Source organism: Dermacentor silvarum, chromosome 7, assembly GCF_013339745.2.
Source record: "Dermacentor silvarum isolate Dsil-2018 chromosome 7, BIME_Dsil_1.4, whole genome shotgun sequence".
NCBI lineage: Eukaryota > Metazoa > Arthropoda > Arachnida > Ixodida > Ixodidae > Dermacentor > Dermacentor silvarum.
In genome coordinates, this window is record NC_051160.1 from 146,037,349 (window position 1) to 146,088,464 (window position 51,116).

Here is a 51,116-nt window from a genome sequence, read left to right on the forward strand (position 1 = left end):
AGGAATGAGGAGCGGTGGTGGCTGGCAGACCGGGCACCACGGGAGGCAGGGTGGCGGCGGGAAGGCCAAGAGGTCTTGTGGATGGGCCCGGTGGGTGGCACTGGTGGGGGAGGGTGGGTGACGACGGGATGTTCTAGTCGAAACGGAGCTTGCACGGACGCGAGCCTGTGGCGTGGGGTCCCTTGCATAGGATACAGGAGGAGACGCAGGTCAGGGGCTCGACTGCCTTTTGAGCCTGGCTGCAGCGGTGACAGAGGGTGGACTTGAGCTTGGTGCGGACGTCCGCGCGGTGGCCAGGAGCCCAGTAGTTAGTGCAGACTTTCGGGCAGAACAGGTGGCAGCAGCAGATCCCGCAGTTGAAGACGATGGCACTGAGGAGGGTTGTAGTGCTGACGATGGGGATGATGGATTTGGAGCGCCCCATCTGGCGTGCGTCGGCGATGGCGTAGGTGGTGTTGACATTCATGGATTGTAGATCTTGGACGATCTCGTCCTGGGTTTGCGAGTCCACGGCGTTGTATATGATGCCGCGGAGGGCGTGGTCGGGTGCTGCCATGTAGGCACGCAGGGAGTAAGAGGTGGGACCCAGGCGGAGTTCCTATACCTGAAGGTAGAGATGAGCGCGTGGCTCATATGGGGTGCTGACAGTAAGGGAGTTAACAGTACGGATTGATCCGTACACGGTCGGCGGTGCGGGCGGTGGCATAGTCGTAGGTGGCAAGAGTGCAGAGGACTTGCAGGCTCCGTTAGTGGTAGAGTGGAAGTCAAGCCCCCTGCCGGTCTGAAAACGATTTTGAAGTCCTCTGCTGGGAGGTACTGGAGGGAGTCTGACGAAGGAGAGTGGTAGTGCTGGGGGTGGCGGTTGGTGGTGTAGTAGGGGTCTTGGATGGGGGGAGGCAGGCGGGGTCGAGGCGATAGCCTGGTGGGCCGCGGCTGCACGGTGTGCTTTCACGCCAAGGGACCACCGTGAGTCGGCTTCTATACCAGAAGCGGTGATGGAGACGCCTTCGACTTGGTATGCCACGTCGGCGGCTTGGAGGGCTTCGAACGGTTTCGGCGGAGGCGGCGAAACCGGGCGGCGTCGGCCGCAGGTGTGGCGTGGAACGCTGCTGCGCGTTCTGCAGGGGATCGGAGTAGGCATTGCGCGCTAGGCTTAGCTCGTCGGTGGGTGGCAGATCACAAAAAAGGTTCGAATTGGTCGAAAATTGACGTAATCGGGCTCCGAAAGTGTCCAACGGATGCTGTCACCTTCACGGATGCGTTGGTGAAGTTTCGTGAAGAAAGGGTGTATGGCCGCGGTGAAACGGGCCAAGAACTACGGATCCCATGCGAGGCACGTCCGTTCAGCGTTCCGCTCGCGGCGACTCTCCGCGTTTGTACGCTCGTGCTCTGCGAGATGAGCCTCTCTTCTTGCCGCTCGATATGTCTTGAGCTTTGCATCTCAAGACATATCGAGCGGCTAGCCTCCAACGCGTGCGGCGTCGACAAGCAGCAGCGTTCTTCGCACTGTGTCAACCTTGGTTAGTCTGCTTGCGTTTGTAGCATGTCAGGAACGCTGAAGAGCGGTACCCATAGCATCCATCCATCCATTCATCATCTGGAATGATGTCTAAGGAAACAGACACGCCCACTGATACTGTCTTCTCAGCGCAACAGGAGCGGTGCGCAAAAGCGATGTGATATAAGTGATTGATATATTTTTTTCGCTCAATTCATTCAAAAAGTGTTAAGTTAAACGAGCCATCTACAGACAGAGTGTTCAAAATTAGGCTTTAAGGTTTTCTTAAACATAGGCACTGGGAGGCACGCGAAGACCACCAGAGCAAATAAGTTATGTGATCAGGGGGGCACAAATTGACATGATAATTATGGCTGCCAGCTTCCCAAAAAACTCAAATTGATTAGTTACCCTTTTCTTGACTGCAGTAAGTGCGTATGTTTGTATTGAAAAATTAGAATCAGTCGCGTTTCTACACAGCCTCAGTTGGAAGAATTTCCCTAGCGTGTCGGTGCTACAAGACATCTGACTCCAAATTGTATTTGTCGTTCGCATGATTACGCATGCAAAATAGTTAGTATCGGTGCAAAACTTTTTCCCTGGTGTGACGCAGCTGTTGCGGGTGCCGTTTAGTCTGACAACGGCTGGAGGCATTAGCAAAAAAAAAGACACAGCATATCCACGAAGTGAATGATGATGAGTGGGCGAAGCACCGGGGGATCATTCTGGTAATCCACAGCTACGGACGAGAGAAGAGAGCGCGCGTCGGGAATGAACGCCCTTGTGCAATACAGCGCCCCTAGCTACGGACGAGAAAGAGAGCGCGCGTCGGGAACGAACGCCCTTGTGCACCGCAGCGCCCCTAGCTATGGACGAGAAAGAAAGAGAGCGCGCGGCGGGAACGAGAGAAAGAGAACGCGCGTCGGGAACGAACGCCCTTGTGCACCGCAGCGCACCTAGCTACGGACGAGAAAGAAAGAGAGCGTGTGTCGGGAACGAGAGAAAGAGAACACGCGTCGGGAACGAACGCCCTTGTGCACCGCAGCACCCCTAGCTATGGACGAGAAAGAAAGAGAGCGCGCGGCGGGAACGAGAGAAAGAGAACGCGCGTCGGGAACGAACGCCCTTGTGCACCGCAGTGCACCTAGCTACGGACGAGAAAGAAAGAGAGCGTGTGTCGGGAACGAGAGAAAGAGAACACGCGTCGGGAACGAATGCCCTTGTGCACCGCAGCGCCCCTAGCTACGGACGAGAAAGAAAGAGAGCGCGCGTCGAGAACGAGAGAAAGAGAACGCGCGTCGGGAACGAACGCCCTTGTGCACCGCAGCGCACCTAGCTACGGACGAGAAAGAAAGAGAGCGTGTGTCGGGAACGAGAGAAAGAGAACGCGCGTCGGGAACGAACGCCCTTGTGCACCGCAGCGCCCCTAGCTATGGACGAGAAAGAAAGAGAGCGCGTGGCGGGAACGAGAGAAAGAGAACGCGCGTCGGGAACGAACGCCCTTGTGCACCGCAGCGCCCCTAGCTATGGACGAGAAAGAAAGAGAGCGCGCGGCGGGAACGAGAGAAAGAGAACGCGCGTCGGGAACGAACGCCCTTGTGCACCGCAGCGCACCTAGCTACGGACGAGAAAGAAAGAGAGCGTGTGTCGGGAACGAGAGAAAGAGAACACGCGTCGGGAACGAACGCCCTTGTGCACCGCAGCGCCCCTAGCTATGGACGAGAAAGAAAGAGAGCGCGCGGCGGGAACGAGAGAAAGAGAACGCGCGTCGGGAACGAACGCCCTTGTGCACCGCAGTGCACCTAGCTACGGACGAGAAAGAAAGAGAGCGTGTGTCGGGAACGAGAGAAAGAGAACACGCGTCGGGAACGAATGCCCTTGTGCACCGCAGCGCCCCTAGCTACGGACGAGAAAGAAAGAGAGCGCGCGTCGAGAACGAGAGAAAGAGAACGCGCGTCGGGAACGAACGCCCTTGTGCACCGCAGCGCACCTAGCTACGGACGAGAAAGAAAGAGAGCGTGTGTCGGGAACGAGAGAAAGAGAACGCGCGTCGGGAACGAACGCCCTTGTGCACCGCAGCGCCCCTAGCTATGGACGAGAAAGAAAGAGAGCGCGTGGCGGGAACGAGAGAAAGAGAACGCGCGTCGGGAACGAACGCCCTTGTGCACCGCAGCGCCCCTAGCTATGGACGAGAAAGAAAGAGAGCGCGCGGCGGGAACGAGAGAAAGAGAACGCGCGTCGGGAACGAACGCCCTTGTGCACCGCAGCGCACCTAGCTACGGACGAGAAAGAAAGAGAGCGTGTGTCGGGAACGAGAGAAAGAGAACACGCGTCGGGAACGAACGCCCTTGTGCACCGCAGCGCCCCTAGCTATGGACGAGAAAGAAAGAGAGCGCGCGGCGGGAACGAGAGAAAGAGAACGCGCGTCGGGAACGAACGCCCTTGTGCACCGCAGCGCACCTAGCTATGGACGAGAAAGAAAGAGAGCGCGCGGCGGGAACGAGAGAAAGAGAACGCGCGTCGGGAACGAACGCCCTTGTGCACCGCAGCGCCCCTAGCTATGGACGAGAAAGAAAGAGAGCGCGCGGCGGGAACGAGAGAAAGAGAACGCGCGTCGGGAACGAACGCCCTTGTGCACCGCAGCGCCCCTAGCTATGGACGAGAAAGAAAGAGAGCGCGCGGTGGGAACGAGAGAAAGAGAACGCGCGTCGGGAACGAACGCCCTTGTGCACCGCAGCGCCCCTAGCTACGGACGAGAAAGAAAGAGAGCGTGTGTCGGGAACGAGAGAAAGAGAACACGCGTCGGGAACGAACGCCCTTGTGCACCGCAGCGCCCCTAGCTATGGACGAGAAAGAAAGAGAGCGCGCGGCGGGAACGAGAGAAAGAGAACGCGCGTCGGGAACGAACGCCCTTGTGCACCGCAGCGCCCCTAGCTACGGACGAGAAAGAAAGAGAGCGCGCGTCGAGAACGAGAGAAAGAGAACGCGCGTCGGGAACGAACGCCCTTGTGCACCGCAGCGCCCCTAGCTACGGACGAGAAAGAAAGAGAGCGCGCGGCGGGAACGAGAGAAAGAGAACACGCGTCGGGAACGAACGCCCTTGTGCACCGCAGCGCCCCTAGCTATGGACGAGAAAGAAAGAGAGCGCGCGGCGGGAACGAGAGAAAGAGAACGCGCGTCGGGAACGAACGCCCTTGTGCACCGCAGCGCCCCTAGCTATGGACGAGAAAGAAAGAGAGCGCGCGGCGGGAACGAGAGAAAGAGAACGCGCGTCGGGAACGAACGCCCTTGTGCACCGCAGCGCACCTAGCTACGGACGAGAAAGAAAGAGAGCGTGTGTCGGGAACGAGAGAAAGAGAACACGCGTCGGGAACGAACGCCCTTGTGCACCGCAGCGCCCCTAGCTATGGACGAGAAAGAAAGAGAGCGCGCGGCGGGAACGAGAGAAAGAGAACGCGCGTCGGGAACGAACGCCCTTGTGCACCGCAGCGCACCTAGCTACGGACGAGAAAGAAAGAGAGCGTGTGTCGGGAACGAGAGAAAGAGAACACGCGTCGGGAACGAACGCCCTTGTGCACCGCAGCGCCCCTAGCTACGGACGAGAAAGAAAGAGAGCGCGCGTCGAGAACGAGAGAAAGAGAACGCGCGTCGGGAACGAACTCCCTTGTGCACCGCAGCCCACCTAGCTACGGACGAGAGAGAAAACGCCGGAAGCGTTCTCCGGAAGCCGGAAGCTGGCTTCCGGAACCGGAAGCGGAACCGGAAGTGGAAACGGAAGCGGAAGTCGGCTTCCGGTTATACTATACATATACATATAAATGTATATATGCGTATACATACATACATAGCGGTCTCCATGCCAACCAGAGCTACGGACTTACTCCATCTAGTAAACACTTCATAAAACTACAGGTGGCTACCACTTACGCCATCTAGTGAACACTTCATAAAACTACAGGTGGCTACATACGGAGGAAGGACAGACCCACTCCCTAAGGAGCTTCGCCCCTAAAATGATAACTGTTCTCTTTCCCCTCTCGGCTGGCGGAATAAAAACTCGAGGAACCCAGAACCACTGTCGTAGCCCGCGACCGCGCAGCCTCTAACGCTGGCAGCAGCTGCCATGCCGAGATAATGGCGCGAGCGGAAAAGCCAGAGGTCTGCGCATGTTTAATGATGACTAGACGATCGGGCATGGTTCTTGCCTAGACTACGCAAATAAAGTGAATGCTGATTTCCAAGTACTGTAAGTTTTAATGAAATCAAGAACAACAACTGCAACATCAACAGAAGAAGCAGTTTTAGCGATGCTAATGAATATTTCATCTGCCGCTTCAAGTTTGGTGTGGTCGTGCACAGATCTCATGATAACACTTCACCCATCAAGATGTGAATGCCCTAAAAATGTTCAGAATGCCACCATTCCACAGCGACGCAAAGCATAAATTGCTCTCGCGTCGACTCGATAACTGCGCAGTACTTCTGGATGGATGCTCCCACAGGAGATATTATCCTGCACTTCATATCAATGACATCAGTGGGCTTTGTTGCATCAACTCGATCTTTAACGCAGCCCCAAAGAAAAAAAAGTCGAGCGAGAAAGATCAGGGGATCTCGGTGGCAAAAACATTACTCCTGCACGCCCGATCAACTGTTCTGGAAAACCTTTGTCCAACCAGTGTCCATATACGATTGGTAGTTGGTATTGGTTGTAATTGGTATCGCAATAATAAAATTGAGTTGGAGTGCATACGGAAGGCATCGCCAAATCCTGACTGGAAGCTTACCCCTGTCGTTGAAAAGAAAAGAGTACAGTCATTGCATTCTGCCGGTACTAACATATGGTTCTGAAACTTGGACGTTAATAAAGAAGCTTGAGTACAAGTTAAGGACCGCATAAGAGCGTTGGAAGGAAAAATGTCTGGGCTAACGTTAAGATACACGAAGAGAGCGGTTTGGATCAGAGAGCAAACGGGGATAGCGCATATTCTTATTGACATTAATAGAAAAAAGTGGAGCTGGGCAGGCCATATAATGTGTAGGATGGATAACCGGTAGACCATTATAGTTACAGAATGAATACCAAGAGATGGGAAGCACATTCGAAGATGGCAGAAAACTAGGTGGGGTGATGAAGTTGGGAAATTTGCAGATGCGAGTTGGAATCAGCTAGCACAAGACAGGGGTAATTGAAGATAGCAGGGAGAGGTCTTCGTCCGGCAGTGGACATAAATATAGGCTGATGATGATGATGACCATGAAGGAGAGGTGTCTAGGGTGAAGTGACTGACCTACAACATGGACGGGGGCAATGATCGCGAAGCAAATATCGAAAGGGGTTACGGAAAGGAAGTGTGAACCGCCGTGTGCATGGTGTCAGAGGTGGAAAGGCAGTGGTATGGAATGGAAAGGACCGTGTTTGCCGCAAACGACCGGATTGGGCAGCTAACTAAGGCAATGAATTTCAGTCATTCACATGAACTAAGTGCATCAAGCAGGCCGCAAAAGCACTTTCGTGCATTATGAGACACATTTTACCGATAGTCTAGCAACATAATTTGGGCATCAATTCATGGCACAGGCATTAGCTTTTTCAGATGGGCTCCAGGCAGACAGGAAGATCGAATATGTATTCAATGTAGTGGCACGCCAGCCAGGCTAAAAGAAATCTAAATGAATTAAGAAAAGGAGCACAGTGAATACTTATAAAGATGGTAAAATTTGTTATCTAAACATGCAGGCTAATTGCAAGCATAATAAATGGCTCGAGATTCAAGCGCAGCTGAGCGACGAAGCTTTTAAAGCGTATGCCTTGACCAACACGCATATACAATATTTGGAGAAGCCGCCAGCAATTCACACCTTTGTAGGAGAGGCGTGTAACAGAATGACTGGGTGAAGCAAAGGCGAAAGTGTTAATTTTTTAATCTTCATTAATTAAGGACAATTTTGCGTGAGGTTGACGGAGTAGTAAACTCCAGGCCGCAACACAGTACCTATCAACGACACCAGAGAAGAAGTCACAGTTTCGCCCGAAAGGCGAAGCACCGATTGCGATAGCAAATTACTGGACAGCTCTACAAAGTACGCATAGTAGTTTTATCGGCCGTATAAACTTGTAAACATAGGTACACTAACTAAATTAACAAGAATGGTGTCACGCGCGCACAAGCAAATATGAACGCATCTCACTCGATGACCGCGGAAGCTTGTTGTTAGAACGCTGGAGTGAGTCAGTTGAGCAGTCAGCGAATTGAGCTTCGTGCCGACGCTCACATCAACGCGATCTTAGCCATGAAAACACAGGGAGGGCGGACTCTGCCCTTGCCGCAGATGGCGTTCAAGATTCAGCCGCGCGAGCTACCGCTCGCGCGCATAATTGCTACCACAATAAAGGTAAATATTGGTGAATTTTCATGGCTCTTACTAGTGCTGAGATATACATTATGATTTCAACATGGATGAGAATCCACAAGATGGTTATATCAGCAAATAGGAGAAACGAAGCATTTAAAACAAAATATACTGTAGTCTGTGCAATCTAACTTGTGTGGGGCAAATATGCGGTCATTAAACACAGATATGTTGTATAACGCGAGCTAATTATTTAGTTTACGAATTTCCTTCACATCACAGCGAAGGCTATCTTTCAATATCTGCGTATTGCGGTAACCAAGTGGAACAGCTCGCGTGAACACCACGCAGTGGCAGTGTTCTCTATGGTTTTGTGGGATGAGCGCACACAGGTAGGTCATCAGCTACTATAATTCATTGTTATTTCCCAAGAAAGGAAACACAAACATTTAAAGTGCTTACCTTTACCGTAATTCCACTGCTCATACCTAACAACGGAACAGTTCTTTGTAGAGTCTTGATATTCCAGTACTGCTTTCACTTCGAATTCTGCGTGCATAAGAGAATAAATATATATAGATATGAGTTGTACCTGCAACATCAAGACAACCAAAATCATAACCACGGGTCGTATTTAACCTAGAAACATCCGTTTGTCTTTAGTGCGTTGATCGCCAAACTAGCTCATTAGTCGGTTCACAAAAACTCAGAACATTACTTGAGTCATATTAAGCCCGGCTAAAGAGAATTTTAATGAGTCTAAATTCGAATGAGCTCAGACCCACATGCTATATGCCGATGAGTAAGCGGCACCTGATTGGAGAACATACGCAGTGGCCCAAGTTAGCGTGAAAAAGATTCATTGAAAGGTGGCGCAGACCCAGTAGCGCACGTTGGCATGAAGAAAGTTCCAGACAAACACTCATACCGCGAATTCGACGGTGTTTCCAAAGAATGTTATTTACAGATAAAATATAATTTACATATATATATATATATATATATATATATATATATATATATATATATATATATATATATATATATATATATATATATATATTCTGAGTGAGTTTCGTTTACTTTGCCGACTTATTCCACCAACCTGCAACACCGATTATAAAGCGCACTGCGCTGAATCTACATTCCGAACAGAAACTCAACTAAAACAAAGATTGAGTACGTTGAACCAGAACTGAAGAGCTGCCTTTTTTATTTGGACACCATACAAACAACGGAAAGTGTTTTGCAAACAGCACCAGTGTAAAACGAAAATACAAATCTTAACGCGATGTACTTTGCCATCTATGGCTGGGTTTGTGTTTGTGTGTCTGTATTAGGAAGGGAAGTGTTGACACTCTTCTAGACAACGAGTGACATTCTCAGTGTAATTTTTAATTCCCGTTTTTCCCCAATGAGTGCATCGTAACAAATGATACGTAAGTGAAAGCGCGGAAGCGGCGCCTTATAGAAAAATACGCACAGAAACATTGCAAATCACACGCGCAGGGCAAACTCAGAACACAAGTAAGAATGAAAACTTTAGTAAGCTTCACGAAAAAGTAGCTGCACAATTGCCAAGGTAGCAGTTTCCGTCATTAAACTTTAATTGAAAGGTAATAACCCGTTCGTATACAGAATGTTGGAGTAAAGGCACATGTAACCGAAGGTTTCCGAAACAAACGAATGCAATTCTACAATACACATTCAGCTTCATTGGAGGTCTGGTAGATTCAACGTAACATGAAATTTGGTAAACTTGAAAGGACAGAACATGGAGTTACATGTGCAATGCAGACTCACCAACAAATTCAGGGTGCAACACACGAAAAAACTCCAATTCACATGGTCTGACTAATTTCACATCTACTCATATTCACTAGGCTGAATCACACTCACATGAACCTAAGTGCACTAAATGAGTGAGGTTCATTTGAAATGAAATTTACAAGGTAGACGTAAGTGCAATGAACTACGCATACCTATGGGTGAGCGTGATTGCCGCAGCGTGCGATCATGTGCCACTGATCAGAAGTGTAAGTGAAATATGAGTAAGTGTCGTTCATTATGAGCGTATGTGACAGCAGAGTTCAATAACGTTTAGCGCCAATTAGTGTGAATGGACGTGATTGTGAGTGTAAAGGCGTATATGAGAGTTTGCACAGGCAGATGTGCAAGTGAGTGCGGGACAATGAATGTAAGTAGCAGAGATATTAGTGGGCATGTCACTTTTAAACGTGCTCTGATCATGCTCTAAATCAGTGACCTTACAAGGAATCTCATGAACCAAATCAATTACAAACCGGGAAATTTGAAACAAGTTTCTGTGTGAGCAGCAATTTAAGTTGAAGTAACATTATTTTTCAACAGTATCAGTCGGCAATTCCGTGAATCAATGTGATCCGCGCGCAGTATGAGTCGGTGAACATAAGTGGGCTTCCCTGAGTCTGGTTCTGCTTTGCCTCAGTGCAAGTGAGCCCATCTGAATCTGATCATGGTGAGTCTGATTGCTAGTAAGAGAAAATATTGTTGTGAATCTTGTTCCTATTGACCCGGCAGAGTAGATTTTAAGGAGTATGATTACACGCGATTCCAGCTAAAAACGTTTTTGATACACCTGAGTGATCCTAGCTGAGTAGAAATTTGTGAAAAATTAGTCCATGAAAGCCTCAAGAAAAACATTACATCAACAATACTCTCGCAGCCCGTGATGAATTCCTATCGCTTCGTTGTGACAAACTGCTTAGCGGGTGGATCTACTTCCGGTGCGTAGGCAATAAAAATAGGCTGCAATGGACAAATTGGAAATGGCAATGAGAATAACAATGAAAATATTGGCTGATGGCGCATTCACGGGCCAAACTTGTTCGGAGGACCAACAGAGTGCCTGCGGTCGCTTTAACCTATCACACATACGCTACCTCGGGACATTAGAAACTTTTTCTGCTACGGATTGCGTTAACATGGACGACGGGATAGCCATGGACGATACATTCAACAGCCACATGAGCATGGATGCAGCATGAGGGCCGGCGAAATAAATATTCTACTTGCGAAGGACCACCGCATTTGCTGTGGCATGCACGAGGATGATTTCACGAGCTGAGACGCGTGCAAGCTCACGACTTTACAAAGCTCGTTGATCATTGCCTAGCTGCGAAACCAGAACGTACATCTAGAGTTCAGACATCAGCGGTGTTTGTAGTACGCATAATTCAGGATGCAGTGGCTTTGTGCAAAAATGCCGATAGCAAAAGTCAGACACAATCTGTAGCACCCTTTCTAAAATGCGCTCAACCTTCGAAATAACGAGAACTGTGCTACGCTCTGTACTATACTAAAAAAAGATGCTGGGGCCTTGAACAAACGAAACACTTACGTCGTTCGAGGGAACAATACTTGGATTAAGGTCAAAGAATAAATTAGTGGGCCGCAGCATTCATATGAGGACGGATTACTAGCAAAGATGTTTAGGCGGCATACGCGGGCTGCATGCATTATTAAATCATTCTTTTTTTATCATACGGCACCACACTACGCCGACACAAGCGCCGCCGCGGTCACCACACGGCCCATGCATCTGCCGCAACCACTGCTGCAGCCGCACCGGCACCTCCGACGCGCGTGACGTTATAACCACAGAAGCGCATGCCACGTGCGCAGGAGACAACGCCACGCTCTTTCCCACTCTCCTCAGGAAAGCGGTGTGACGTTGTCACCACAGAAGCGCAGGCCACGTGCACAGGCGCCGACGCAATGTTCTTTCCCACTCTCCTCACGGAAGCGGTGTGAAGTTATAACCAAAGAAGCGCAGGCCACGTGCACAGGTGCCGACGCAATGTTCTTCCCACTCTCCTCACGGAAGCGGTGTGACGTTATAACCACAGAAGCGCAGGCCACGTGCACAGGTGCCGACGCAATGTTCTTCCCACTCTCCTCACGGACGCGGCGTGACGTTATAACCAAAGAAGCGCAGGCCACGGGCACAGGCGCCGACGCAATGTTCTTTCCCACTCTCCTCACGGAAGCGGTGTGACGTTATAACCAAAGAAGCGCAGGCCACGTGCACAGGTGCCGACGCAATGTTCTTCCCACTCTCCTCACGGAAGCGGTGTGACGTTATAACCAAAGAAGCGCAGGCCACGTGCACAGGTGCCGACGCAATGTTCTTCCCACTCTCCTCACGGAAGCGGTGTGACGTTATAACCAAAGAAGCGCAGGCCACGTGCACAGGCGCCGACGCAATGTTCTTTCCCACTCTCCTCACGGAAGCGGTGTGACGTTATAACCAAAGAAGCGCAGGCCACGTGCACAGGTGCCGACGCAATGTTCTTCCCACTCTCCTCACGGACGCGGCGTGACGTTATAACCAAAGAAGCGCAGACCACGGGCACAGGCGCCGACGCAATGTTCTTTCCCACTCTCCTCACGGAAGCGGTGTGACGTTATAACCAAAGAAGCGCAGGCCACGTGCACAGGTGCCGACGCAATGTTCTTCCCACTCTCCTCACGGAAGCGGTGTGACGTTATAACCAAAGAAGCGCAGGCCACGTGCACAGGTGCCGACGCAATGTTCTTCCCACTCTCCTCACGGAAGCGGTGTGACGTTATAACCAAAGAAGCGCAGGCCACGTGCACAGGCGCCGACGCAATGTTCTTTCCCACTCTCCTCACGGAAGCGGTGTGACGTTATAACCAAAGAAGCGCAGGCCACGTGCACAGGTGCCGACGCAATGTTGTTCCCACTCTCCTCACGGAAGCGGTGTGACGTTATAACCAAAGAAGCGCAGGCCACGTGCACAGGTGCCGACGCAATGTTCTTCCCACTCTCCTCACGGAAGCGGTGTGACGTTATAACCAAAGAAGCGCAGGCCACGTGCACAGGCGCCGACGCAATGTTCTTTCCCACTCTCCTCACGGAAGCGGTGTGACGTTATAACCAAAGAAGCGCAGGCCACGTGCACAGGTGCCGACGCAATGTTCTTCCCACTCTCCTCACGGAAGCGGTGTGGCGTTATAACCAAAGAAGCGCAGGCCACGTGCACAGGCGCCGACGCAATGTTCTTCCCACTCTCCTCACGGAAGTGGTGTGGCGTTAGAACCAAAGAAGCGCAGGCCACGTGCACAGGCGCGGACGCAATGTTCTTTCCCACTCTCCTCACGGAAGCGGTGTGACTTATAACCAAAGAAGCGCAGGCCACGTGCACAGGCGCCGACGCAATGTTCTTTCCCACTCTCCTCACGGAAGCGATGTGGCGTTATAACCAAAGAAGCGCAGGCCACGTGCACAGGCGCAATGTTCTTTCCCACTCTCCTCACGGAAGCGGTGTGACGTTATAACCAAAGAAGCGCAGGCCACGTGCACAGGCGCCGACGCAATGTTCTTTCCCACTTTCCTCACGGAAGCGGTGTGGCGTTATAACCAAAGAAACGCAGGCCACGTGCACAGGCGCAGACGCAATGTTCTTTCCCACTCTCCTCACGGAAGCGGTGTGACGTTATAACCAAAGAAGCGCAGGCCACGTGCACAGGCGCCGACGCAATGTTCTTTCCCACTCTCCTCACGGAAGCGGTGTGGCGTTATAACCAAACAAGCGCAGGCCACGTGCACAGGCGCCGACGCAATGTTCTTTCCCACTCTCCTCACGGAAGCGGTGTGACGTTATAACCAAAGAAGCGCAGGCCACGTGCACAGGCGCCGACGCAATGTTCTTTCCCACTCTCCTCACGGAAGCGGTGTGGCGTTATAACCAAAGAAAGCAGGCCACGTGCACAGGCGCGGACGCAATGTTCTTTCCCACTCTCCTCACGGAAGCGGTGTGGCGTTATAACCAAAGAAGCGCAGGCCACGTGCACAGGCGCGGACGCAATGTTCTTTCCCACTCTCCTCACGGAAGCGGTGTGACGTTATAACCAAAGAAGGGCAGGCCACGTGCACAGGCGCCGACGCAATGTTCTTTCCCACTCTCCTCACGGAAGCGGTGTGGCGTTATAACCAAAGAAGCGCAGGCCACGTGCACAGGCGCCGACGCAATGTTCTTTCCCACTCTCCTCACGGAAGCGGTGTGACGTTATAACCAAAGAAGCGCAGGCCACGTGCACAGGCGCCGACGCAATGTTCTTTCCCACTCTCCTCACGGAAGCGGTGTGGCGTTATAACCAAAGAAACGCAGGCCACGTGCACAGGCGCGGACGCAATGTTCTTTCCCACTCTCCTCACGGAAGCGGTGTGACGTTATAACCAAAGAAGCGCAGGCCACGTGCACAGGCGCCGACGCAATGTTCTTTCCCACTCTCCTCACGGAAGCGGTGTGGCGTTATAACCAAAGAAACGCAGGCCACGTGCACAGGCGCGGACGCAATGTTCTTTCCCACTCTCCTCACGGAAGCGGTGTGACGTTATAACCAAAGAAGCGCAGGCCACGTGCACAGGCGCCGACGCAATGTTCTTTCCCACTCTCCTCACGGAAGCGGTGTGGCGTTATTACCAAAGAAGCGCAGGCCACGTGCACAGGCGCGGACGCAATGTTCAGGACACCAACTTATCCAATATGGCCCTAATTCAAGCTTACGACCGAGAGAAGTTCAGAATGATGGATCTGTTTGATGTTTGTTTCATTTGTGAACGGGAAGATAAATAATGAAGATGACGATGATGTGTTGGCATCCCCTTTGAAACCGGGTTATGACAGGTGGCTAGCCTGCTTGAGTTCATCAGGAATGCTATACATGCTTTTAATTCTGTGATTTTTTTATTGACCTCCGTAATCCTCTTTTCTCTTCCTGAAAACCTCTATCTGGTTTGTGCCGTTGCAACAGATGAGGTCGTATCAATCTCTTTCCTGCTTTTCCCACCAGCAATCAACACGGCTCTTGCTTACCTCGACAGCTGATTGGCTGATGCATCCGCCCACTTTAAATCAAAGTGCTTCTGGAAGGTACACATATGTACGAGTCTGACTGGGTGAATTCCTTCGCATTCCATTAGGATGTGCTGACTGGTCTCTGGATCTTTACTGCAGCATACAAAGGCCTCATCTTGTTCCCAATATTTCTCAGGTATGTTTTTGTCCTTAGGCAACGAGCTTGAGCCTCAAATAGCGAGGATCTGTCTTTTATCTGATCGCACAAGCTTTTCCCTCCAACTTCTTTCTTACCATTCTTAGAAATCGGCATGGCATTTTTTTCATTCTTTGCGCCCACTTCAGTGTCTCTGTTTGTCGCACTTTCCTTTCGATGATTTTTGGTCGTATATTCACACTTTCAATTACCCTGTCCTTGATTGCCAACTTTCTTGACCTCTTCCTTCATTCTATGTCCAGGCTTTTCAGGTACAGATATTTGTGCACTTTAGCTGCCCATAAATTTTTATTCCTGTTCCTGAGTTTGTCTTGATAATTAATTTTGCTCCATGGTTATCGGATTTGAAAAGAGGACAAACCCATGTCAGCCTGCAATCCCTTATTCATGTTTTTAGCCCCGCCAATCTTCGGATAAATTTCAACCGCGACAATATATTCTATTTCAAGCACAGAATGTCATTTGCAAAAGTTAGAGCTGGCACCATTAATCTTTTGCGGATCCCACGCACCATTTCATATTTATTGCGGGCTCAAAGTGATCTGTTTCGTTAGTGCTGTTTCGTTCAGATTACCTTAGTGGCTTTTGAATAAGACTTTCCTTCATTTATGTACCATCATCATCATCATCAGCCTATACGTATGTTCACTGCAGGACGAAGGCCTCTCCCTGCGATCTCCAATTACCCCTCCCCTGTCTTGCGCTAGCGCATTCCAACTTGCGCCTGCAAATTTTCTAACTTCTTCATCCCACCTGGTTTTCTGCCGTCCTCGACTGCGCTTTCCTTCTCTTGGTATCCGTTCTGTAACCCTAATGGTCCACCTGTTTTTCATCCTACGCATTACATGGCCTGCCCAGCTCCATTTCTTCCGCTTAATGTCAACTAGAATATCGGCTTTCCCCGTTTGTTCTCTGATCCACACCGCTCTCTTCCTGTCTCTTAACGTTACTCCTAAAATTTTTCGTTCCATCGCTCTTTTTGTGGTCCTTAACTTGTTCTCGAGCTTCTCTGTTAACCTCCAAGTTTCTGCCCCATATGTTAGCCCCGGTAGAATGCAATGATTGTACACTTTTCGTTTCAACGACAGTGGTAAGCTCCCAGTCAGGATTTGGCAATGCCTGCCGCATGCACTCCAACCCAATTTTATTCTTCTGTAAATTTCTTTCTCATGGTCAGGGTCCCCTGTGAGTAATTGACCTAGATAAAGGTACTCCTTTACAGACTCTAGAGGCTGGCTGCCGATCCTGAATTCTTGTTCTCTTGCCAGGCTATTGAACATTATCTTTGTCTTCTGCATATTTATCTTCAACCCAATTCTTACACTTTCTCGATTAAGGTCCTGAATCATTTGTTGTAATTCGTCTCCATTGTTGCTGAATAGGGCAATGTCACCTGCAAACTGAAGGTTGCTGAGATATTCGCCGTCGATCATCACTCCTAAGCCTTCCCAGTCTAAGAGCGTATACACTTATGTATACGTTGATGTATTTATATTGCTTGACTATTGGTATGACTTGCTGTTGAATTGAAATCACGTAATTACTGGTCTCTTCATTAAAGATCATAATTCCAGATTTTTCTATGGTAGGCTTAAGGCCTATATTTGACGCTGCGTTGACACAGGGATTGGCAAGGCTTCGTAAACATCTTGCATTGTCCCCTAGCAGCACTATGTAGTCCGCGTACATCAGTACGGTGACCGTCTGTTGCGTCATTTGCTCATTACGCATGTAAGACAAATCAGAATAATTCACTGCTTACAGCTGTCTTTCTATAGCCTTAACATCAAGCGTGGACAACAATCAATACAGAGAACATCCGGCTAGCGCACCCCGTCCTGGCGTTCAGCTGGCTTTCTTCAGGCGTGACGCACTTCGAACAGGAACACGCGCCATAAATTACCGTCTAAACCCTCCCGAGCACAAAAACGAAAAAAAAAAAAAAAATCAGGCAAGTTTGCACTCGGTCGTGCAAAGCTTCGGCACAGCAAAGCTTACTGGCTGCTACTGCTAGGCATTAACTTGGTTGCTGCTAGGCTTTAACTTGGTTTAACTTAACTACGCATGTAGGAAGGTATTCTCGAGCGATCATTTTCGGAGGTACCTTCCCTTTCGTGACATTTTGCGTGACTAGCTCTGGACGCATCGGCGCCTACGATCGACAGCGCTCCTGGCTTGCCACAAACGTAGGCAGGCTAACCAAGTTTGGTACAGTGCCAAGAACGCTGTCGCTTGCCGACGCCGAGCGCCTTGGCGACATTTCGCGTGACTAGCGCTGGACGCGTCGGCGCCTACGAGCGACAGCGTTCCTGGAACGCCACAAATGCAGGCAGGCTAACCAAGGTTGGCACAGTTCCAAGAATGCTGCTGCTTGCCGACGCGTGTCTCACGGGATCACCCGTGTAGCACAGCCTATGCGGGTGTGCGCCGCACGTGATTTCTTTATTTTTTCTCTATTTCTTTCTGTCTTCCCTCCTCAATTTCTTTTATTTATTTATTTATTTGTTTGTTTGTTTATTTATTTATTTATTTATTTATTTATTGTCCCTGGTATGTGCCATTGAGTTTGGACCCTTTCTGCGATATCACCAGGATTGAACTACTTTTCAGCGTGACAGCACCACCACTACCGACACTTGTGAGCCTATAAAGCTTCGCTTAAAAAGGGAAATTTGGGCCGCTCCCATGACGGTAATTTTTGATGGGGCGCCCCAAGTGCACCTATTGAGGTGGGGATGCCTTCAAGTTGGGGACAAACAAACTTTTCCAATCGTTGAGGTTTCCCTCGTCCGTTGCGCGCTCCGTGTTGTACAGCATTGTATGTGCACTCCCTGTCCGAGGCCGACGCACGTCGGTATTGGCCTAATGGCATCACGTGGACCGTCGAGCCGCCGGGCGCTGGCTTTGTTTGTTTACGATCGTGCTCCATCGCCATTTTCGCCTGAGAAGCGTCTACCGACTGGCAAGCAGCACATGTTGGCGCACTCGAAGCACAACGATATCGGCGAACACAGTCAGCGATCGTCGATATCTGATCAGTGGCGAAACGCGTCGGCTTTTCTACATGAGTCATTGAATGTTCCAGAGTAATCCCTAGTGCCCGTGTGTCTTCCAGACTAGACAGTTCACGTCGCTCATACAATCAGATTACATAAGCGTCGGTGACAACAGAGTACGGATAGACGCATCGATAACGTTCGAGAAACTTCCGATACATGCAGGTGCGGCCTGCGCCGAGCGATAACGTTTAACATTTGTTAGTCGCTGAAAAGCAGCCACCGGTGAAAGGCAAGAAAGCGCACGGGTCAATATAAATATATATATATATATATATATATATATATCAACATTCGTATAGAAATCCTATGCTATACACGAAGTTACTCGGAGCTAGAACGCCAACGCGCACGATTAAAGCGCACCGCATTGCTATGCCTGCATTGAATCTGCGAGAGGTCGTCTGCTACGCTCAAGCGGTGCAGGCGGCGCCATGGCCGAAAATGGAGTGCGAAAAAGAGGAGAAACAAGGAGTGAAGCGGAGGAGGACAGTGTCGCTACTTTACGAAGTTTAAATGGACACGAAAGAGAAAAATGATTTGTTCTGTATTAGTAGATTACCCTTACACAATACTGAAAACACCACTCTTACCACGAGAAGTCACTTGGTAAACCAGAAAGAAACGAAAAACACAGAAGGCGAGTGGCGACGCCACCTTGAATTTCGCGCACCAGCTCACCGTGACGTCATGGATTTCGTAGTGTCTTCTAGGTCTCAGGTAATTCTTTAGCGGTAAAGGTTGACTACATTGTGTTCTAAAGGAGCCGAAGACTGAATACGACAAGTTTCGTCAACTTTTACTGAGCCAGCGTGGCCCAAATATAAAAAAATATACTTTAGAAGTCATGACGTCACACGCAAGTGCTGACGTTGGTGCTTCCGCACGAAATTCAAAAAAACGTAACTTTGAACTTCATTTGCTCTTCTAATAATTCGCCTATTGCAGTGTAATTAACGACAGCAGAATTTTTGAAGAATGCTTTATCACTCTCAGTTGATTTATTGTTTTGCTTTAGTGTCCCTTTGAGGAGCTTTAGGAAGCGCACGGTCTTCGTTCACGCGCGAGACACGGGGAGGAGGCGACGGAGACGGAATGGGGGGGGGGGGGGTGGTGTGTTTTGCTTCTGCGGCTAATGCTCACGGACCTATCTTGTAAGCGATCAGCGACGCGGCCGAAGTGCGAAGTGCGCGCCCGCGGGGGCCTCATCTTCAAAGCGATCTGCGATGGGCCAAAGTGCATTCGCCGAGCGCCGGTAGCTTCGTATGCGCTGCGCATTCGACGTTTGATTCGCGGTGAAGCGAGAGCCAGCGCGAAGGTCATTTTGCTCGCTGCCGCTGGCTCTTTCTCACTCCAGCGTTTTGACGAGCTCCCGCGGTCATCGAGCGAAATGTGTTCATGTTTACCGGTGCGCGCGTGACACCATGCTTGTTCATTTAGTTAGTAAGCGAATATTTAGAACTTTATACCGTCGATAAAACTACTAATGCTTACTTCGTATAGCTGTCTACTAATTTGCTACCGCATTCGATGCTTCGCCTTTTGGGCGAAACTGCAACTTTTTTCAATTCTTCCTGTCCCACCTGGGCAGAACAAGAGCAGGGACTGCATGGTCTAGCTAACAGGGTGGCACGAAACGCAAGCCTGATCACACGCCGTGATCTTCCTTTAACACAACCCCGTTGACGGACCGATGGTCGCCGACCTGTGAACACAGTTTTCACCTCTTGTCGCATTGGGAACATCGAGCACCACCGGGGCGAGCGCCACTTGCCGTTGACATCGAATTGGCTCAACGGACAATTCGTTGTCCGTAGTATAGCTATAATCGCTTTGCACACCAATTTTAACCGTACCAACCTCAGAACGCTTCCCCCAACCAGACATTCACCGTATCCGCTAATGCGGTGATGAATCTCGGGTCATCCCCGCTGGCCTACATTTTCATGCAAACATTGCCGTGAGAAGGAGGAGGACTAGGCGAGTGCATTCTTGAAACCGTTAGTTCCGAGAGTTCCAGACGTATCCTTGAGTTACTTGAGCCAGCAAAGGTCATGATTGTCTGTAATCACGGAAAACGTTTGCCCAAACAAGTAACGACAGCTGACACTACAGCCAGACACTCGTGTTCAGTGATGCAAATGTTCCGATCGGATGATAAAAGACGGCGACTGGCATTGGCGATTACACGTTCCTTGCCGTGCTGCTTTTGACCAAGGACAGCCCGAATTCCATGACCACTGGCATCAGTATGAAGTTCTGTAGGTGATGAGGGGTCGAAATGTGCCAGCATTGGTGGTGTGGTAAGTCGACGAATGATGGCAGAAAACGAAGCTGCTTGTTCGGACCCCACAAGAAGGGAACGTCCTTCTTCGATGTTTCAGTAAGAGCACTGCAAACCATGCTCGCAGCCTTACTTTCCGGTTCGTGATGATGTACCCAAGTTTTATCTACGACTACCAATTTGCTGTAAAAATCCACCTCCCTCGCGACAATAACGGGCCAAATGTTTACGAGAGATGCGCGACCTTTGTGCCTTATGCTGCGCGGATAATTCTTTCGGCACCCACCTTGCACCCACTTTCCGAAAATTTAGCCTGTCGTGTAATTTGGAATGCGCTGAACCATGACTATGTAAAGTATTGGCGATTACGTCCACTGTGATTTGTCTGTTTTTCAGTAAGCATACCATCAACGACTTTCTAATTTTCCTCAGTCGTTGACGTCGATGGCCTCCCCGATCTTGCCTCGTCGCATAAAGAAGTTCTTCCCTGTTTGAAACGCTCTATCTATAATGATTCCTACCATTTACCCATGGCCCCCAGACCCCAGCGGCAGCGGCGCACCTGACCAAGGCGGCGGTAAGACCTGCCACGCGGCAGAGGGTGCTAAGAGTCTCTGAGTCTGGAAAGGCCGCCAATGGAAACTGAATCTGTCAACGTTCAACACGTGCACCCTATCGAGTGAGGCTAGCTTAGCAGTGCTATTTGAAGAATTATCAGGTATTGCCTGGGATAGTATTGGCCTCAGTGAGGTGAAAGAGAACTGGTGAGGCTCATACATTGCTGACTAACGACCACGTCCTCTGCTACAGAGGTTTTCCAGATAGGAGAGAATTTGGAATATGATTTCTAGTTCGTAACGACATAGCGGGCAACATCGATGAATTCGACAGCATTATTGAGAGGGAAGCAGTCGTCGTAATAAAGCTGAATATGAGCTATAGAATGAAGGTTGTACAAGCCTACGCGCCAACCCCCAGGCACGACTGATGAAGAAATAGAACAGTTTTATGAAGATGTTGAATTACCTATGAGAAAGTTGCAAACTCAGTATACTGTAGTCATAAGCGGCTTCAATGAAAAAGTGGAGAAAATACAGGCTGGCGAGCAAGCAATTGACAACTACGGCATCGATTCTAGGAATGCTATAGCGGATAGATGTTGGTAGAATTTGCGGAAAGGAATAGGCTCCAAATAATGATTACCTTCTCAGGAAGTGCAGCAACAGGAAGTGGACCTGGAAAAGCCCTAATGGAAAAACAAGGAATGAAATAGATTTCACACTCTCTGCAGATCCCAGCATAGTGCAGGATGTAGAAGTTTCAGGTAGGATAAAGTGTAGTGACCATAGTTTAGTGAGGTCTAGGATTTCTCTCCATTTCTATAGAGAAAGTAAAAAAATTTGTCAAGAAGAAACAGGCCAAGCTAGACGCCGTGAGGGTAAAAGCAGACCAATTCAGGCTGGTGCTCGCAAACAAATATGCAGCTTTAGAACCGGAAGATGAAGACAACATAGAGGTAATGAATGAAACTGTAACTAAATTGACCTCAAAAGCAGCACTTGAAGTGGGAGGTAAGGCACCAATGCCACCAGTAAGTAAGCTCTCCCAAGTAACAAAGGACCTAATAAAGAAACGGCAAAACGTGAAAGTGTCAAACTCGAGAGATCAGAGAGAATTCGCTGAACTGTCGAAACTGATCCAACAAGAAAAAGTAAGGGATGCCTGAAATGATAACGTGGAAAAGATTGAAGAAGCCATAAAATATGGACGCAGCATGAAATCAGTGAGAAGAAAACTAGGCATAGGACAAGGCAAAATGTGTGCACTGAATGTTGCGGAACGCCGGCCACTTACAGGTCGCGTCGCCAGAAAAGACGGAACCGCGATACACTCAAGAAAGCCTTTAATGGCGAGAGACGAACACAAAACGTATGATAAAGTTCCGCGCATGTCTTGGCGTCAGCCATGGAGGCAGCAGCCCACTATCCATTCTTTTTCTTCGTCGTCTGCTAATCTCCGACATCCCCCGGGGCCTAAAATGTGGTGACATCTAGTTCTAGGCGATGTAGCTTCTGCACTGGCCTCTTGAAGACTTTGCCTCCCTGTAATCGGATTAAACAGGCGCGCACAAATCCGTCGTTGCCTGGGTACACCTCTTGAACCCGGGCTAGTGGCCAGAACAACTTAAGCATGTTGGGAATGTCGACTGTTACGATGTCGCCGACCTTTAAATTTCTTGAGTGATGTGTGGGTGAGCGATGAGCCGATGTCATTCGCAGCAAATATTTGTTTCCATCGCTTCCAGAAGTCATTCATCATTTTTTGTCGATGTTGAAAGCGTCGCTGATAGTCATTGCCATCGTGGCGAGTTACTCGGTCGGACAATGTCTTTCCTTCTGGTAAAGTCGTAAGTTGCTGGCCCACTAGGAAATGCGCTGGCGTGAGGGCTACAGGCTCGGCTGCCTGATTATCAGAATACGTGAGAGGCTGTGAATTGAGCACTGCTTCAACCTCGGTCATAATAGTTGAAAGTTATTCACTGCACCTGACAACTGCGACCTAAAACTTTGCGGAGTGCCATGTTTACGTTTCTTCTGGACCAACCGTTCCCACCAGCCTCCCCACCATGGGGCCGCTTTAACAATGAACATCCGCTAAATTATTTGGTTCGCAATGTAAGCCTGGAAGTCGCCTTGTCGTGGTACTTTCCATATCTTTCGTAGCTCCCGCGACGTTCTCTTAATGGTTGGGGCATTGTCGGAGTAAATGGTACTTGGGAGTCCCCTTCTTGCAATGAAACGCCGGAATGCCAACAGGAACGCAAGTGACGACATATCCGAGACCAGTTCCAAATGCAATGCTCTTGTTACTACACATGTGAAAAGTACGATGTACATTTTCCTGTCGGAGCTCTCGGATGACTTCGCATACAATGGTCCGGCAAAATCAAGTCATGTAGTGTAAAAATGTTTCGTCCTTTCAACCCGGCAGACTGGAAGCGGTGGGTACGGCGTCACAGTGGGTTTCGTGCGAAAACGGACGCATCGCAGGCATCGATTGATTTCTTTCTTTGCCGCTTGTCGTGCTCTTGGGACCCAGAATCGTTCGCGTACGTTGTGTATCATCGCCGCTACTCCTCCATGCATGACTCGACGATGGGTATCCGCAAATACCAGCTCGGTGAAAAGATGTCGACTTGGAAGTAGCAATGGATGCTTCGCGTCTCGGCTGTCGGTGAGGTTGTGTAGTCTTCATCCGACGGGTAGAAGCCCGTTCTCGTCGAGAAATGGGTGTAGTTGTGCTACCCATGATTTACTGGGCAGACCTGGCCTTTCCAGCAACCAACTCCTCTCCTCAGGAAACGGTTCAGTTTGAACTTGCCGGATCCAATATCTCTCAGCTGCCAATATTCCTTCAGCTGAGATGGCTCCAGTTTATTTTATTCTTGCACTTAACGTTGGAGACAAAGCGCTGCACCCATGCTGTTACACGGAGAAGCTTGTGCAGTGAACTAAACTTTGTGGCATCTTGCACTGAGGTCAACTGCACTGCGTTTCCTGTAGAGTGAAGCATCATTAGTTTTGTCGCTGTTATTCATAGGATGTCGTTGATTTGGGGCTCTGAACGCTTCACAGCTGGCCATTTTGCCGAGTCCTTGCTCAGCCAGGATGTTCCTTGCCACCAGTCTACCTGGGTAGCCAGTGCGTCTAAGGAAACACCTCGGGTCAGTGTATCAGCAGGATTAATTTCTCCTGGACAATTCCGCCAGCTACATTTCGAAGTAATAGACATAATTTCTGTGATTCGGTTCTTCACAAAGACGTCTGAAGTCGAAGGCACTCACTGTAACCAGCCAAGTACTATGGTTGCGTCAGTCCAAAGTAAACATTGCGCTCTTGGCATGAGATATACGCAGCTTTCCACTGTATATCTTAACAGCCTCCTACCTGTTAACGCACCCATTAGCTGGTAGTGGTACCAGTAGAGTGGTAGCCGAGCTCCCATTCACATCTTCTACAAGAAGGTATGCACAAGCTCCGTACGCTTTTGTACTTGCGTCGACGAAAACGTGTAGCTGAAGGTCACGCGGTTCTGCAACTCCACTCATGAGGTGACGGGGAACGTTGACTTTTGACAAATGGATCGACTCGTTTCTCCATTCGGGCGATTTTTCCGCAATGTGATCGGGAAGATATTCGTCCCAGTCAACCTTTGAAACCCATAATTGCTCAAACAGCATTTTTCCTCGCACTACGTATGGTGCGAGAAATCCTAATGGGTCGTATATCCTCGACACTGTCTGGAGGACAAAACGCTTAGCTGTCCTTTGCCTTCTCCAAGAAAGTAAAGATGTTCTCCGGGTTGTAGATGTAGGCGTCTGTTGCTTTAGACCAAGCCATCCCTAGCACTCTCTCTTCATGTCCAGCGTTCTCGTAGGCTAGAGGGGTAAGAGCATCATTGGAGTCGAACAGTCATTCTAGTTGCCCACAGCTTGAGCTCCATGTCCTTAAAGGCACTGCCAGAATCATCCATCAGCTCTTTCGTGCACTTGTAAAGAGTCGTCGCTGCTTCTAAGTAATTAGCTCCGAATAAGAGGCCATCGACGTAAAATGATTTCAGAAATAGCTGTGCTACGGCCCTTTTCTCGGGATGAACTTGTGCCTTCAGGTGATGCATGCTGTATAGTAGCGGTAAGCATGAAGCAACTTGCTGTAGATCTAAAGGGTACTCTGGTCATACGCCAAACCTCTACCGCTTCTTTTGTGAAAGGAACAGCAGGGCTTTTGTCAAAGCACAGAAATCTGAACAGGTCACGGTCCTCTTTTCGTATCTCTACTTGCAGGAACGCCTTCTCGATGTCTGCTGTCACGTGCACAAGGTACAATCTGAAGCGAAGTAGAACCTGCAGTAAGTCCGGGTTTAGGTTCGGGCTAGTTTCGAGGCAACTGTTCAGAGATCCCTCTCCTTTGGCTTGAGAGGACGCATCAAAAACCACGCGGAGCTTGGTTGTTAGTGAGTCCTCACGAATAACCTCCCTGTGTGGCATGTAGTACCCAGGGCCATCTAACGATTACTTGTAAAGTACAACTTCAGCATGGCCGTAAACAATGTACTGACGAATCGCCGTATCGTATCTATCAACCAATTCTTCGGGCTTCGAGATGCGCTCAACCAGATGTCTTAAACGATTCAGTGCGACGTTCTAATTGTCTTGTAGCAGCTCACTATCTGGTTCTTTACACGGCACGGCTTCTTCCTACCGCTTTCTAATCTTTATAAGTTTACGTTGGAAAACAGACAACGTGTCTGCGTGCCGATGAGTTGCTTCCTTTGGCGCAATTCCCATCGCATCCAACGTCCAAAAGGACTCCAGTGTACTTTGGTCTGATCCTTGAACTTCTCCAGCTTGCACTCGCAGGACGCAGATCATTACTTCAGATGTTCAGTTTATGAAGCTCGTTTTCATGACAGGACCTTGTAGCGTCAAGCCGAGAGTAGTCTTGACCGCGACCAATCCTTGCACTTTCGTGCTGCGTATGATGTCGCCGCTCAAGATGTTCCACAGTTGATCAGATCCTATGAGCAGGCTAGTGCCTCTCTCGCCACATCCTCGAGGCACAGTTTGATTATCCGCCAGCCGGTGAGTTTGCTCTCGTAATTTGGCTGCGAAGGAACATTCCATAGTCCGTGGCAGGGATGTCGTTGCAAATTACTGGCATGGCTATCGCTTCAATGATGTGCTCGCTGCCATCAAATTGACTACGTAGACGAACTTCCACGACATTTAAATTTCTCACCCAAGAAGGAGCATCTGACGCAAACGTGTTCACCGCTAGGCATGTCTCACTAATGAATTATAGTCCCAACCGCGCCACCAGGTCCTCCTTAATGAACGTGCGTTGACTGCCTCCGTCGAAGATGCCTCTGAAATAAGACGTCTTGTTGGAACTGACGATCCAAGAACGAAAAGTATGTAAATTAATGGCCTCGTCAAGTTGACAGCTTGTAACGGTAGCCGACCGCGGACTCTCTGCCTTCATTGGTTTGGTAGCATCAGATACGACGTTATGTGACTTCTCGCCTCTTGTCGCTCGAAAAACTGGGTCGCACATCGTTGACGCATGCCTGCCTTTGCATGCCACGCACACTAACTTCCGCAGGCGCTCGTTTGCACGGTGGCCTTTTATACTACATCGGTAACACCGCATAGCTGGAGCCAGCCGGTTCTTTTTCTCTGATATGGTCAAGCTGGCGCTGCATGCCTCGGTTGCATGTCTTGTAGGCTTGCAAAAGAAGCATTCGTTGCGGATCTGTTTAGATTCTTTCATTGCATGCAGGACTAATGACGATAGCATATGCTTTCTGTGGGACGCGCCGCCTTTGAAGGAGGATGTCGATGGAGCACACTGCTCTCTTGTTTCGAGCTCTATCTGTGTATATAGCAAGAGCTGCTCGAGTTTCTTGCAAGACGTTGTGGTTGCCTCCCCTGAAGCAGAGGGTGCCGTGCCTTGTGCGTCATCCTGGAGACGGCTATGGCGGTGGAGCGCCACGACGACTTGTGGCAGAGATTGAAGCATAACGTCGTAGATCATCGCTGCAAAGCTGCTAGACGGAACTTCTAGGACTTTTAGGCAGCGGACATTCAGCTGGACTCCGTCGTACAGCCTGCGCAACTCCCTCGTATCCGATCGAGACGTCACGATCTGCAGTTCGCGGAGCGCTGTGAAGTGATGCTGTACAATCCGGCGCCTTTCCCCGAACCCCTGCTTAAGCAGATTGATGGCACTCTCACAACACACTTCAGTCATTGGTAGTGCGGACAATGGCAGCTGCTGCTTCCACTACCAGGTAGTTGCGGAGGTAATGCAATTTATCAGTCGTGCGCACGAGTTGTATTCGCGTGGACAGCGCCGTTGAATTGCTCCCAAAACGACGTCCATTGACGTCCCCATGAAAGGGCTTGATGGTCAGCGTTGGGAGACGAGGTCCACAGCTCTGTGACGCAGCTGTCGTTGGGGCAGGTGGCGTATTGAGCGTCGTTCGAGGGAGGAGTCTGCACCGTGCTGCCGACGCTGAGATCTTCGAGCCAGCCCCGGAGGCGTGTCAGTGTCTCAAACCTCTGGTCGCCATTATGCGCTGCAGACTCGTACTCTCTTTCAAGATCATCGACGGGAATCACGTCCTCAAGCTCGGCATTGATCTTCTGAAGCTCGGTCCGTCTTGCGACGAGTTTGTCTATAACCATGTTGAACGCCGTGCGGTAGTTGCAGCCGCTCTCCAGCAGCGTCGTCACCTCATTAATGATTTTCGTTGATTGGGTTCGTCTAGCAGAGCATTTAGCTTTCAGTTGGTTTACGTTTTGTTAGGGATTTCGGCTTCCTTGCTCGTAAAGTAGGCGGTTCCGCGCGTTGCTTCCCTGGGTGCGGTTCCAAAAGGATCAGATTGTTCCGGCTGCAGTTTCTAGAAGAAACTCGCCGGTGCTCTTTGTCCACGTCGTTGCGATCCGCTCTTTGTCCATGGAATTCCGCACCGTGTGTTGCGGAACGCCGGCCACTTACACGTCGCGTCGCCAGAAAAGACGGAGCCGCGATGCACTCAACCAAGCCTTTAATGGTGAGAGACGAACACGAAAGTTGTCATGATGATGATGAACGTGCGCGCACTTCTTGACGTCAGCCAAGGAGGCAGCAGCCCACGATCTATTCTTTTTCTTCGTCGTCTGCTAATCTCCGACACTGTAATATAAGCAGGGTAATATCATCAGCAATTTCGAAGACATAGTAAAAGCAGCGGAAGCATTCTATACTGACCTGTGCAGTTCCCAGAGCAGCCAAGCTACTTTCAGTCGAAGTAGTGATGAACAGGTTACAGAGGACCCTTAAATAACTAGCGATGAAGTTAGAACGGCCTCGCAAGACATGACCAGGGAAAAGGTGGTAAAGAAGATGGAATAACAGTCGATTTAATTAAACATTGCAGCCCTTTATACGCTGTGTCCCACGACTTCAGGTGTACCAGAGAGCTGGAAGAACGCCAACATTATACCCATCCATAAAAAGGGAGACGTTAAAGAATTGAGAAATTGTAGGCCCATTAGCTTGAATTCAGTATTGTATCTCTATTCACCGAGATAATTTCCAATAGAATCAGGGCAACATTTGACTTCAGCCAACCAAGAGAACAGGCTGGCTTCAAGAAGGGATATTCTACGATGGATCAGATCCATGTTATCAATCAGGTAATCGAGAAATCTGCGTAGTACAATCAACCTCTCTATATGGCTTTCATATATTAGGAAAAGGCATTTGATTCCGTAGAGATACCAGCAGTCATAGAGGCATTGCGTAATGAAGGAGTACAGGAGACATACGTGAATATCTTAGCAAATATCTACAAGGATTCCATAGCTAGCCTTGTTCTCCACAAGAAAAGTAGAAAGTTACCTATAAAGAAAGGCATCAGGCAAAGAGACACAATCTCTCCAATGCTATTCACTGCATGCTTAGAAGTATTCAAGCTCTTAGACTGGGAAGGCTTAGGAGTGAGGATCAACGGCGAATATCTCAGCAACCTTCGGCCTGCAGATGACATTGTTCTATTCAGAACTAATGATTGAGGACCTTAATCGAGAAAATGTGAGAATTGGGTTGAAGATGAATATGCAGAAGACAAAGATAATGTTCAATAGCGTGGGAAGGGAACAAGAATTCAGGATCGCCAGTCAGCCTCTAGAGTCTGTAAAGAAGTATGTATATCTAGGTCAATTATTCACAGGGGACCCGTGATCATGAGAAAGGATATTTACAGAAGCATAACATTGGGTTGGAATGAATATGGCAGCCAATACAAAATCTTGAGTGAGAAATTAACACTAGTCGCTGAAAAGAAAAGTGTACAATCATTGCATTATACCGGGCTTATATAAGGGGTAGAAACTTGGAGGTTCAACAAAGAAGCTCGAGAACAAGTTAAGGACCGCACAAAGAGCGATGGAACGAAAATTGTTAGGCCTAACGGTAATAGACAGGAAGGGAGCAGTGGTGGATCAAAGATCAAACGGGGATAGCCGATATTATAGTTGAGAATAAGCGGAAAAACGTGGAACTGGGCAGGCCATGTAATGCGTAGGATAACTGGCGGCACCATTAGAGTTACAGATTGAATACCAAGAGAAGGGAAGCGCAGTCGAGGACGGCAGAAAATTAAGTGGAGTGATGAAGTTAGAAAATTCGCTGGCGCAAGCTGAAATCAACTAGCGCAAGGCAGGGGTCATTGGAAATATGCAGGGAGAGCCTTCGTCCTGCAGTGGCCGTAAATATAGGCTGCTGATGATGATGATCCAATTGTAGATGTTGCTTCGTGATAATCAACTGTCACCATACAGCACTTGCATTCGACGATTAATTTCCGCAGATTTAATACCTTCCGTAAACAAAAAGCGAGTCAGTGCCCTGATTTCCTCTATGGTGCAGATCGACAATGTAGCTGCCATGTTTAACGGCATGCTATACTCTAACGGCTAACGCGGGAATAAGAGTGACACTTTCCATAGAAGTGTTGCAGACGACACTAACTCATCGCTGGATACTAGCAGTGTTACCAAATCCTAGTGCAAGAAATTGTGTTTTGAGGCGGGCAGGGTCGACTGAAATCTGCCAGTAGCCAAAGCGAAAGTAGATGGACGAAAAATATTGGGCTTCAAGAAGACAGTCCGGGCGTCATCGATGCGAGGCAATGTGTAGGCGTCTTTAGTGAGTTATTTTGCTCAAATTCCGATACTTTCAACGCAGAAACGACAGCCGCTGCCTGTTTCACGAGAACAACTAGGTGAGGCCGATGTGCTAGATGAAGGTTCGATCACCTCTTTTGTAACCGTTTTGTCGGACTTGTTCGGGATGACTTGACGTACGTGATGCGATACACGATGTGGGTGCCGGAGTATAGGATTGGCGTCGCCAGTGTTGATTTGATGAGTCGCGACAGACGTTTGGCCTAGAGAGTGATCGCTAAATCAAAGATGTCACGATGTGACTCTAGGACGCGGTAGAGATCTTGTATTGGCGCCTAGGTCAGATCGAGAGCAAAATCTTGTTAATATCGCCGAGAGACGGAAGGAGCAAAGTTGGTGCAGCAATAATTAGGTACAAGACTGCATCCAAAGCGACAGTCTTGCAGGGATGAAGAGCGCGAATGGTTGCCAGCGACATGCCTTGCGGCATAACCTTAGTCAAGATGCTGACGTTGCGAAGGGGGACGATGACTGTATTGTTAGCAGGGGCAATAATGGTATGAGCAAGGGCAGCATCGTGGGCTAACCAGGACATCGAGAATCGGAGGCAAGACGTAGTCGCCATAGGGAATATTGCGTGAAGACGTCAAGGTAACATATGTTGCAGCTTGAGGCGGCAAGCGAACGTATGGCGAGAAATTAAGCGTTCTGGTATATGCGGTGGAATATCGGTGAGATGGGCCAGCTCAAGCTGAGGAGCACCGGTGACACAATCAATCAGGGCAGAATGAGTGGACAAAAAATCTAAGCCGGGGCACTTATCTATGACGGCCAATTAGGGGTACTTGTCAATGACGGCAAACTGGACGGAAGTGGAATGACCAGCCATGCAGACGTGGGCGGTGCACATTCAAAGAAGGGCCGGCGTCCCTCTACAATGATGATGATGATGATAGTTTATTGGCATCCTATTCCAAACGTTGCTGCTGACAAATAGTCACCTAGCCTGCTTGGTTTATTCATTTATGCTAGACATGTTTTTATCTAGCATTTTTTCATGCCTCTTCTTAATACTTTTTCTTCGTATTTCTGGGGCTTTACACGTCAAAACCAGTTCTGATTATGAAGCACGTCGTAGTGGGAGCTCCGGAACTGAATTCTAACACCTGGGGCTCTTTAAGGTGCACTACAACGCAAGCACACGGGCGTTTTTAATATGAAGCTGTTAAGGGCTAGTTGCGACAGGATCGTGTCTGCCTGTGCAAAAAAAAAACTATTATAATCAGCATTTGCTCGAGCGTCGTCGTCTTCGTGCCGCACCTTAAAGCCCCTGCCGGAGCTGGCTCGCTGGCGCCCCTCGGTTTGTGCTCGTGCCGTTGGATGCCGTGCCGAGCACGAGCAGGTTCTCGGTACGCACTCGCACGTGCCTCTGCTCCCGCGTTTGTCGTTGTCCTCTACTTCCGCAGCTGGCTGCGTTGCGGCTAATAATTCCAACATAAGACTTCTCTTCTGTCGTCGTAATGGCAAGGCCGCGTTTACGGGGGTACGGGCCATTGCTTAAGGGGGTATGAGCCATTCATGAGCAACTTACGACGTGTCTTAACGCGTTTGAGGCAACGCCGCCGGCAAACGCACTTCGGGAAAGGGCTCATCGTCGACGTGCCGGTTCTAGCGTGAGCTCTTCCGAAGCACAGGGAAACGTCAGCGACGAGCTGTGGACCCCTAGTCGAGGGAGTGCGATGTCGAGGCCAAACGTCTGCGTCATCTCAACATGATAGTTCGGTTTGGTGTTGCCCCACTACGATACGCCCATTCTCATCGAGGGGCCAATATTTACTACAGCAGACCCACCACAGCCCTAGCTTCGCTGGCTTCCATATTCCCAGTAGTGGCAAGGACTCTGAATTTTCCCCTTCAAGCTCTACCTGGTACTGCTATCTATGACTGTAAGCGATCCGGTCGCACCAACCTCTTCCCTGATTTTCGCAAATCCGTACTTTATACGTATCTTGCTTATCTCGACTACTGACCGGTTGACACGTCCCTCCACTTTTAACCTAAGCACTTCTGGAAGGTGTACGCTACCTACGGGTCTCACGGGGTTAAGCCCTTCGCTTTACATGAGGATGAGCTGATTGGTCTTCGGATTTTTGCTGCAGCATGCACACGCCGCATCTAGTTGCGAATATATACTCCGGTATGTTGCTGTCCTTTAGACAACCGGCGCGAGCCTCAACTATCAAAGCAGTTCCCTTCCTGTTATAGTACAGATTTTCCGTTCTTCGACTTTCCCGATTCGAATTCACCTGTGTCTGTTTCTCTAACTATCTTTCTGAGGACTCCTGGTTGTCTATTTACAGTTTCAAGTATCCTGTACTTGGTTGCCAAGTGTCTTGACCTCTTCGTCCATTCTGTATCCACGCTTTTCAGTGTACAGATATTTGTGTCACTTTAGCCACCCATTTGTTTTCATTCATGTTCCTGAGATTTTCTTAAAACTAATTTTGCTCTGTGCTTCTCTGACTTCAATAGAGGCCCCAACTATGTCACGCTGCGGTGCCTCATTTCTGGTGTTACCGTAGGCTCCCAAAGCCAGCCGGTCTGCCGATCTTTGCTTAACTTCGAACGCAGACAAGATATCCGATTTTAAGCTTAGAATCACATTTATGAACCTCAGCGCTGGCACCATTACTCCTTTCCAGATTCCACGCACCACGCCATATTATTGTGTCCCCTAAGTGCTCTGTGTTTCATGATGGCTGCGTTCCGCTTTCCCTTTATTTTCAGATTATCGCGGTGGTGCTTGAGTTAGTCTTTCCTTTGATTATGTAAAGGCCAAGGTATTTATATCGCTTGACCATGGGTATGAGTTGTTGCGTTGACACCACGTAATTACTTGTCTCTTCATTAAACATCACATTTACCAATTTATCTATGGTAAACTTGAGACAGATTTGTCGCTGCGTTGCCACAGATATTCACATGTGTCTGTAAATCTCCTGTATTGTCCGCTAATAGTTCTCTGTTGTCCGCATACATCAGTCCAGGGACCTCCTTTCGCGCCGTTTGTCTATTACACGTGTAGGATAAATCAAACCCTAATCCCCTGTTTTTTTTTTGTCACCCTTTTATGCCCCTAATATATAGCGTGAACAACAATGTTGAATGATGTGAACCTTGCTTCAGTCCTTGGTGAATTCCCACCACTTCATTACCCTTTCGACCTTCCCATACCACTTGTACTCCGTTGTCTCTATATATCTCCCTCAGCAGCTCCACGAAATCGTCATCTATGCCTACGTGCTCAAGAATATCCCATAACAATTTCCTCTCTACGTTGTCATAGGCTCCTTTGATAGTAGAAATTCTATCGATGAAGGCGCATTCTGATCCTAATCGCACCTGCAAATACACCTGCAACAGCGACGCGCCGGATGCAGGAGGCGGCAGGCGTGAGCACTTTATGAATGCAACAACGAAGACCTGCGGTCATTACATTGATGTGTGCCCCACTGTCGATGAGCGCAGAAATAGTGACGCCATCAATGTCCACGTCTACCAAGCTCCGTCTCGGCAGCAGCGTTCACTATCACGTTTTTTTGTTGAAATTTTGCCATCGATTACAGCTACGGCATCTTACGAATGCCAGGACAAGAACAAGAAGCTGCTGCCTAGCAGCTACACAAAGGTTCTTTCGCCAATCACTGACATCGAAACACACGCATTCAGGTACATCGCATAAATGCATACTTATTTTGTGTACATAGCACTTAAGAGTAATTTCATACAAAGAAGAAAAGTACATGGAACAATAAACCGAAAATCTGAATACATAGCATAGAAAATACATTTCCGTGCCCAGAGTGTGCACGGAAACAGTGCCCGTCGCACAGCTCCTGACCACCGACGTTTCTCCGTGCATAATTCTCTAACGCTCCTGATCGCCTGGTCATCGGCTGCACATGATTGTTCATCATGTGTTCCCATGACGTTGGCGCCTATGCAAATCCTGGCTACGGACGTGACCAAGAATATTTGTACAGCGTGGGTGTGACTACGAGGCTCGTCTTCTGGCTTCCATCCGCATCGGCCTCACCAACAGCACCTGTCACCCATTTAAGCAGGTGGCATGTCGACTTCGCTCTTATTGGGCACGGAAACAGTGCCCTTCGCGCCGCTACTGACCATCGACTTTTCACCATGCAGAATTTGCTAATGCTCCTGATCGCCTGGTCATCGGCTGCACATGGTTGTTCATACTGAATAGTAAAAACCAGTCAAAAGACGAAGGACAGAGAATTGACGTGGCACACACGACGACGTCTATTCTCTGTCCTTCGTCTTTTGACTGGTTTTTACTATTCAGTATGTACCAACTGACCCAGACTGCTACTCTACTGCATGGTTGTTCATGATGTGTTCCCATGACGTTGCCGTCAATGCAAATTCTGGGTACGGACGCGACCAAGAATATTTGTACAGCGTGGGTGTGACTAAGAGGCTCGTCTTCTGGCTTACATCCGCATCGGCCTCACAAACAGTACCTATCACCCATTTAAGCAGGTGGCGTGCCGACTGGGCTCTCATTGAGCACGGAAACAGTGCACTTCGCACAGCTCCTAATTAGCGATTTTTTGCCATGCACGTGTGTTAGGCCCTACTCTTTACGCTAAAAGGTCTGACGACCCATACTTCATGCTCTTTCCGAGCGCCCACAAGTGTTGTGCGAAAGAGCATGTGGCTGTTGTTCTATACTTTTATTGTTTTCACAATGTGGTGATGTTGAAACTAACCCCGGACCTAGCACGCGTTCAGAGACTTTACCTCTGAAAAATCCCGCGGAAGAGAAGAAAATACTTTTTCAGTTTCTAAAAGATGTACACACTCGTACCCTCTAAATTTAGAAAGCACAAATTTAGCTGGCTGCTGACGCGCAGACTATTAGAAATGGGAAAAAGAATATACAGCAAGATCACCGGAATACGTGAACGACTGTTGGAACTTTAAAAATTGCAGGACTACGATCATCTTGGAAAAAAATAACAGAAATGCACAGCGTATTTGGCACTTTAACAGACCACAGTAATACCTTCCAAACATGCCTTCATGAATTGGACGATAGATCGAGGCGGGAAAACCTCATCATTCATGGTCCTACTGACGATAAAGAAACTTGGAGCGAAATAGAAGATAAATTGTCAACCGCGATTATTGAAGTGTTCTATTCTTCAGCACCGACTCAATTGATCGCGCTCACAGTCTTGGTCCATTGTCAGTGACCAAATGCTGTCCCATTATAGCCAAATTTGCGAGCTTTGGGCCTACAAAAATTATTTCACTTCGCAGCCAGCAGAAACAACAGAACATTTCGGTGAGCGAGGGCTTTTCTCGCAGCTCCCAGCAGCTGCATCTCTCTCTCGAAAAAAAAAAAACTGATCAATTTTAGTTAGAGTCAACCAGATTTCCCCCAGTTCAGGTTGCGCCATAGGAGATTGTTCATGCACAACAAATGCTTTAACTACAGCCTTCACGTCGCCCGCGTTCAAGAGGTGGATACACGGAGTTTGAGGCAAGTCACCGAGACACTACTGTTTCTCCTTAGGAAATAGAGAGGGGAAGTGGCATATAATCGCAATCGCAATGAAATGAAGTATCGGTACTCTTTACTAAACCCATAAGTGTTCTTAATAAACGTAACGTACTCCAATTCGTGATGAATACATGTTTTGCGAAAATAATTGCGTTAACTGAAACCTGGTTGGCCACTCATGCGCTTCACTCAGAAATATTTCATGATGCGCACCAGTTAAACATTATCGCAGAGCCCGCACCGAACGTAGACAAGGAGGCATGCTGCTTGCGCTTTCAAATAATATACCATCATCCCCTATCCGAGTTAACAGCTCTCTAGAAATAATATGGGTTGTATTATTCTTAGGTAACTCTAAACTGATTCTTGGCGCTTGTAATGGATCACCTTCTTCATCACCCACATTTATTAACGCACTGCATGACATTGTCAACATAGTGTAACGATGTGGGATCGACGAGGACGCGAAGCAGTACACACAAAGACACCTTATCAGCCGTCAACAAAACCAACGACGTCTTCTTCGTCTCCACGCTTAACCTAAAAACCCGCGCTACTTCAACCTCGTCCACACTGGCACATACCCGCGGCAATATAGTTTTCCCATTGGCTGCCCCCGTAGAAAAAAAAATCATCGTCCCAATGGCAGAGGCTTGGCAAACTGCGATAAAGAAAACAAAACTGCGCAGTCTTGTCAGTCTTCATAGTACGGCTTCATACGAAGCACGTGAACGACCTCGGGTAAATGCCGTTGGCGCTTTGAACAGTGAGAGCCGTCTGGAACGACTTCGTAGGTGACGTCACTCATACTTCGAAGAACTATGTAGGGCCCGAAGTATCTGCGCAGGAGCTTTTTAGAGAGCCCACGCCGACGAATAGGTGTCCAGACCCACACTTTGTCGCCGATGTTCTAGGTTACGGGTCTGTGCCGAAGATTGTAGCGTCTGGCGTCACAGTCCTGTTGTTCGTGGATAGATAGATAGATAAACTTTAATTCAAAGATAGTTTTGTCTTGCCCCAATGGGGCATCGCTAAAGGTCAGGGTCCTAGACCAGGGCTCCGGTTCGTGGATTCACCAACGCGCAAGCTGCCTAGCTGCTTCTGCTTGCTGTGTGATCCCTTCAGCACCCGTCTCGTTGTCAGAAAATTCATGAGGGAGCATTGCGTCTAATGTCGTCGTAACCTCACGGCCGTACACGAGACTGAAGGCTGTATTGCTAGTGGTCTCTTGACGAGCCGTATTGTTCGCGAAGGTGACATAGGGTAAAACCTCGTCCCAGTTCTTGTGCTCTACATCGACGTATATCTTATCATGTCAGCCAGTGTCCTGTTGAGTCGTTCCGTCAGCCCGTTTCTGTGAGAGTGATAGGCCACGGTCTTTTGGTGGGCGGTACCACTTAAACGTAGAACGATGTCCAAAAACATGGTCATGAACGCAGTACCTCTGTACGTGATGACTACTGCGGGAGCGCCATGTCTTAAAGCGGTGGATTCAAGAAAAAATTGCGCCACTTCATCTGCTGTTCCCCGTCGCAGAGCACCTTTTTCGGCATATCTAGTGAGATAATCCGTGGCGGCGATTATCCACCTGTTGCCGGTAGTAGACATTGGGAAGAGGGCCCGGAAAATCCATGCCTACTTATGCCAATGGTGTGGCAGGTACTTCAACAGGGTGCAGAAGGCCGGCTGGCTTGACGGAAGGCGGTTTGCGGCGCTGGCAATCCAGACATATATGTACATAACGTTTAACGACCACATCAAGTCTTGGCCAGTATAAATTCTGCCGCATTCGTGCCAATGTGCGACTGTAGCCCAAGTGCCTAGCGGTCGGCTCGTTGTGGCAGGCGTGTTAGATTTCACGTAGAAGCGATGAAGGAACAACGAGTAAGTAGTTGCTGTTGCTAGGGGAGAAGATCGTCTTGTAGAGTACGTTGCACCGCAAGCAGTATGATGCCAGCCCTCTTGCAAATAGCCTCGGCACGCTGTTGGTTCGTCCTTCCAGGTAATCAGTCAGCGGCAGCAATTCAATGTCATCCCGTGGTTGGCGTGAAGCATCGGCAGTAGCCACGAATTCCCAGAAAGGATCGTGTCTTCATCGTCTTGTGCTGCCGTCTCAACAGGAGACCGAGAAAGGCAGTCGGCGTCTGCGTGCCGTATTCCTAGCTTGCATGCAACAGTAAAGTCGAACTCTTTGAGTCGAAGACTCCAACGCGCGAGCCGGCCGGAAGGATCTTTCAAATTATTGAGCCAGCAGGGCGAATGATGATCGCTAATAACGGTGAAAGACCGACCGTACAAATATGGACGAAATTTCAGAACTGTCCATACCATTGCAATACATTCTTTTTCAGTGGTGGAATAGTTGGCCTCCACTCGGGACAGTGTCCTACTGGCGTAAGCGATCACTATTTCGCTGTCGTCCTGCCATTGTACGAGCACCGCCCCTAGACCGACATTACTAGCGTCTGTATGCAATATCGTCGGGGCGTCTGAATTGAAGTGTGCGAGCACGGGAGATTGCATGCGTTGCATGCAACGTTGCATGCGTTGCCGGAGCTCGTGAAATGCCCGCTGCTGGTCTTCGCCCCAAGTGAAAATGATATCTTCTCTGGTTAACTGTGTTAACCGCCACGCGATGCGCGAGAAATTCGCAATAAATCGCCGGTAATATGCACATAGTCGCACGGCCTTTTTGTCTGATGGGGTCGAGAAATTAGCAACGGCAGCAATTTTCTCCGGATCAGGTCGGACTCCTTGGTTACTGAAGACGTGACCGAGGAACTGGAGCTCTTGAAAACCAAAATGGCACTTTTCAGGCTTCAACGTGAGACCGGCAGATCGTATTGCTTCAGAAACAGTTTTCAGCCTTCGTAAGTGTTCGTCGAACGTTGCGGAAAAGACAATCACGTCATCCAGGTACACCAGGCATGTTTGCCATTTGAGTCCAGAGAGCACAGTGTCCATTAGACGCTGAAATGTTGCTGGCGCCGAACACAAACCAAAGGGAAGTACCTGAAATTCAAAAAGTCCGTCAGGCGTCACAAAGGCGGTTTTCTCACGCTCTCTCTCATCCACTTCGATCTGCCAATAACCGCTTTTCAAGTCCATTGAGGAAAAGTAGCACGCGTTTCGCAACCTGTCCAAGGAATCATCAATACGTGGCAGTGGATAAACGTCCTTCTTTGTGACCTGATTGAGCTTCCGATATTCGACGCAGAAGCGCAGGCTACCGTCCTTCTTTTTCACTAAAACTACAGGTGACGCCCAAGAACTATTAGATGGTCGAATAACGCCATCTTCCAGCATCGTCTTCACTTGTCTTTCGATTGCCTCGCGTTCCTTTGGCGCCATGTGATAAGGGTTTTGTCGAATAGGTCGGGCGTCAACATCAGTAATGATGCGGTGTTTGGTAAGTGACGTTTGAACAACTCTTGACGCAGATGAGAAACAGCCCTGGTACTGGTTGATGAGCTCAAGAAGACGGTATCGCTCAACGGCCGTTAACGTCGAACTAACGTCTACAATAGGTGCAGCTGTGGGGATCGTAGATGTCGTCTCCTGCGCTAAGTGGCAGTCTTCTAGTGGTATTAGTTCGTCGAAATAAGCGACAGCAGTGCCTCTCACGATGTGTCGACGGTCCTTGCTAAAATTCGTCAGCAAGAGTTCGGCGCTTCCATCGATTACATGGATAAGTGCTCTGGCAATGGAGATGCCGCAATTCAGTGCTAGCGCATTGATGTCTTCAGCGACTCCAGTCCCATTCTGTAGGCTGTCACAGTGCACGAGTACGAGAGAGCAACTCCACGGCAAAAGTATCATTTCGTCTCCAGCTATACGTAAGCGACGTTGTGGGTGCTCCTCATGGGTGACATTATCTGAGTTCGTGGCAAACGTGACGCTTCTGTTGCAGATGTTAATCACGGCGCGTACTCACGCAGGAAATCCATCCCCAATATAAGTTCCATGCAGCACTCAGAAAGAATGACGAGGGTGGCGACAAAGGTTGAACCGGCGATTAAGAGTCGGGCTGTGCATTGCCCGACGGGTGTCATCAACCGACCTCCGGCGTTTCTTATGTTGGGTCCGTGCCATGGCATCTTCACCTTCCTTAGTTTGTCGGCGAGCTGTAAGCTTATGATTGAAAAATGAGAGACAGTGTCAACCAGAGCGGCTACTTGGTAGCCGTCAATGCGAACGATGAGGTCGGCGCTGACGTCAGTTACGTCTTTCGTAGTTCAGTCCATCGTATTTGTCGTTGCATTCGCCGTCTTCGCCGTATTCGTCATTGCGTTGACGTACCACGTACGAGCATTGTCCTTTAGATAGAAATAGACGCTCGAGAGTTTGTCTGCCGAGCTGGTCATATGGCTGTACTTGGCGACGCGCTCGAACTGGTCTAGCCAATCTTGAACGTCTTCGAAGGCATCGCCATGAAAGCTCTCCGGAACCATAGGGTTCTGCAGGGTTACTTGCTTTGGAGCCGCGGTGGCCATGGTAGTTGCAGGAGGCAAACGATTTCTTGAGGTTTCTTGCAGGGGACTGGACTCGGGCGCTGGGCCTAGTAGGCGGCCACTGAACCGGTGGACCGGTGTTCTGATGCGCGATGGCGATTCCGGGCTCGATCGTTGGCTCCGCGAAGGTGTGCCAAGCATGAAGGGTTGAGAATACCCAGCACCTCCACCAGTGTAACGACGTGGGATCGACGAGGATGCGGAGCAGCACCAACAAAGACACCTTATCAGTCGTCAACAAAACGAACAACGTCTTTTTCGTCTCCACGCTTAACCTAAAAACGGCGCTACTCCAACCTCGTCCCCACTGGCACATACCCGCGGCAATATAGTTGTTCCAATAGTATTCCTTGTCACCCTTTGCTTTTGCTAAGGGATTTTAACTTTCCAAACAAAAAGTTCAACACCCTGCCATTACGTATTTCGCCATTCTCACAAGAGGCTCACGACTTTCTTAATTTATGCTTCGTTTTTCTCTTGCGTAGTTAGTTACTCAGGCCACCCGAATTTCAAATATAGCTAACACCTTCAACTTGGTACTTAGAACACATGTTGACCTCGCATCTCATTTCACATACTTACCAGGAATTAGAGATCACATCTCGTACAATTTTATAATTAACGCTCCTTTCACTAAAACGTACAAACACCGAAACACCATAGGCGACTCTCGGAAAGCCAACTTCGTAGCAATAAATAATGAACTATCTCATATCTATGATGATATTGTTAAAACGTTTGATGAACGTACAGTCCAATCTAACTGGGATTTGTTTGAACGTACAGTTCTCAGATTAACTGAGAAATACATCCCTAACTGCACAATCACTTCATATGTGCAAGCGTCAGGGTACTTCAGCCATCTAAAGCGCTTATCCAACAGGCAAAAGAGCTTTTATCACTTAGCGAGAACATCCTCTTCTGATGCGCGCAGGGCGGCTTATAAATCCGCTTCAGATATATTATATCGCAGCTCTAAAAACTGCTAAATACAACTACTTATGTAGTACACTACATGAAATACTAAAAAACAAATCTTAAAAAAGTTCTGGCAAATGATAAACCCTACATTTTACAAGGTTATTTGATTAGGACATTCATCTCGATTCTGCTGTTTCCGAGAACATATGCGCGACCATTCTTAATGGTTCATTTACAGGTCAGTTTTCGAAAACTGGCAATATTGAACTCCCTATGACACACAGTACGAATACTTACCAGACCAACCCACGTAACCTGGAATTAGAAAGGTTATAGTTAGTTTACCGTATCATTCATCACCTGGTTACCCGATTTACAATAACAGTAAATACCTTAACAGCACTAGCCTCTTTAGTTCCATAATACTGACAAAAATTTTCCACCAATCTCTGAGCTCCTATGAGCTTGCAAGGGAATAGGCAATTAGCAAGATGGTTCCAATTTTTAAATCTGGTCCCAGAGACTCACCTCTTATTGATCCACCTATATTCCTTACAAGTAGCTGTTGCAAATTGGTTTAGCATGCAGTTCTCACGCATTCAGCTAGCTTGCTACTTTTTTACTACTGCACAGCATGGTTTTCCAAAATCATAATCCTACGGAAATGAACTAGTATATTCCACTCATCAACAATAACGCATGCTGGATTTCTCATCTGGCGCTTAGTGTGTTATTGAATTTTAGTGAAGCATTTTATAAAGTATGCCATATGCTACTACTTTTTAAACTAAGCTTACAAAATATCGACATTAACCTTCTAAAATTTATAGAACATTTCCTTACTAGCCGCTTCAAATTTGTAACTGCTAACAGACGTAACTCTACACACCCTGAAGTTCATTCGGGTGTTCCACAAGGGTCTGTGCTGGAACCACGATTATTTATCATCTACATTAATTATCACCTACACTGTTACAATATCCTCTAACATACATCTGATCGCAGATGATTGTGTTATCTTCCAGGAAATTAACAACACTTACGATACCATAACACTCCAAGCTGATCTGGATAACATAGTTGACTGGTGCGGGAAGTGGCTAATGAAATTAAATGTAACTAATGTGCACTAAGGCGTGTATCCAGATCAGATTCTACTCCTAGCACCTACCATTTTAACAACCATTCCTTATATTTCGTCATGTCATACAAATAACTTAAATTGGACCATTCATATAAAGTACGCCATTACAAGGCTAATCGCAAGTTTCCAGTTGACGAGGGAAAAGAAAACAAACGCTCATACATGCCCTCCCACAAAAACTAGGAAATGGGCAGCAGTGAGCACCACGAAATGAACAAAGTGGAAAGTTGAACATTATGGCACAGTGAATTAGGAAAATGCTATTCATTACTGTGCTCAGAAATGGATAAGAGAGAATATAGACGTATGACATGGTGTAAATACGATATACATGGTGTGAATAAAATACGAAGGTTGCGTTAGTTGGAAAGACAATCCCCTAGGCTAGTGATCTGGTGTAACGTAGCACCAGCTTTCCGAGCAATTTCACTCCTAAGTTCCAGATGCACAATCTTACGTCTTGTTGTTGACTGCTGCATATATATATACACCACGATCTATACCGTCACAGACACTTGCGCACGAAATACGGCAACAGTATGTCATCCGAAATACCATAGAAAGCGGTAGAGATAGAATATAAGTAGCAGCTGGAGCTGCTGGGGAAGGGGGGGGGGGGGTGTAGCGAGCTGTACGTGCCATGCAGTTTTCTTCGTAAGAAACGGCAAGTGCCAGGAGAACGGTTTTAATGGAAGTACTGACAGACACTTCAATTGTGGTGAGAGGTGTTGGGTAGACGCGTTTGCTTAATTTATTGTTTGACTAATTCATCATTCGTGAAACCTTCCAAAAATCTTAAGAAGGCTTTTTATCGTGTTGTATTTCTTCTGTCTTCTTTGTCCGCAGGTTTGCCTACAGACGTTTATTGTGGTGACGTGCTCTCTATTGCTCTTCACAGCTTGCAAATTCTACGTGCTCGTTCCACGAATAAATAAATGTGTATAGATTGAATATAGCCGCTTTCAATGTATCCCATGATAAATGCCGGTCACAGTCCGAAACTATGACCGATGACAGCGCGAGAACTGCTCAGCTTCCAACGCCATGGTGTACAGAGAGAGGCGGCCACGCCCCCTTTCGCGGCTATGATGTCTACAGCTTCTTGGAACTCCCGGATTGAAAGTGGAGCCACTGTGATTTCGGAAGCCTCGGCTTTCCTGTGAAACAGCTTTCCGATAGTTGCTATTAGTCTTACCATTATCTGCGCTTTGCGCATTCATCAAATTCTATCTCGCTGTCACACGTGCTTATTTATCATCAAAACTCCCGTTTGTGTGACTAAATTGAGATCACTATACCAGAAATTCATAGAACTATACGGCAAGAAGGCTCCAATTTTGGCACTTGTTGTCAGCGACCTTCTTGTCTACCGACTTCTTTTGCCAGCAATTTTTTTTTTTTTGCTCCTGTAAAGGACTACTTTGCCTACTGAAACTGACATTGCTGCCTCATTGCTCCACAAAGCAGTGAAAAATAGAAGAGGGCTTCACCGATACAAAATTCGCAAGATATGTTTAGTGAGATGCTTACGATGGGAAATTAATAACTGATACTCACTGTCACTCTCATTTACATAATAATACATTGCACCGTCGTCGCCGAACCTCCAGGTGTAGTTTACAGTAGTTCTGCGAAAAAAATTAAAAGAAAAAAAGGAAAGGCGAATAATGTGCTAAAAAGGACAGAAAATTTTATAACTTACGTACCGACAAAAAATAGCATGATTAACGACGGACCAATACGAAACACGGCGCCAGGGCCATTCTGCGTCAGAATTGATTATCAATTCTACCAGGATTGAGTACTTCTATAACTTACGTTTCATCGTACATATTATGTGACTCTTTGAGCATTACACCAGTTTCATTCAATCCCAGGCGTTCTTCCCGTTTGCAGGGCCACGTGAAAGAATCGGATGATCGGAGCGTCCATAGAAAACAATGTTGGTTCCAAAACTGAAAAATATTTAAAAAAACATGGTTGCTTTGTCAGTTAACTGTCTCTAAAGGCATTTTTGACAAAATATCTAACACATTTGACACTGCATCCGCATGCCCGCATTCGCTGTTTTGTCGCTACCGTATCAAATCTAACACGAACCAGGATAAATTGTGCATAGTCATTCTCGTTTGGCCAAAGTCTACTCAGGAGTTTACAGTGGAGCAGTAAAAATATTGTTCGTATATTACGTATACGTATTACACGAACAAGTAATCACACTTCACTTACTTTGAAAACATTTGCGCACGCTGTTTCTTTTCGTACGCTCAGTGCCTTTAGCTCACGCAGACCCCCGTGCTGCGCTCTTTCTAAAATTTCCATTTATCACGTGGTGTTGTGCGCTTCCGCGGATGTTTATCGGCTTTTCCATGCTACAAGCGAATCAAAAAGAATAATTTATTCGTTCTGCAAGACGTTGCCATCGACCACAACACATTTTGTTTTTGCAGAAACGACTTGCAACACCTGCGAGACACCATTCCTGCACGGTGAAATGTCATACACAACGGCTGCGCGACCCATCCTCGTTGACATCTCTACGTTCCCGTCATGCTGGCCTTAGTGACTGTGATGTTGCGCTGCTAACCACGAGGTGGCGGGATGAAAGTCCGGCCGCGACGGCCGTACTTTAATGAGGGCGAAATGCAAGAACGCCCGTTTCCCGTGCATTGGGGACACAAAAAAGGTCCCCTGCTGGTCAAAATTCATCTGCAGTCCCCCACAAAGGCGTGCGTCGTAATGAAATCGTGGTTTTGGCAGATAAAACCTCACGATTGATTCATTTTTGACGTGCAGTGTGTAGGTAAAGAACACACGTGCATTTTGTGCGCCAGAAACATCTGGCGAGGACGCCATTGAAAAGTAAATAAGGAAATAATGGACATAAAGGGTGCACATTTCGTTCGTGAATTCATGTTTCTTTCCACTTCCGTTTTTCTACTTATCGAGTTTAGCCGCGCAGTAATATCGCTATTTGATTTCTGTGCATTTATTAAAAGCTCATATTTCTAGCTCATGCTCTTTGGTCGGAGGAGATCTTAACAATGTACATGAACAAATATATGAATGCGTGCAAAAGAGCATAATTTAATGTGATACAAAAAATGCTAGATGGCGAACTGTTCCAATCGTGGAAAAACTTCTGTCTGACATGCCTTGTAGGATCTTTCCGTTCTTGCCTTTTAAGTTTGTTTGCTTCTTTCCATGCAAAGGTTCCGGCGATAGCTACCAAGAACAAAGCTAACTGCAATATTCTGCATGTTTTCTAATTTATTTATAGGCTGAAATGTACGTGGGCGTCAACAAACACATCATTTTCATATATTGAGCGTACATGACTGAAATGCAGCTGTGTTTTCAAGTTACTCGGTAAATGACGAAAATTGCGCGTTAGGAATACCAAAAGTGATGCTGCCTTATTTCTAATATAGGTAACATGCTTGTTCCATCGTAAGGCAGAAGTAAAAAAGATGCCTAGATATTGAAAGAGATACGCAGTTTCATCGGCCTCTGTTCTTACTTCTGGCGATTCGTCGGAATTATATCACCTCTCACGCAGCTCCTTCGTGGCACCAGAGATCTCTCATCATGGTCTCCAGAGTGTGACGACGCCTTCACAACCTTGCGCCGTCTTCTCTCAACGCCACCCATTCTTCGCCATTTTGACCCTCAAGCGCCAAACGAAATACAGACCGACGCAAGCGCTGTACGCCTTGGCGCTGTGTTGGCACATCGTCATCCTGGCCACACAGAACCTGTCGTCACATACGCGAGTGGCACATTAACCAAGCCGGAGAGCAATTACAGCGCCACAGAAAAGGAGTGTTTGGCCATTGTGTGGTTGCTTGGCAAGTTTCGCCCATATTTTTACGGCCGATGCGTTGACGTAGTGACCGACCACCAAGCATTATGTTGGCTGTCGACGCTAAAATAGCCATCGGGCCGCCTTGCCCGCTGGGCATTGCGAATTCAAAAATATGACACGCGCGGTTTACTGTTCCGGGCGCAAGCACTCCGACGCTGACGCACTATCCCGATCACCAGCTTCCCCCGATCGAAGGTCAGTCACGACTCCTCCTGCGAGTGAACATTGTCATGTCTGGACTTTGACACTATCGCTGCTGCACAGCGTAATGATCCCTGGACTGCATCTCTGTTCGACCTTCTCTCAGATAGGTCGAAAGTTCCAGCGTCACGAACGCTTCGGCGCCAAGTACCTCATTTTGCGATTCGAGACCAGCTACTGTATCGACCCAACTATGCCCCAGAGGGACACACATGGTTACTCGTCATTCCGAGAGCTTAGCGATCAGAGATCTGCTCCTCGTTCCACGACGACCCTCAGTGTGGCCACGCGGTAGCCTTCAAGGACCTACGAAAGACTCCGACACCGCTATTACTGGAGGGGAATGTGCAATTTCGTTCGAAACTTCGTCCGCTCTTGTCATCAGTGCCAACAGCGCAAAGCGCCACCGCACAACTCCGTCGGTGAACTCCAGCATTTAGAATGCCCATCCCGACCCTTTGATCGCGGGGACATAGATCTCTACGGGCCACTTCCGTTGACTCCTACCGGCAACAGGTGGATAATTTTTGCCGTAGACCACTTAACACGTTATGCGGAGACTGCTGCTCTACCAAATGCTACAGCGCAGGAGGTCGCCAATTTCATACTACGCCGTTTTCTCCTTCGTCATGGAGGTCTACGTGAACTTTTATGTGACAGAGGCCGCGCCTTCTTATCTGAAGTCATCGAACAACAGCTTGCTGAATGCGCTATTGTTCATCGTAAATGCACTGCTTATCACCCACAGACTAACGGTACAACGTAACGCTTTAATCGAACTCTTGGTGACATGCTCGCCATGTACGTTTCACCTGATCACTCTAATTGGGACCTAGTCTGGGCATGTCCGACACACCTATCTGTGACTCGTGCAACTGTGAGGAGACGGTGGAACACGTGTTGTGTTTTTGTCATCTTTACGAGATCGAACGCGACATTCTCCGGAGTAGGTTAAACCGATTAAACAGCAGACCGTTTTCTGAGACAAAGATTCTTGGACCGTGGCCCCACGCGTCGCAGGCTTACAAAGCGACGCGGGCATTGTTACAGTTCACGAAGTCGACTGGCCTCGGTGACCGATTGTGAAGTGTTGGACAACCGCACGCGTTAACACTGAGAGTACTCTCTTCCCTCTCTCTCCTTTCTTTTCATCCGTTTAAACCCCTTCCCCCGTGCACGGCAGCAAACCAGACGTGCGTCTGGTTAACCTCCCTGCCTGTCCTTTCTCCTTTGTCCTACTCCTCCTGTTAGTTCTTCCGTTTGTCACCTACGCCTACAACACCGCGACTCAGGCCACTACCGGATTCTCACCCTTTTACCTTCTTTACGGCCGTCATCCTTCGCACTCAATCGACACCATTCTGCCTTACCGGCCGGACCCATCCGAATGCCTGCCGATCTCTGGAGCCGCCAGACACGCCGAAGAATGTTGCCAGCTGGCCCGCTGTTTCACCTCAGACGACCAGAACCGTCAAAAAGCCGTTCACGACGCCCATAACTCGACTCCCACTTTTCTCCCGGGCGCCCTAGTTTGGTTGTTAGTGCCACACCGCACGCCTGGGCTCGCTTCGAAACTTCTTCCGAAATACGACGGACCATACCGCTTTCTCGAGAGAACATCACCCGTTAAGTACCTGGTGGAACCGCTCAAGACGCCGTCTGACATGCAACGTCGTAACCGCGAAGACGTTCACGTTCAGCGTCCTCAAGCCACATCATTCTACCGTGCTTCCAGAAAACTAACTCGCCAGGATGGCTCCTTTATTTCCACGGGGCCATTGTAAGAAAGATAACCAACGTAGGCGGCAGAGTCGGCAGTATTGGCAGCATCAAGCGCGCAGGTGAGGCTCGAGCTAGGGGACGGTGCTCGGTGCATCCTACGACCGGCTGTCGCTACTAAGCTCAATACATCTTCTTTATAAAAATTCCGTTTTCTCGAAATAACGGTTTTGGGGTATTGAAACAGAAAACGTTATTTAAACACTAAATAGTTATTTTAACACGAAAGTGCTTTATCCCGGCGTCCACCGTCAACTTCCTGTAAGGAGTGTGACGTCGGCCGCGAACGCGTAAAAGATGCTTTCTTGATATATCTTGAGAGGAATGGCGCCGCCATCTAGGAACGGTAAGCTCGGTAGTGCATCATAACACTAACAAGCGCCGAGTGAGCGCTTTGGTAGCCACATCGTAGCTGATGTTCCAGCGGGTTGTAGCCTGGTGTAGGTGGTGTGAGCCTTCTGCTGAGGTGGCGACGCAGATTATGCACATGGTTTGTATTTTGCGTCCTGGGACGCCTCGTCGCCTACAGCAGTGCAGCTTCAACATTCATCAGCTGTGCTCACACTCCGCCTACTGCTTCGCTTGCTATGACACCAATAAACCTGCTGCGCTAGGCGGAGCAGAAAGGCAACGACGTCGACCGGCGAATCTTTGGTCCAACGAGAGACACGCCAGCGTGAAGCTCAACGCCTTCGCGCGTAGGCAGCGCACTCTGCGAACTATGCCGCTCGCATTCCTGAAGCTGAGCGCGTCGCTAATGAACTGGCTGTCCACGACGCCAAGGAGCCAGACGAAAATGCTGGTACCTTGGCCGAAGCGACTCGGCACCAGGACGCCGCTCGTCCAAGAGGACGAGGCGCGCCAAGCAAACCTGCAACACGGTCAGCCGACCCGCCAATACTGCGCCTATCGCTGCACGGACCGTGAGTTCACGAATCAAGCATGCAACAGCATCTGTGAAGACTCGTATCACTTTTGTGTTCTATCGATTCCCATTAAAAGGGATCAACCATATTTTTCTAGTACTAAGAGTTTCATCATGATATCGTTTGTTGCTGTAGCGCTTGCTAATGTGAAGTAGATAATATGTTTACGAAAAATGCAATGAAAAACTGAAACCTGACACGGAGTAGGGAACAAACGATGGCACCAAAATATCTGAAAAAGCACAGCAGGTAACCTTTTAATGACAGGGTCTATCTGCGAGTTCCATATCCCTCACTGGAAAACGTATCAGCTTAAGTTTTCTGTTCCTGCAGTGCAACATGTGAGTAGACCGCATCTTTAGGTTGACGAAAGTAACAGGTTTGTTTGTTTCGCAGAAAAATATTGGCGTTTATGTTTCACAATAATTTGTAGGGCATTGCGTACACACCCCTCCACCACCTTGGACAGCACGATATTGGCGTCGTAAAACAAATAACATTTGTTATCAGAAGAAACGAAGAGGCCAATGTCATGAGTGTATAAAACAAAATATCTACACCCGTGAGTAAAAGTTTACGAACCAGGGATTGCGCAATAAAGCCGATTTCTTCAACCGCCTGCAAATGAAACTTGAAATTGAGGACTGCAGTCCGAACTTGGCATTGCGAACTTTCCAGTGTAATCGTACATTTCAGCTTATGCATTTCAATTACGAAAAAAAATTCAGCTTTTTTCGGCGACCCTGTGGTCCGTAAACTTATGCTCACGGGTTTACGTTTTTATTACAGATTGTGCGTGCATAGGCTTGTTTGTATGTATAGGTGTACATAGGTTTGCTTAGAAGTTTGCACGAAGGTTTGTACGTAGGTCTGTAAGTCTGTACGGTGAGCACTCTATTATAATGTTATTCCTCAGAAAAAGATGCGCCTTTCTGTATCGAAAGTTTCTCGAATATTATTGCTGGTTCTCTCCGTTGTCTGTTGCCACCGGAACAAGTGCAATCTGATTGTAAGCGCAACATGAATTACGTAGTAACTTCTCGAAGGCACACGAGCGCCAGTGTTTACGCCGGAAATTTCAACGAGTCATGCATGAAAACCGACACGCTTGACCCGTTGACCATAATGACGATGATGTCAATAAGACATTGACAACTTGGCCAAGAACCAACGAGCTAGCCGCAGGCTACAAGCTCTGCTGCCGGTGCGTGGACCTGTGCCCGAGACTTCCCGGAACATCCAGTCCAAGCCAACAGCGGAAATGACAGCACCCGTGTCTGCGTTACGCTGCTGAGCACGAGGTCGCGGGATGGAATCCCGGCTTCGGCGGCCGCATTTCGATGAAGGCGAAATGCAAGAACACCCGCGTGCTTGCGTTGTAGTGCACGTTAAGAACCCAGGTGGTCAAAATTAATCCGCACCCCTCCACTACGGCGTGCCTCATAATAAGAACTGGTTTTGGCACGTAATACCCCAGAAAGAAGAAGGAAGAAGTCTCCGATCGCGCTGCAACCATCCAGGGAGCCACTGACCTTTCGCGAATCATTGACGGAAGATCCAGAAAGCAGGCTGGAGGTATCGGAAAGGGTCGCGACGTTAAACAAGCCAAACCCCGCAGACAGGCTGAGCCATGTATACTTCCTGGAAGACGCCGCGAGAAGCTGGTTCATGAGCCGAGGGTTGATGCTAACGACAGGAGACCTGGGGTGCTATAACGTAAAATAAATCCAAACAATTTTGATTCCAAACTTCTGACGTCAAATTTACGTAACCACCGACGCAACCATCGGGTCGTGACCCGGTTGCATCGGGTCGTGACCCGCAGCGTTGTCTGAACAACCCAATAAAACGCTCTCCTCGTTTATAGGAGGTTACCTTTGTTCGCTTTCAAAACCAATAACATTGTCTACACTCAGCGGTTTTTCTTATCTAATTGACTTTATTTACAAGAGACAATAGTCTGTCGCCGCTTGCAGGGCGTCCTGCTGTTCTCCATCCGAGCCTCGAGTTGTCCAAATGGTAATGTCATCCGCATATATTGCGTGACAAAGGTGCGGAATCTTCTCTAGTTGCTCTGGGAGGTTTTTCATGGCGACGTTGAAGAGAATACGCGATAAGACTGGTCTCTGAGGAGTGCCTCTATTTGGAACCTTTTTCTCTTTTGTTCTGGAGGGTAT

The 51,116-nt window shown here is 48.4% G+C and overlaps 1 long non-coding RNA gene across 1 annotated transcript; it reads right to left on the reverse strand.

Annotated features, from left to right (window-relative positions):
• Positions 1-8,306: 8,306 nt before the first annotated feature.
• Positions 8,307-44,170, reverse strand: LOC125947008 (uncharacterized). Its single transcript, XR_007468063.1, has 4 exons — positions 43,987-44,170; positions 43,726-43,796; positions 41,322-41,339; positions 8,307-8,401 (listed from the first exon to the last, which is right to left on the reverse strand). It is a non-coding gene; the product is annotated as an uncharacterized LOC125947008 (long non-coding RNA).
• Positions 44,171-51,116: the final 6,946 nt, after the last annotated feature.